The sequence below is a fragment of the Nicotiana sylvestris genome, chromosome 5, assembly GCF_000393655.2.
Source record: "Nicotiana sylvestris chromosome 5, ASM39365v2, whole genome shotgun sequence".
Lineage (NCBI taxonomy): Eukaryota > Viridiplantae > Streptophyta > Magnoliopsida > Solanales > Solanaceae > Nicotiana > Nicotiana sylvestris.
The window spans coordinates 174411612-174483700 of NC_091061.1; the positions used below are offsets into that span (position 1 = coordinate 174411612).

At 37.1% G+C, this 72089-nt stretch overlaps 3 protein-coding genes and 1 pseudogene across 5 annotated transcripts; all 4 read right to left on the minus strand.

The window, feature by feature from the left end:
* Nucleotides 1-2905: 2905 nt before the first annotated feature.
* On the minus strand, nucleotides 2906-3988 carry LOC104220577 (uncharacterized). The gene has a single exon (XM_009771470.2). The coding sequence runs from the start codon at nucleotides 3986-3988 to the stop codon at nucleotides 2906-2908; it is 1083 nt and encodes a 360-aa protein (XP_009769772.1).
* A 1615-nt stretch (nucleotides 3989-5603) lies between these two features.
* LOC104220579 (uncharacterized) lies at nucleotides 5604-17708 on the minus strand. 3 transcript variants are annotated; one of them, XM_009771471.2, is made up of 17 exons: nucleotides 17469-17708; nucleotides 17143-17236; nucleotides 16611-16655; nucleotides 16303-16470; nucleotides 16148-16232; nucleotides 15906-16012; nucleotides 15410-15490; nucleotides 13409-13461; nucleotides 13220-13322; nucleotides 11475-11612; nucleotides 10888-10984; nucleotides 9367-9589; nucleotides 9169-9262; nucleotides 7998-8996; nucleotides 6995-7087; nucleotides 6612-6877; nucleotides 5604-6243 (listed from the first exon to the last, which is right to left on the minus strand). In XM_009771471.2, exons 1-17 carry the CDS (start codon nucleotides 17597-17599, stop codon nucleotides 6120-6122), a joined length of 2901 nt encoding a protein of 966 aa, XP_009769773.1. In that variant the 5' UTR covers nucleotides 17600-17708; the 3' UTR covers nucleotides 5604-6119. The 3 variants fall into 3 exon arrangements, with proteins under 3 accessions (XP_009769773.1, XP_009769774.1, XP_070001774.1); XM_009771472.2 differs by lacking the exon at nucleotides 17469-17708 and having other exon boundaries at nucleotides 16611-16684; nucleotides 17143-17232; XM_070145673.1 differs by lacking the exons at nucleotides 16611-16655; nucleotides 17143-17236; nucleotides 17469-17708 and having other exon boundaries at nucleotides 16148-16246; nucleotides 16303-16392.
* An 11340-nt stretch (nucleotides 17709-29048) lies between these two features.
* Nucleotides 29049-52848, minus strand: LOC104232399 (kinesin-like protein KIN-14B). The gene is made up of 23 exons (XM_009785585.2): nucleotides 52430-52848; nucleotides 48953-49076; nucleotides 47722-47808; nucleotides 47245-47415; nucleotides 47051-47157; nucleotides 46541-46672; nucleotides 46238-46416; nucleotides 45183-45341; nucleotides 44006-44097; nucleotides 41339-41490; nucleotides 40901-41074; nucleotides 38152-38298; nucleotides 37091-37279; nucleotides 36755-36826; nucleotides 35734-35786; nucleotides 35423-35642; nucleotides 34811-35002; nucleotides 34498-34713; nucleotides 33030-33377; nucleotides 31320-31418; nucleotides 30740-30880; nucleotides 30479-30637; nucleotides 29049-29770 (listed from the first exon to the last, which is right to left on the minus strand). The coding sequence occupies exons 1-23, from the start codon at nucleotides 52658-52660 to the stop codon at nucleotides 29315-29317; spliced, it is 3900 nt and encodes a 1299-aa protein (XP_009783887.1). The 5' UTR covers nucleotides 52661-52848; the 3' UTR covers nucleotides 29049-29314.
* On the minus strand, nucleotides 37849-38023 carry LOC138869908 (U2 spliceosomal RNA; annotated as a pseudogene).
* Nucleotides 52849-72089: the final 19241 nt, after the last annotated feature.

Here is a 72089-nt window from a genome sequence, read left to right on the forward strand (position 1 = left end):
AATCCAAACTTGAAATAATACGTTAAAAGATAAAACTGTGAAAAAGTTTAAAAAATATTTATAAATTACATTACAATAAATATTCATAAATATAAAATATTTTTAAAAATTGTATAAATATACTATCGGGTTGGTTTGGGTTCGGTTTGACTTTTTTAGTTAAAACCAAACCAAACCAATTATGGTCGGGTTTTTTTTCCAATACCAAACCAAATCAAACCAAACCACTATCGGATTTCTTTTTTCCGGATTGACTCGGATTATCGATTTGGTGCGGTTTATCGGTTTTCTTTGTACATCCCTATGTCTCAGAGATTACTTTACACAAGAAATATTGTATGCTCAAAAATAAAAAGAAGAATTAATCCAAATAGCCAGATGTGAAACTGTCTAAACTAAAAATAGATGGCGGATGTAAGTATGCAGGGGTGGATTTATAGGTTTAATTATGGGGCACGTGAACCCATGATCTTTCCGTAAAATTAAATATTTTATGTACATATTTTTTAAATTGGTATAATATTAATTGTTGGCACCCATGCTCTAAGAAGGTTGAATGGTGCACTTGGTAGAAGGCTGAGTTATTTACCAAGAGGTATAGGGATCGATTGCCACTATATATATTTGTCTCCTTTTTTTTTGTAGTGCACCCATCTACGAGAAATCCTAAATCCGCCTCTGATAATATGTGTATAACCAGGGACAAATGTAGCCCTATATATAGCAACGAGTTCAATTGAACTTATAACTTTCAACGCGGAGTACAAATTTGTGCGCAAAAATTGCAATAAATTGTAGATGTGAACTCATAACTTTAAAGATATAATGAGTTCAATACTAAGAACCTTAAAGTTTGAACCTATACAGTTTAAATTCTGGATCCGCTAAAAAAACGTAAACAATAAATCCGCCGACTATTTTTATAAAAATTGCAATATATTATTGATCTTTATAATATATTATGATGATAGGTAGGCAAGCCAATAGCCATATATATTGTCATTCAATTAGATATATCAATTGGATATGGTTCAAACAAACTTTGTGGAAATTAATTCTAAAAATAACCTTAAAATGAATGCGTCTCTTGTTCTTTGAAGTCATTTTCGAACTTCAAAGAATTGACATATCTTTCAAACCATAATTTGCATTAGGTTATGAAGGTGAACAAACAACACAATCCTCCAAGATTCCACAACCACATTTTATCCTAACTTTTGAATCCTTCAACATAAATTTCTCTATATATACTCAAATATAACCATACATGGATTTACACTTACCCATAACTCAATCCAAACAACAATTTCCACTTCCTTTAATTTCCTTAAGAACTCAAGTCATTCATTCCAAATCATCTTTTGCATAAATGGCCATTTTCAAGAATTGCTTTATCTTCTTCTTTGTCATTACTTTGTCCTTGACAAGCATTAGCCATAGCTTTGCAGCTCGTAGCCTATTGCAAATTTCATCTTTGCCACAACCTACAATGCCAAAAATCCCAAATATGCCCACTACATTGCCATCTTTACCAACTATTCCTTCAGTCCCAAAAGTTATGAGCATACCTCCATTGCCTGCTAATTTTCCTGTGCCAAATATTCCAACTACTATTCCCTCATTTCCCACTATCCCAAATATCCCAACCCTCTCACCACCCCCTTCAAACTAATGATCACACCAAGTACTTATCTTATATGTAATTCTGCATCATTAAGTTGTATCCTTGAGTTCTTTATTTTTATCTTTATATGGAGTATAATGTACTTTGGTCATTATTAATTTCTATAATTTGATTGTTAACTTTTTTTGTTTTTGTGAGAGCTTGTGTTGGGAGTCATGTACTTCCAAGATTTATGTCTTTATAGTTATATGGTGCATACTTGTTCTTGGTCTTTCATGGAAGAGTTTGTTACACACATCTTTTGGGATGCGGTCCTTCTCCCGACCCTGCGTGAATACAGAATGCTTCGTGCACCGCATTATCCCTATTTTTATTTGAGCAGAAATTTTAAAATAAACAGAATTAGTTGATGCTAAAATGCATAAAGTAACCAAAGGGCTTTGAAAGAAGTAACTACAATCACAATACTATGAAACTGGCCACTGGATTACTGAGGATAAAATTTAAAGAGTAGCCTAAAAAAGGGTCCATTTTTGCAAATGTCAAAACACTACTTCTCACCAGCACAGGAACCAGTATCCACCAAAACTTAGACTGATCAGAAGAAATAAGTATACTATGTTCTTTACTATTTGCCAAGAGCACCTTGTTCCTGCTGCAGCAATGAAGTAGAAAGAATTGCATACAAACAGGGGAACCACCAAGTTCCTACCTACTTTAAATTCAATAGTGTACCATATCATTACAAGAAACTTGCCTGAAATAAAGGTCCAAGTCAATTCTGTCATGTAGGCATATTTGCATCTTAATCAATAAAGACTCCTATCATTACTAGGACAGCCCAAGTGTATTAAGCTCTCACTATGCGCAGGGCCCAGAAAAGGATCGGACCACAAGTATCTATTGTACAAAACCTTATCCTGCATTTCAGCAAGAGGGTGTTTCCGCGCCTTGAACCCGTAACCTCCTGATCGCATGACAACAACTTTACCAGTTACATCAAGACTACCTTCACTCCTATCATTACTCATCACAAGAACCTTCTAAAGCTGTTTATACTAACTCAAAAAAGAACCAAAAAGCTACACATTGCAAGTCAATAATGAAAATAAAGATTCATGTCAATTCTCTACCATTTCAATCACATTTGCATTAGACATTTAGCATCAGTATCCACCTATTCAAAAAGGTGCCAATTTTGGTAACATTAAATTGTATCCCCCAACCCCCCAACAACAAAAATATTAGAAACATATTAACAGAGGAAAACAACTTCCTTAATCACTTAAAAAAAGTCTCAATATCTCCAATTCCCACATCAAAATCTTCTTCTAAACCAACATAGATATTATCATCATCTCCCACAAAAAACTCAACATTACTCTCATTAGTCTTAATCTTTCCTTCCACATTAACAAACTCAAAATCATCATTTTCATCATTTCCTTCACAATAAACAACCTCATTCATATTAACTCTATTCCCTTTTCCTAATACCTTCTTTAAACTCTTTGCCATCATTTTTATCCTCTTCTTCCTAGTACCATTACTTTTCACAAATGTCTTTTCAACCCCTAAAGTTTCATCCTTTATACCATTTTCACCCCCCTCTGCTACCACGTCATCATCATCACCATCAGAAATTTCAATAAACTCATCCACATCAAATTCATCCTCCTCTACTGCGACGTCATCATTCTTTTTCACAAAAGGTGACCACAAAGACTTTCCTCCTCCTCCTTCTAAACCCAAAACAGAGAACCCATAACAATAATACTCGCCCTTCTCCGCCACGTCATCCGGCGGAGGTGGACCCACAATAGGCAGCGCGTGAAACCCACGTTTACACTTGTCATTCTGACACCTCAGCAAACAATCCACGTAAACCTTAGGAAACTCATACACATAGTAACAGTACGGGCATACAGTCCAAAAATTAGTACCAGTTTTCCCGCCTTTTTTCAACCCGTCATCGAAACGGGTCTTATGGGTCGGCTTAGAAAGCACAGACCAAGCTTTAAGTACAACCTGAAAAGCCTCGGACGCAAAAGGATACTGATTTCTACTAGGGTTTAAGAGATTAGTTATATTCGTAAAGTTTGTTTTGATGAGTTGTTGATCTTGGGTATAAAGAGGAAGGTCAAGGACTTTATAGTAATTTGTGTCTTCGGCAATGGAGGAAAAAGAAAGGACTTTAGCTATGGCGAGGATTTGTGAAGGGGAAGGGTTATTTGGGTCATTTTGAATGGATTTAAGAGCGTATTTAATGGAGTCTTGGAAATTTCGATGTTGAAGAAAGGATTTAGAGGCAGTGAGATAAGTTTGAGCTTTTGAATAATTGGAGCTGCTGCCGTTTTGCTCCATATTTTTTTGGTTGCAGAGATAATAGAGAAGAAGGTGGAGGGGAGGAAGCTTAAGGGTTATTTTTTGAAGAGGTGAAATTTGGATGTTATCGGAAGAAAAAGTAAAATGACGATTTTGGACATGGAGATTTTGGAAGAAGGGTTTATAATTTTTTGCTACAAATTGCGGTTAAATTAGTGATTAGTGTAAAATTAGTTCAATTATATATAATTGATTTAACATGAGTTTACATTATATAGTACAAGTCGGTGTAAAAAAAATTTTACATTATTAGATAACCTAAATGATATGTATATGTAAGCTTTTTTAAAATATGAAAATACTTGCAGTGTAAATTTTTTATATATAATTTTAATGCAAATAATCAGCCAAATTCATTGTTTACTTTTTTTAGTCGATATGCATAAATTATACATTAATTATATATAATTATACACATATAATATATGAATTATACATATATTGTATATTCTGTGACTTTTGTTAGTTTAAGCGATTAGCTGGGCTGTTATTTGGATTAACTCTACGTAAATTTTTGACATTATAATTGGAAAAGAGTTTATTCAAATACATGCTTATTTTTGGGATTTGGGGCAGTATTAATAGTTCTTAATTTCTTTTTTTCTTTTTTTGTTCTAAAAAAGAATGGGTTTTGGAATATGAGAGTTAATCCATTTAATCACCTTATTTCATTTTTCTGGCTGAAGATTATGTAAGAAGTAATTATTATCGTAAATTTATAGTAGAGAAGTTCTTTTGAAAATTCTGCTATAGAAACTAGGGAAGTTGACGTAATTCATTCAAAAATTACATAATACGTAAACTCAATAAATATAAATTTTTGAAGTAGTATAATGGAAATGATTTAACATTTTATTTAAGTGGTATAACGATAATAATTAATGTAAAAGCCAACCAATCTAAAATTAATAACTATGAGGGTAAACTTGGTAACTAACCAAAGTGTGAGGACGTATAACTGTCAAATGCTTTCTTGGGCAGCAATTAACCCAAAAGGCTTATTCTTTCACATTTTTGGTTCTTGATAAGATTACTGGAATAGTGGAATTTGTGAGTGGTCATAATTTCTAAAATTTTAGTTTTAGTGAAGAGTTGAAAATTTATCAATTAAGCATCTTGTATTAACTCATAAACATCGAGACCAAAGCAAGGTCGAAGGCGTACTTTTGGATTAAACCAAAATCTACTTTATATATAGGGTGTTCCCTACTAATATATCACTATTTTCTTTTTCTTTTTTTGATGACCGAGAAATCCGTCTGGGACCGATCCTTTGGACCAACCGCAGCCTTCGAAACTCGGTGGATAATGAGCTCGCCCCTCTACCCATCTCCACTTAAATATCAGGCTTTGCTTTGCATGGTGTGAGGGCTTGAACCTGTGACCTAAGACACAAATCCACCACCCTTTATTTTCTAAAAACATATACATGTATATAACTATATATGAAGTTTTTGCCGAACTTTATAGGTGCTGGTAACCCCTCTCAATTTAGCATAGGTCCGTCTCCATTGGAGAGATATGACCAAGTACTACATATAAAACTAAAAAACCCATATGAATAAAAAACCAAAGAATATCACACTCACACAAGAAGTTCAAACATAGTTGTATTCATATCACTTTTGGTAGTCCAAAATTGAGCCATGAACAATCTATATTATGTATCCAAATTGATAAAAGAGAGAAAAATAAAAAGAAATACAACAATTTACAAAAGCCTTTCAAGACTAAAAGGTGCATTCACAGAGTCAACCTGCCACAGATATTACATTGAAAATGCCAAAACTTGTTCTAACCTATAGGAGAATAGCAAGAAAAAAGAATTCGATTAGTAATTAAAATCTACAGCTCAATATTTTCAGTTTTCTGAGTCAACTGTTTTGGCTGCTGTGCAGAAAAAGAATCATTTAACTGCTATGGTGTAAGTTTTCCTGTCAAATTTGTTCTGGTTAAAGTAAGGATCGCTATATAGAGAAAGCTAGATTGTGGCATAGCATGCTTCCTTTTAATCCACAACTTCCCCGGAACGTTCAGATCAGGTTAAAGGCTAAAGCAACTGGCATACCTCTTGGATCGGGTTAGTTGTATGTCATACTCTTTCTTGAGACTAGTTTGTATGAGTCTGCAACTTTTCACGGAACGCCAAGACCAAACAAATATAGATCACAGTTGATGCTACAACAGATACCCCAAGACAGACACAAACCGTCGTAGCACAAACGTACAAAAACCTGAACAAAGAAAGGTCACTTTAATCACCATGCAAATTCAAAATCAGATGAATAACAAAGGATCATAACTATTTTAAACAACTTGTCTTACAAAAAAAAAAAAAAAAAAAAAAAGGCCAGCCCGGTACACAAGGTATCCCTCGTTCACGCAGGGTCTGGGGAAGTGCCGCATCCCAAGGGTGTAATGTAGACAGCCTAACCTAATGCAAGCATTAGTGGCTGCTTCCGCGGTTCGAACCCGTGACCAATAGGTCACACGGAGACAACGGTACCGTTGTTTTACAAAGAAAAAGTTGGATATATGACAAAGCAGAATATATATATATATATGTGTGTGTATCTTGATTTCAACTTTTGGTGGCACTTACTTGGGAGAAAATACACTCCAAACAAATAAATGATTCCTCATTAGCAACAACACAATTGTGTAAGCAATCAAAAGAATGGAATTCAAGCCCAACGGAACCAGACAAGGAAAACTAAGTGTCCTCTTAAGCAAAGATCCGATGTCGCAACCACTTGTGTCCTTCACAGAAGTGTACATCACCATGCTAAGGAGGTATAACAATGGTGAAGCATATGTAATAATGAACATTAAGATGCCAGAAAGTATAGTCGAGTGGTTCAAGACACCCTGGAAATAAAATCAATGAGGAACATCAGATTCAATATGGATGATTTCCAATATGAAGCGCACAGAAACTTTAGCATGAAACCACAACATTAAAGATTTTTTGGGCAAGAGACTTACAATAAAAGCACCAGCAACATCGATTGTAGCTAGGGTGTTGGTGTTGCCGAGACCAAAATGGCCTGCCATTCCCATATAATAAAGTGCAGCCACCTGACACGGAAAAAGGAGAAAAATAAGACTTGTGATACTAGTATTGAGCAGTTAGAGTATCAAGAGTTGTTAATACCACATAAAATATTATGTATATTAAACAATAGTGGACATGACCAGACTAATTCAAGTTGAATGTTAGCGAACATTGAATAGAATTATAGAAATTGATAGCAATAGAGAAGCTAAACATCTATTTAGTTGTTCCAGAATCTAAAAGAGTTAAATGTCAACCCTCATCCAAGCAAAGGATATTTCCCTGCATTAGTACTAAAACAAATTCAGGATGAACAAAGATATTTGTTGAATTTCGTAGTACGGAAAACACAAGTATAATCATGGTCATCTTCATCAAATGATGTTTGCCTTTTTTTTCTTTCTTTCTTTTTTTTTGGTCATATTTTATTTGGTAATATTGATGATATTCTTGTTTTGCTTTCTTTTCCTTTAGTCATATATTTATGTTCTCATTACTCCCTTTGTTCCCATTTGAATTAACCTTATTCACTTTCCAACAGTCAACCAACTTTAAGAGAGATTAGTAATAGCATAAATGTAATTTTGACTATAAAACTTAAATATTTAGGGAAGAAACATCTAGGAAGATTATTACACGTTGTTTCGATAGTCAAAACATTATGATTTTTCTTTAAAAAATCAAAGATAAGTCTGTGTGAACTGGCGTGCTTTTTAGAAGAAATTACTAATATAGGACTATCCATGTTAATTGACATGTTCTGCAAATTGAAATGTTTTCGCAATGAGTTTGAAGATTCTTACTTTAAGGACAAGTTAGGTCTACTAGGAATTTACAAGTTGCTCGTGATATTTCAAAGAAAACATCGTAAATACAAAAAAAGGCAGAAGCAAAAAAGAGAACTTTGATGAATACTTAAAAGATCTAACTGACCTCAACCCATTGCCTGAGATGCTGGTCGGAACCGGAAGAATACCAAATGCTAGCTAGTACTTGCAAGAAGAGAGTTAGTACAGGCAATGAGTTTATGGGCTGCTGCAACAATAGCTGTAAAAGAGACCAATAATATACGTAACTCAAGCCAATCACATAGGCAGAATTCCTGAAACCTAAAACCCAAACCTTTCTTTGGCTGGGCAAGCGGACTTCATGCACAGAAAGCGTATGATTTTGGAGAGGTATACACCATGGTACAGCAACAACAATAGTCGTTGAACAGAAACCTAGGACGACATAAATTATCTGAGCCATTAAAGTAGCATCATAGCTACCTGTACCGAACGAAAGTTCTTGATATCTAATGATATAATATAGAACCAGAAACCCAGGGAACAAGTGCATTAAGGAAACCACAGTCACAATATTCCTTTTTGACCATTGGGACCACAGAAGAGAAACTAAGCTTATAGTGATTAGGAGGATACCCGACACCAGCTGGAAAAACTTTATATAAGTGCTTCCGGCTTGCTCCAAACATTTTGAAATGTCAGGAAGATGAGTCCAATTAACGCCACCTTGATGCCATCCTCTCAAAAGTCTCCCGGAAATGAGAATCACAAAAATTGAGCAAATCTGGATATAATTATTCCTCTTCTGACTCAAGGTAGCACTTGTATTTTGCTTTGTCCTTGTTGTGATATGCTGCATTACTTTTCGGAGAGATACCAAATAAAACGAGGATGTCACAAAATGCCATATGTATTGTTCTTCCTCCACCAGAGAACTCGATCCCATGCTTATGACAACAATAATAATTACTACCAGAATAAGAATCTCATCCAAATGCCACCATCGCAGGTCATTCTTGGCGTTAAAAAGCTGCTGATTCTGCTCAGAGAAGACTTGCTTCCCTAGAAGAAACAGAAGGCTTAGCAATATCAAACATGAAACGAGTATAGCTGCTACTCCAATTATAAGTCGGCCAACAGGTTTCTGAAAAAAACATAAAATAAAAACTATAAGAATATTTCAAAAAGGAAGTAATACTGGGGAATAAAAAAGTCGTGGAACACTCTTCTATTCACTAGGTCTTGCATGAGATAGTTATATATGGTCTACTACTTTCTGGAAATGCAAAAGAAAACTTTTATAAGGTTAAACTCACGTCAGTTGCCCTATGAGATAGCCACTCACTTGCAGTTCTTAAGAAATTATGATATGCCACAAGAATACTGTGACAATTGTCCTCATTAGCAGATCTACACCAAATATGAGAAGAAAGCAACACAAGAATTAGTATTTTCCCCAAATAAAAGTTCTGAGAAAAAGTGTGTCAGATAGCTTATTACAAACCGTCAACCACCTTTTCTCTTCCCCAGATTTCCACAATCTGTGAAGATCTGCAGCCTTCAAATACAAACAACAAAAGGTCTCTTCCACACTACTGTAACCTCTTGTTCGACCAGATCCATCATCCCTGAAGACGTCGCATAAGAAGTTTTCACATACTAAACCAGGTAATTGCGCTTCAAGTAGCCTAAGCAATTGCCAGGAATTCAACTCCAATAACCTGAGTTGTTGTTCAACTGAAATACTAGAAGAAAATGAGAGAGGAAAGTGACTAACTTTAGCCATATACATTTCAAGAGATGACGATAATACATGATTTTAACAAGAGTCACAAGACGATCACGAAAAATGACAGGACTAAAAAATATATTCAGACAACTATATATGCTGCTATTTATGTCTTCCATTTAATAGAAAGTGTGCCGCGATCAGGATATTCAATCTAGCCTGTTTTATCTTGTCGGACTTGAGCACCAAGGTTAATGATAATTTCGACCATTCCCATTAGCCTGAACCTATTCAAGGTACTCCAACGACAAGTTTTCAGGAGTCAAAGTATAACTTCTCAATATTAGGCTTCATAATATTAAAAATGCTCTACCCCTCCGGTATAGGGTAAGGTATGCATACACTCTACCCTCCCCAGACCCGACTAGTGGGATTATACTGGGTTGTTGTTGTATAATATTAAAAATGCATACTTCAATTTGATCCATGGTGAAGCCCATTTTACTCTGAGGAACTCCACCCTCGAATGAACTAGCATTCACTATCATGAGCCATCAGGGAAAACTCTCCATCTCAGTCATGTTAGAATTAAGCCCTCAAAATGTCCATTCTAGTATCCATCGTTAAATAAAATAGATGCCAATATCCAAAAGTGATTTTTTGAGTGTGGGAAACTGCATATAGCAGCAACCAGTTTCATTCTCCAGTCGAAAATCAAGCTAACAGCCTGTGATAATTTTCGAACCACAAGGCATATGTATAAACTGGGATTCTCTGAAAGCTTTCAAAAATTGTGAGGAACATAGGAAAAGCACCCCTTGTAAAACTTTGATTGCATCATTAGCAACCAAACTAGATTAAATTCCCTTTAACTCCCATGATTAAACATGACATATTTTGTGCCATCTCAACTTCACGTTCAATCAACAACAGCCAATAAGACTGCAGTCAGAATATATTAAGTAAGCTTAGAACCAGTTTGATAAAAGTGGAAACAATTCAGAAGTCTGGACTAGTCATTGGATGAATTACAGGTAACTTGAACAACTGTGCTAGAAACTTTTTCATTTGTTGTTCCGATACACAGAACCAGATGAAGAAAAAATACAGATTTCAATTCCTCAAGACCATGCCTCACTTGGGAATGCAGAAGGCAACAGGATTTCCAAACATAGGCTCCACAGATTCTCCTACTTAGATAGTCATCAACACAATGTAACACATATTCTGACACTTAACAATTATCACCAGAATATCAACATTCTATATGCCTCAGACATTAACAACATAAACTACCAAATCAGACCTGTTAATGATTTGAAAGTTTCTGCCATCAACATGCCAACGTTGTTCTTCGGTATTGGAACACCAAAAAGAAGAGCTAATGTTGAAGCAAGGTCCACCTGAAACACCAGATATATAAATATAAATAAATAAATAAGCTGATGATCGCATCAGTCTTATTAATGCAATTAAGGAAACCTGCAACTACTATCAAAGATATCTTCTTCTTTTTTAAATGAAAACCTCCTAAGCATTCAATAAAGACTATGGCATAAAATCACTACTCATAAAATTACTTTTGACAATTCTTATTCTACCAATCCTTTTATTTCGATTTCTATTTTGAAAAGCCAATATTGCATCGTTTTGTATTAACTCCACGCAAAACATGGGTGAAACACTAGCTATATGTTAGTGACTTTCTGCTAACTTGGCTATTTCTTAAAGCATACTAATCAGAATGGAGGTACTGCTGCCCTTATCCACCTAGCACAAATAACTGTTTCTTGAGATAAACACGCAAATGGTAAGAAATGGCTGTGATTCCAATTTCTACTAATGAAATTGTCCATTAAATATTCATCAACTGTAAAATTCATAGCCACATACCTGGTTGGCCTTATTAGGGGTGCCTGATGTACTTCCAAAATTTGTTGAACGAATAAAAAGTGCCAAAGAGTCAGTTTCCTCATATGATGATCCTCCGTGATTTCCATTTTCAGTCATTCCATGGTCACTTACTACCAACTGCAGATGGGTGCGTAATATAAAAAAGACAAGGGATTACCATTGTCAGGATATTGCAATATGGTATTTGTTGAGTAATTAAATGATATCTTCAAAAACTAGAGTATGCCACAGCACTTACATCATTCAACAGGAATATTAAGTGAGTACTGTCACATTACCATAGACAGATGTTAAGAAAGCTATAAAGAAGAAAAAAAATCTACATAAGCATAAAATTTCAGAAAAGAAAAGTAAACTGGTTTTCCTCCATTTAGCAACTACACATGGAGCTTGTCTGCCTTGATCCTGTTTCAGTGCTAAACGCTATATGGCTATAGAAACTTTTTCTGCAAATACATTGGCTGTGGGGCCAATCAAAATCCAAATCGTGTTTGGATCCACAGGTATGTCAAGGATGCGCTGGCTTATTGGACTAAACCGTAGTAACATTTTACCAAAGAAGCAGATAAGTCTAAATCACCCCCTTTGATCCCTTTTAGCAAAAAAGTCCTCGTCGCCCTGTGGTTTAAGAGAAAGGATTGTAGTTCTTAACATGGAAAGCTGGAACAGTAAGTGTTAGGATTGGAATCTTAGTGTTGGAATAATAGTTCTGTTAAATTCTTAAGTTAGATATAGTCCCTCATTGGACAAATATCATGTGTCTATTGTATTTGAGACCTACTTTTCTTCCATTTAATCACATGGTATCAGAGCCTCTATGATCATGATGAAGAGTAAAAAAGCTTATGTCAGGCCCGAGGCTTTCTGGAATTCTGCTATTCTTGTATCTTTTTGGTAAGTGGTCCAATGAAAGACACTTATATTTGGTGATCATTTTGCAGCACCATATCTATTTCGGGTGATTCTTTGGTGGCACTACGTTTCACTGTGTTTCTTTCCTTATCGATGGCATTCTGCACTGCACCTGTTTCCACCATTCCAGTGATACCGCATCTCTTTCCAATGACACCCCTATTTCCAAAACTATCACATCTCTAGCAACATTTCCAGCAAGATTCCACAGTTATGATTTTTCCACCATACTGCAGCGACTTCTTGTTCATATAATTTTTTGTGCCTACATTTTTTGTGCACATTACATGTATATATTTTATTTTTTCCTCATTACACTTTTCTTTACTAAATCTCACACTTTAATTACACTTTGCGCATAAAGCCCTAGCAAACTTTGGACCGTTTTGCATATGACAACAGTGATGTAGGTTTTACATTTCTCTTTCAATGATCCAAGATACAGTTATGAGTAGTCACATTGGAGAAAATCCAAAGGAATAATAAACACATGATGCCAGATGTCTCTACTATAATTGTATCATGACGAAGGCCTGATGCATTTTAAACAGTTGGTCTCTATCGGATTGTGAATCGCACACATTGTTATGATGTTAGCTGTAAGCTTCAGAATTAGTTAATTATTGAAAAGGGGAGAAGGAAAAGAAAAAGGCAAGTACTTGAATGTCAAAGTTAAAAGCAACAGTAATTGACCACTTGTTACTATTTCATATCTATAACAAGGAAATGCTCCTACGTCCGGAATATAGCAGCAAACTGTTAGCTTATTAAGTAATCTACACAACTCTTGGAGAGAAGGAAGAAGCACGAACCAAGAGTGTCCGTCCTTGATTATTATCATTTGTAGGTAAAGAATTTAGATCGATGGTCTTGATCACTTCATCCATCTCTCCAAGTTTGGGGGCCATCAGCACACTGTAATAAACACCCAAAGAATATGTTATGAATGAATTATCGTCTTTTTTCTTCAAAAACTCTATCCAAAAGTAACATGGCAACACCTATTGCGTCCACCAAGATGTCCAACATGATCCAAGCCAAGATAATGAAGAATCTGAAATAGTGCAAGCTTATGTTAAATCAAGTAGTGGCAAACAAAAAAGTAATTCCACAGAAAGAATCAGATGAACCATCAGCAACATGTTCATGGATCTCATATGATGCCTCATTTAGAATATAACTGACCAACGCAAGCCACATTCAGAAGGGAAATGATTTAGCCATTTTGATAGGAGGGATTACTTTCAGCTATTTTGAAAGGAAAATTCTGAACACAATATGCAAGATAGACTCTCTGTAAAATTAATTTAAAAGGATCTTGTACTAGAAAATCTAGGTGTATCTGCTAGTTCAATAATGATTTCCACGTATGTAGGAAACAATTATTCTCAAAAAAGGAAGCTGTTCAATACTAGAGTTAGTTGGAATTTGAAACATCAATCGGGCATGTTCACAAAACCGGCAATTAGGATGCAAATATAGTTATTCAATGGAAGGAGAACTATACATGTATGACCTTAGAATATAAGACATAAGAATCATGTTGAAAATTTGAGCTCTCAAAGCAACAGATTCTGGAACTAAATCCTATATGAAGACCAGTTCACTATATACTCAAGAAGGAAAATTTGTTTACTTCAGCATCTGATTAGTGGTAAAAATAGTGATAATCAGTTTGTAAGAAGCACTAGGTCCTCACTTAAACCAGGCAAAGAAAAAGCAATGCCTTAGAGGCTGAGTTGGCCAAAACTTAAGCGGCGAGGCCTTGCACTTTCGTCAAAAGCAAAGCATGTAGCGAAGATCACTTCACAAGAATAGCAAGTTCAATGAAGTGAGCTCCATTCACTTAACTTTCTACGTCGAGGAAAGCCCTAGGGGAGAGAAGCACTCTTCCTCTACTTGCAGCAATTGATCTTGATCTCTCTTTCCAATGCTAACCAAAACTTAGATTGCCTCAGTTTATGGAAGGAACAACTTTTCATACCGCTAGCTAAGCTAAAACTTAATTTGCTTGGGATAGGCATTTTCCAGATCACATGTCAAAGTATATAAACCTTGTTAAATTACAAACATCAATAATGATGAGATGACGATGAAACCTAGACAAAAGTACACAATAACGTGATGATGATAATGATGATTTCGTAGGCTGAGTTGGGATTAAGGACAATAATTACTGCTTATCGTTAGACAGAAAGCCAGCAGTTGCTTTCTTTCTTCTGGTTGCTGCCACTGGGTCTGCTTCTTCTTTAACTATATTACTCCTATTATGTTCTTTTTGTTTTCTCTCAGTTGATTTTATATACTAATTTTTTTTCCTGACTGCAGTGAGATTATATGACATATTCAGTATAAGGACTAAGCAGTGTTGTCAAAGGCGCTTTTAAGCCCTGAAGCAAGGTACAAAACATGTTGATCGCTTCACCTCGCTTAGTGGGTATTTCAGTGTCATCATCAAGGCTCTAAGGCATACTTTTCCTTTCCAATGAGTGTAATCCTGAAGAGGTGACACTAAGCAAATGATATTTCACTTTGTCGTAATTTTTTTCAATTTCTTTGTCCATACATTTGTTGTTCATACTTATAATTATTAGTTTTTGACTACATATACATATTTGTATTTTTTCTCCATTTGCGTCTTTCTTCGTTAAAGCTCACGCTTTATTTGCACTTTGTGCTTAAAGTCTCAACGGATCTTAGAGCTTTTTGCGGTTTTTGCCTTTGATAACACTGGGACTAAGCCCATATATACTAGATATTTGCTTGCCATTTTTTCTTGAAGACTGTGATGAAGTGTTGCTCATTGCGGGCCTAGGAGCCTTGTAGCACCGTATTTCCCAAAATTGAGAGACCTCCTATTCAGCCAAAGCAAAACTCAAAAGTCAGGATTGGGCTATATACACCAAAGCCTGATATTTAAATATCTACACATGCAACGTTTAACCGGTTCTAGAAAATGTCTTAACAAATAAAGGGTAGAATAGAAGGGACAACTAGATTACCAGAAGACTCCAGTCAGTGCGACCAAGTTCATCAACCAAGTGTCGAGATACATTTTGATCTACTTGGACAGTGTCTTTAACCTGCAGGATGAATTCCATAAGCAGCTAAACAACTTCAACTTTTCAGCACCACGTACAAGCAGATTTAAATCTTACACCTTAAGCAGCATTCTGATCTTAACCTAGTTGTAGATTACATCCTTCACCTCCAAGATATCCAATCCAACAAATAACTGAAAGAATGGTATTTCACTAGCATGGCTGAAGACACTTTCTATGTTTTCGCAAATCAAGTAAATTAAAGAGAATAAATGAAGGAAATGATACTCAAAATCACACAAAACTGGAAAGAAAACTAACTTAACAGATGAGTGTGACAGAACAAACTACACAAGCAAAGGGGAGAAAATAGCTACACCACCACAATAGCAAAAGGAGAGAAATAAGTGTTATTGAATAAGAATGCTTCAACTTCCTGGTATTAAAGCAGACTTACAAAGAAACTGCTAACGCCATCATGCCTCGAAAACATTCCAGGAAACAATTTAAGCCATGTGTCATCACCATGCATCACGATTTTCCAACCAACTTTTAGAAATTGCACTGTAACAGGAAGAGAAACCATGGGCCATGTTAAGGCATCTAATCTGTAAACCGCTTAATCAATTAATAAACTATAACTTAACACGGATTTTCTACTTTATCAAATAGAATCTTAACAAGGATTTTCCAACTAACCAATTATGTTGTCATCCAACAGAGCTTGCGTGTTGAAATTGAAAGCAACATCCAGAAATCCCCCAACAGCACCAGAAACCATGGCCTGCAAACACACAACTATTGAGAAGCCTACTTTTCCAAACAGAAAGTTTCTCCAAAATCCTTTTGGTTACCTTCAAGCGAGGCATTGTGACAGTGGGAGGTGCAGCCTTCGCATGATAACCAATCGCCCTTCCCTTACTCAATAATGATTGAGTATATGGCATAGCTTCCTTGAAAGCTTTCTGCGGAGGTTGACCATCTTTCCCAAGAACGAATTCGGCTGGAAGACCATCAATGACCTAAGAAATTTGATTTTATCAGCAAAAAATATAAGCTTTATTCCTAACAAGAAAGCATGGCAACATCCAGAAGTTGCCCCCTAGATTTCAAACATCACTAAAACACTTTTGGGCAAGATTAAACTAACAAAATCACTCACCATGAGTATCAAGCGGTCAAATAAAGGAGGCACCAAAGACAATTCCTGCAGTTTTACCAAATTCACGACCATAACTGTTAAGGGCAAGAAAACAATGGCATCAAATGTACACCAGAAAACAACATAACATGCTATTGGAACATACATTCCTGTAAAATCTCAAAAAGTTTCAAACTTTCAAGAACCTTAGCAAATTTTGTAACATGCCAAATTGTATTTATAATAACACACACAATAATACCTAATGTACACCAGAAAACAACATGGCATGCTATTGGAACAGACATTGTAAAATCTCAAAAAGCTTCAAATTTTCAAGAACCTTAACAAATTCAGTAACATACCAAATGGTATACAATTATGCATAATACACAATAAAATATGTTATATATAGTACTACTTCATATAAATGGGATAACACAATATCTAAGCTGACACAATATGAATGAATGAATTCTTTTAACTACAAATATAATCTTCTTAATCCAAAAATCCCTTCCCCAAGCCACGAAAAAAAAAAAAGGAAACCAACCTGGTACAAATATTTGAGCTGACTTTCTGATAAATTGGTGGTATTCTGAAACTTAGCTGAATCTGCTCCAGGTTGATAAAAACTCTCTACCCCACTGGAAAAAAAAAGGTCTTTTCTAAATTAAAACAATGCAAGAAATTTAAGAAAACAATAAATAATACCTCAATTCTTGGATTTTCTAGAATGCAAATGAAACTCCCAACCTCTTATAAGAAGAAGAAGAAAATATGAATACAAAATTACATTCTTGAATTCTCTAAAATGAAACTAAAAAATCTAATTTGTTTCATTTATATAAAATGTGAAAGGAATTAATTGTTGAGTACCTGAATCCAGAGAGTGCTGGCTTTACAGGGAAGAAACCAAGAACAAAAACAGCAAGGCCAATTACTTGGATTAAAACAGCTAATACTGTAATTACTGTTAGCTTTTTACATGTTAATGAAGATGAATCCATTCTTCTGCTTCACTCTGTGTGTGTGTGTGTGTGTTTTCTTCAAGATCCTGAACTCTCTCTACTGTTGGGTCACATAACTGAGCTACCGTTTATGTTCTGTTTTTTTCCTTTTAAGTTTTACCCCTTCCTTAAAACTAGGGGAGTAGAAGAATATTTAAAAGACTGTTTAGAATTTTTATTTCTTTATATCTTATACTTTAGTCTTTAACAAATAATTATGATAGGTTCTTAATACTTTCAGTTTTGTTTTATGGAATAGTATTTGATTGAGCCAAAAGCTTAAGAAAAAATATTTAAAAATTAGAAATTTATGGTGATTAACATGTCATGACATTTTTGTGCCTATAAAATATATCATTCAGGATAAAATAAAAAAATTAAAATAAAACTATTTCATAAAATAAAAAATATATTATTTTTTTAGACTAAAAAGGAAAAAATATTACATAAAATAGAACAAAGAAGTATTTGATAACATGCCACGTCATAATGCCACATTGGCACCATTTGGTATATATTAATGCCATGTGGAAGCGTACATAGGAGGAACGCTAGCATTTGTGAGAAAATTCTAGATAAGTATGGGCATTTCTTTTGGAAGAACCTAGATCCCTATGGATTTGCTAGGAAAGTTTTTGGAATCTTCTAGGCTTATAGAGAATTCTGGAGAAAGCTCTTATCTTGTAAATACTAAGGAATTGCATAACAATTAATATTTACACACTAGCCCCTAGGAAACTAGTATATAATGGGGGTCACTCATTTGTAAATCACCAAGCAAACAATTTAGGTTCTCTCTATTACAAAATTTCCTTTAACAATTCTCTTGTGTTCTTTCTACCATTCTCTTAGCGATCTTAAGTGTAGTAAGACTGACTATAGCAAGAACGTGAGCAAGTTGTACAAGATTGTGAGCGAGTTGTCAAGTGCCGCACATGTACTTAGTTGGTGAATAAGGACGTGATAAGTACCTGTAGATGAGATTTGAAGACACAAAAACAAAGCGTTATATTTTTACGCATTTGATTGGCTTCTTATGCTAAGGTTTTTCCTTGAATGCACCTCTAATCCAAACATAACGGATTTTACTTGTTTGCTTTTAACAAGAGTCGGGATATGCCACCCGAGGTTGTGTCAAATGAAGGGCTTACATCTCAAGAACCATCTGCCACTGAGGCGAGCGAGGATGAAGTGGAGGTCCTGCCCGAGGATGTCTCACCCGGTAAAGAGCGGGTGATGAAGGTCAACGCGGGGATGGACGTCGTCGAGATCTTTGGCCAATGGGGAAAGTGGAAGGCATCCTTAGAATTCTTGAAGGACACACTCTTGAAGAAATTGAGAGTATCCAAAATAAATTGGAGGGACGTACACAGACCGAGATGGAACTAAGGCAAACCATCACTGCCTTAAAGTGAAGACTTATGGAGGCTTTGAGTACTATCGATGCTATGAAGGCAAAGATAGAGTCACTCGATGAGCATGTTGATGCTGGCATGTCCGAGGTAGCCAACAATGTTGTGGTGACGAGGGAGGCCAAGATCGAGGCTCCCAAACCCCTGATATTCAAAGTTTTTCTCGATGCACAAGAAGTGGAAAACTTTCTTTGGCACTTAGAGAACTACTTCAGACACGGCAAAGTGAGGGACGACGAGGCCATGATCAACATTGTCGTGTTGTACCTCTCAGAGACTGCCATGCTATGGTGGAGAAGGAAGATGGGTGACGTGGATAAAGGTTTATGTACTATTAGCACATGGGATCAGTTCAAAGCCAGTTCAAGCGACAGTTCTTTCCAAATAATGTCTTGTACAAGGCAAGGCGCAAGCTTAAGGAGTTGAAGCAAACAGGGAGCATACGTGACTATGTCAAGCAGTTCACTACCTTGATGTTTCAAATTACCAACCTGACCAGTGATGACTTGTTGTTCCACTTCATGGGCGGATTGCAAAATTGGGCTAAACAGGAGTTACAACATCGGCAAGTCGCAAATATAGACCAAGCCATAGTGGAGGCTGAATCATTGATGGATTTCAAGCATGACAAGCACGGAAAAGCCAAAGGCAAGGAGTTAAAGGTTAGCAATATCAAAGGTGGGGAAGACCGTGGCAAAGGCAAGGATATACAACAATAATACTCCAAGAGTCAAGATTCCAAAAAGTCGAGTGGCCGTTAGGGCTACGCTGAGAAGAAGGCGCAGGCCGAAAAGAAGGGATGCTATATATACGGAGGACCGCACAGCTTCAGGAATTGTCCTGACCTCAAGAGCCTCAGTACCATGGTCTGTGAACGGAAGGAGCAGTCGTAAGGAGAGAGTTCGGGAACCAAACAGTTGGGTATGATCGGATTATATGGTGATGTCACGAAGCAAGCTATCCAACCTAACAAGAACGACAATCAATGATCTCACCATCAATAACAAGTTCGCTCGTGCAATGGTGGATACTGATACAACTCATAATTTCGTGACCAAGAATTGCCACAAAGAGACTAAGATTGAAGCTTGCTCCAAACAACTCTCATGTCAAGACCGTGAATGCCGGGCTACAAAATGCTAGTAGGGTAGCTAATGAAGTTGGTGTCAAATTGGGAACTTGGAAAGCTATGACAAACTTTTCCGTAACTGCTATTGATATCTTTGACATCATACTGGAGCAAGATTTCTTTAGACATTGTCATACTTTTATCGAACCCTAACTCCAACGTCTCTTGGTTATGGAGCGAGAAGGAGCTAGCACGGTACTTATAGCAACTATGCCACATGGACAGAGCCAAGAACAACTCTCAACTATGCAGGTTGTCAAGGGGATCAAGAAAGGGAACCGGCGTTTGTGGCAACCATTGCCTACCTGGTGGAAGACAAGAGTTTTCAAGAGATGCTACCGCCTTGCATAGAGAAGTTTCTTGAGGAAAATAAAGATATCATGCCCGAAGAGTTGCCTAATCACTTGCTGCCTATGCGAGAGTTGGATCACAAGATTGAGTTGGATCCAGGGGCTAAACCACCACCATTTTCCCCATATCGTATGGCACCGCCCGAGCTGGAGGAGCTCAGAAAAGAATTGAAAGAGCTACTAGATGCTGGTCATATTCACCCATCAAAGGCACATTTCGGCGCACTGGTATTGTTCCAAAAGAAGAAGGTTGGATCATTGCGCTTGTACATTGACTACCGAGCACTTAATAAGGTCATAGTGAAGAATAAGTACCCAATCCCGCTTATTGATGACTCGTTCGATAGACTTGGGCAAGCCAAGTACTTTACCAAGGTGGATCTTCGCAAGGGCTACTACCAAGTTTGCATTGCAAAAAGGGATGAGCCGAAGATAGCATGTGTGATGAGATATGGACCCTTTGAGTGGTTGGTGAGGCCCTTCGCCTTAACCAATGCACCGGCCACATTTTGCACCCTTATGAACAAGATTTTCCATCTCTACCTTAATCAATTTGTGGTAGTCTACCTATCATCATCTACAGCAACACCTTAAAGGAACACATGGAGCACTTAAGGAAGGTTTTCCAAGTCTTGCAGGAGAACGAGCTATACATCAAGAGAGAGAAATGTAAGTTTACACATTCAAAGGTGCACTTTTTGGGCCATTTCATTAGCAATAGCGATCTACGCATGGAAGAAGCTAAGGTACGTGCTATCCAGGAGTGGGAGGCACCTATAAGGTAATTGAGTTGAGTTCCTTCCTTGGCCTTGTTAACTACTATCATCGGTTTATTAGTGGCTACTCAATCAAGGGCGCACCATTGACTGAGTTGCTACAGAAGAACAAGTTATGGGTTTGGACCGAGTATTGGCAAAAGTCATTTGAAGGCCTTAAGGCAGCTGTAATAGAAGAGTCAGTCTTGGTGTTACCTGATTTTGCCAAGATATTTGAGGTGCATACAGATGCCTCAGACTTTGCCATTGGGGGTGTCCTCATGTAGGATAAGTACCCCATAGCGTTTGAGATCTGCAAGTTAAATAAGACTGAGTGGCGTTGCACGGTGCAAGAAAAAGAAATGATTGTCATTATGCATTGCCTTCGTACATAGCGACATTATTTGCTTGGGTCGAGGTTCGTGGTCAAGACCGACAATGTGGCTACTAGCTACTTCCAGATGCAGAAAAAGCTCACACCAAAACAGGCTAGGTGGCAGGATTTCTTGGCCGAGTTTGATTATATGTTGGAATATAAGCTGGGCAAAGGTAACGTCATAGCCGATGTCTTAAGCCGGAAAACCGAGCTTGATGCCATCACTTCAGCAAGTTGGGACATTTGTGAGGCTATAAAAGAAGGCATGGATCATGATCCAGCAGCCAAACAGCTTATCGAGTTAGCCAACCAAGGCAAGACGAGACATTTTTGGATAGAAGACGACTTATTACTTACTACGGGTCGACAAGTCTACGTGCCTAAGTTTGGAGACATTAGATGGCAGATCATAAGGGAAATTCATGACACAATGCGGGTTGGTCATCCAGGCCAACGTCGCACTAAGGCCTTGGTTGAGTCAGTCTACTATTGGCCACCCATGCGAGATGACATAGAGTGTTATGTGCAGACTTGTCTTGTCTGCCAACAGGACAAGGTTGAGTAACAACAACCATGAGGACTTTTAAAGCCACTACCAATTGTAGAGCGTCCTTTAGAGAGCGGGAATATGAACTTTATCACTTGCCTACCAAAGTCCGACGGTTATGGTAATATAATGGTGGTCATAGATAGATTTTCCAAATATGCTACATTCATGCCCGCCTTACCAGGTTGCACTACCAAGGAAGCCGCCAAGCTATTCTTTAAGAATGTGATGAAGTATTGGGGCTTACCAATGCATATTATTAGTGATCGAGACCCTTTTACTGGAAATTTTTGGAGAGAGTTATTCGACATACTTGGTACGGAACTGTAGTTTTCCAATAGTTTACACTCACAGACGGATGGACAAATGGAACGGGTCAATGCCTTACTAGAATGCTACTTGAGGCATTATGTAAGCGCGCATCAGAAAGATTGGGCAAGGCTCCTAGACATCGCCCAATTCTCTTATAACTTGCAGCGGAGTGAGTCCACGGGGAGGACAGCATTTGATCTAGCTACAGGCCAACAGCCACAAACTCCACATTCATTACCAGCCGCATTCGAGGGAAAGAGTTTGGGGGCTTATCATATGGCCAAAGGATGGGAGGGGCAGCTTGACATTGCTAAGTCCTACTTGGATAAGGCAGCTAAAAAGATGAAGACATTTGCAGACCGTAAGCGGCATCCCATGGACTATAGAGTTGTGGACATGGTCATGGTAAATTTTAACCCAAGACAGTTCAAGGCACTACGGGGCATGCATTAGAATTTGATTCGCAAGTATGAGGGGCCATTTAAGATCGTTGCCAAGGTAGGCAAGATCTCATACAAGCTTGGCATGCCATCGTATCTTAAGATCTACCCTATCTTCCATGCTAGCATGCTTAAGCCATATCATGAAGATAAGGATGATTCGAGTAGGGGTCAATCAAGTCGAGCACCTATTACTATCATCGCCTCACATAATCGGGAGATTGAGGCTATCATGGATTACCAGGACAGGCGAAAACAAGGGCAGAAAGCTACCGCTATGTTCCTCGTCCATTGGAAGGGGAAATCATCGGAAGAGGTCACATGGGAAAGATATGAAGACTTATGGCAATTCAAAGATAAAATCTGAGAGTTTATGCAGCAGCATTGCGCCGTGGTTGTCGCCACATTATGTGGGGGAGAGTGTGATGACCTGCCATGTCATCATGTCACATAGTGCCATTTGGCATATATTAATTCTATGTGGAAGCTTAGATAGGAGGAAGGCTAGCATTTGTGAGAAAATTCTAAAGAAGTATGGGCATTTCCTTTGGAAGACCCTAGATCCCTATGAATTTGCACACTAGCCCCTAGGAAACTAGTATATAAAGGGGGGCACTCATTTGTAAATCACCAAGCAAACAATTCAGGTTCTCTCTATTACAAAATTTCCTTTAACAATTTTCTTGTGTTCTTTCTACCATTCTCTTAGCGATCTTAAGTGTAGTAAGGCTGACTTGGCATAGCAAAAACGTGAGCAAATTGTGCAAGATCGTGAGCGGTTGTCAAGTGTCGCGCATGTACTTAGTTGACAACTAAGGACGTGACAAGTACCTATAGATGATATTTGAAGACACAAAACAAAGCGTTATATTTTTACGCATTTGGTTGGCTTCTTATGCTAAGGTTTTTCTTTGAATGCACCTCTAATCCAAACATAACGGATTTTACTTGTTTGCTTTTAAAATTTGAAGATAAATATTAAAAAGTAAAAGTGAACACTAAAATTGGGGGCAATGAGAATTGAAAAAACAAATTAAACTTGTGATTCAAAACAAATCATAAAAATTTCGGTATAGATTTTTACATCAAAGGTAAAGTAAAAATTTTAAAATTAAGCTATCACTAAATACTATAAAAAGGAGTATCAATCTTTTTTAGATCGGCTTCAAAGTTGAAGGGATGAATTATAGCCTTTCTAATATTTTAGTCGATCACTCTTCGGACCTAGTTGATTGATGCGAAGATACCCTATACAAAACTGTTAAGGCATAATAAAACGAACGAAATTGGTTCTTTATTTAGCAATATTTAACATGAGAGCTGTTACACAACGCCTTCCTGATGTTCTTTGGAAGGGCAACGTAAGGCTAAGCAACCGATGTCAGTGCGGTTGCGGTCCGCCAATGAGGTCCCCTCCGCACGCTAGACTAGATTATCAGTGTCGTGCGGGAAAACCAATGTCATGAGCAATTGCGGAAGCTGAGTGAATTGGGTTTTGAATGATGATGATGATTTTATTGATGACTGAAATGATGATTACAAAGATGTGGCGTCGAGGGGGAGAGACACCAGAAAAATGCTTGCTTGAAATGTTTGATTGTTTGGTCCCCCTTAATAATGCTTAAAAAAATAAACCAACATTACATGACTAGTCCTAATAAAGCTATAGAAGCACACTGAAATGGAAATGATGTAAACTAGCCTATAATTACAATGAAAAGGACTTAGTTTATTACAAGGTAGAACTAAGTCTGATGGCAGCAACTTTGTCTTGCGGGTCAGGGTCTGCGCGCACATTGTTGTGGGCGCGCGCGACACTTGCTGTGTTGGCCTGAGGCTGGGCGCTGGAGTTTGGCATCAGGGTCTGTGCGCGAGGCGCTGCTGGAATGGGCCTGCAGCTGGGTGCTGGCGAGGCATCAGGATCTGCGCGCGCGGCATTGTCAGGGCGTGCGGCGCTGTTGTCATTGGCCAGCCCTTGGGCGCTGGCGAGAGGCATCGATGGGGCGACAGAGGCGCATGCGCGCTTGTCACTTGGCGCAGCCAAGACACGGGGCCGACCATGGCACTAGGCATTGTGAGGCTTGCTAGGCCGCCATGGGGCGCGACCAAGGGCTCATGGGGTGTGTCTGAAAAGCATCCCATGACATTCTCCCCCACCTGAGTTGGCGCCGTCCTCGGAGCCTTATGATGATGATGATGATGATGATGTTTCTGATGGTTGTTGGATGGGAGGTCTGCACCCCTCTGTTCTGTGAGCTTTTTGTTGTAGCGACGCAATGATTTCATGCGGCTAACATGGAAGACTGGATGGATCTTCCACCAGGATGGAGTTTTCACCTGGTATGTGGACTTCCCAATGCGTTTTTCAATGGGCAGGGGCCCGATGTATTTTTGTTGCAGGCGAGGGTCATGGGTCCTTTCTGCAAACAAGTACCGCTTTGGGATGCATAGCATTACTTTGTCCCCTATTTGATGTTGGGCAAAGTAAAGATTTTGTTCGGTGAACCTTTTTGCCCGCTTTTGGGCTTTGATGAGATAGCTCCGCACTATCCCCATGTTGCGCTCCCATTCGCTCGAGAAGTTGGCAGCTCGAGGAGATTTCGGCATGGTTGATGCATTCACCGTTTGTGGGAGAAGCGGTTGTTGTCCGGTAACAATTTCAAAAGGGCTTTTGTTTGTATGATGGCTCTTTTCGAGAATTGAAACACAGTTGAGCAGCATCCAGGAGCTTCACCCAATGCTTCTGTGATCCGGTTGCAAAGTTGCGGAGATATTCCTCCAGCATGTCATCGAACCGGTCTGTCTGGCCATCCGATGGTGGATGGATGTCTGAGTTGTGACTCAATGTTGACCCAAAGCACCTGAAGAGATGGGTCCAAAATTTGTTAGTGAAGCGTGTGTCGCGCCTACTAACAATGTCTTTGGGCAGGCCCCAATGTTTGACAATGTGCGAGAAGAAGAGTCGAGCTGTATCTTTTGCTGAGATGTTCTGCGGGGCTGCTATGAAGGTTGCATAGTTTGAAAACTGATCTATGACAACCATGATGGATGCAAGATTACCGACTTGGGGCAATCCCGTGATGAATCTGAGGGAAACATTTTCCCATGGTCTCTGAGGGACATGTAATGGCTGCGAGGGTCCCGTCTGTGATGAGTGATCCGACTTGTCCTTGTGGCATGGCTGACAAGTCTTCACACGATGAGGAGCGTCACCAGTCTTTTGAGGCCGATGACATGATGGTTGATTGTTGCTGCGAAGAGTAGCCGGAACCAGGGGTTCATGTCTGTCGACTACCTTCTCCAACTGCATAGCCGAGATGTTTTCAGCGGCCATCTTTATGGGAAAACATGGTATGGTGCAGGGCTTGGCCCCGTTTTCTCCCATCATCAGGAGCATATTGGCATATGGTACCGGTATGGTGTTGGTTTGCCTCATGAACTCCAAACCCACTATGATGTCGAAGTCATCTATGATTGCGATGCGCAGGTCGATGCTTCCTTTGTATGGGCCATGTTTCACTGGGACATTTGTAGCTGTTCCACCCAATGTCTGAGGTGGTGAGTTGATAGCCTTGACGCGGCCTTTGCTCTTTTGCACAACAAGACCTAGGCGCCCTACTTGCGTTGATGACAAGTAGTTGTGGGTGGCACCCGTGTCTATCAATGCCTGAAGGGGCTTGCCGTTCACTTTCAATTTGACGAACATTAGGGTCCTCGCTTGTTTAGGAGGCCTCTCGTCCATCTTTTCCTTCCCTTTCTTGGTGATTGGGATTGATTTTTTCTTAGGAGGACATGCACTGGTCCCCGCTAAGGCATGCGGGATAGAGCCAACAATTGCATTGAAGGCGCCTACCTGGTCGTCTTCGGATGTGTCTGATGCGTCTGACTCATCCTCGACAGTCTGATGAGCATTGACCTTGATGTTTGGGCATTCATTGTTCCAATGTGCCCCGCCGCAATGACGGCATTCTGAAGGAGGCTTTCTCCCCTGATTGTTGTTGATGGATGCAGCACTGTTGCTGTTGGAGGGAGGAGTCTTAGTTTTGGATGCACTCCGATCTCCCCCACTTTTGCTTGGGCCACCATTGCTGGGATGGTGCCCGTTGAATCCCCCTCGGACAGACGGCTGGGGCCTGTCGTTCTGAGTTCCCAAATGATAATCGCCAAGGCATTCTGCAGCTTGAATGGCCTTGGGCAGGGTGTCTACCCGTTGTCGCTGTAGTTCCATACGGGCATGAGGTTTCAAACCTTCTATGAATGCGAAGAGTTTGTCTTTGTCCCCCATGTCGCGTATGTTTAGCATGAGTGCGGAGAATTCGCGCACGTACTCCCTCACTGATCTGGTGTGGCGGAGGTCCCGTAGCTTTCTCCTTGCATTGTATTCCACATTTTCGGGAAAGAACTGCAGGCGTATGGCTACCTTCAATTCGTCCCATGTCTGAAGAGTATCTTCACCGGCCTTGATGGCTTCGTGTTTGACCCGCCACCAAAGTTTGGCATCGCCCTGAAGATACATGGCAGCAGTCGCTACCTTTTTGGATTCCTCCAAATGGCCCACGGCATCGAAGTATTGTTCGATGTCGAAGATGAAGTTTTCCACTTCTTTAGCATCCCGGGATCCGTCGTATGGCTTTGGCTCCGGTATCTTAAGCTTTTGTGGAATGGGGGTGAGGTTTGCTGCACCCCTGATGTGATGGTCGCCTTCTCGAAGTAGGCTCTGTAAGGCAGCATTGACAACGTTGAGCTTGCCTGTCAAGTCGTTTATGGTTTGATGCATGGCAGTTAGTTTGTCTGCCTCTTGTTGCTGATGGGCCAAATCGTCGGCACGCTCCTGTTGGAGGTCCTCAAATTTGCCATGAATATTGGCAGTTTCGATGGCTGCCGTTTGTCGGTCATCGTCAAAGTCACGACTGATGTTTGCAATGTCATTTTCTGCCTGCCGCATTCGGCGCTCCAGGTCGTCCAACCTTTGCACTAGGTTGTTGTTTTGATCAGGCACCGTATCCACGATGGGTCGTAATCGGTCAACCGTCTCTTCTAGGGATGCTAGACGCTCCCCATGATTCACCATGGTCAGAAATGGTGATGATGGAAAATGTGTTCCCTCGTCCAATGTCGAGCCTAGGCTCTGATACCAACTGTTACGCAACGCCTTCCTGATGTTCTTTGAAAAGGCAACGTAAGGCTAAGCAACCGATGTTAGTGCGATTGCGGTCCGCCAATGAGGTCCCCTCCGCACGCTAGACTAGATTGTCAGTGTCGTGCAGGAAAACCAATGTCATGAGCAATTGCGGAAGCTAAGTGAATTGGGTTTTGAATGATGATGATGATTTTATTGATGACTGAAATGATGATTACAAAGATGTGGTGTCGAGGGGGAGAGACACCAGAAAAATGCTTGCTTGAAATGTTTGATTGTTTGGTCCCCCTTAATAATGCTTAAAAAAATAAACCAACATTACATGACTAGTCCTAATAAAGCTGTAGAAGCACACTGAAATGGAAATGATGTAAACTAGCCTATAATTACAATGAAAAGGACTTAGTTTATTACAAGGTAGAACTAAGTCCGATGGCAGCAACTTTGTCTTGCGGGTCAGGGTCTGCGCGCGCGTTGCTGTGGGCGCGCGCGACACTTGCTGTGTTGGCCTGAGGCTGGGCGCTGGTGCTTGGCATCAGGGTCTGTGCGCGAGGCGCTGCTGGAATGGGCCTGCAGCTGGGCGCTGGCAAGGCATCAGGATCTGCGCGCGCGGCATTGTCAGGGCGCGCGGCGCTGTTGTCATTGGCCAGCCCTTGGGCGCTGGCGAGAGGCATCGGTGGGGCGACAGAGGCACATGCGCGCTTGTCACTTGGCGCAGCCAAGACCACGGGGCCGACCATGGCGCTAGGCATTGTGAGGCTTGCTAGGCCGCCATGGGGCGCGGCCAAGGGGTCATGGGGCATGTCTGGAAAACAGTGGGTTAAGGAAATGAATATTTGAATTTTACTATCAACCAGACACAAGTTTGATGTTTTGAAAAGACAAAAAGGAGTAACTGCCAGATCGGCTAATGAATATCTTGAGAGCAAAGTGTGTTCGCCTCCATCTTCACTTGTGCAGCAAGCAGAATTTCTCTATAACAATAGGGTAAGGAACATTTCTGATGAATAAAAAGTTGGATATCGCATGTTACACGCTGTTACACATGATACAACTATACACAACTTGAAACCCAAAATTGAAAATTGGGACAACATTACCGCGTATTTTTACCAAAATTACAGGCCATGTAGGCAACATAACTGAAATAATCAGCACACTTGAAGCGTTGTTGCACAAGAGATACAACCTGGCATTGTTTCAATAAAGTTGAAAAATGTGCACGAAGACCCTATTCCAAAGCAATAAGACCTCTCATGATTTGACATCCTTCAGCACTCCGCCCTTCTCAAGTTCACTAACAAGGTCTCTCAATGCTGGAACCTTCATGGCAAGAGTCCTGTAGAGTCTGGAATATCGAGCTCTGGTTCCGTCTGCTGTCCTTGCAAGAGCAAGCAAGCTTAGAGCCTCTGGGAGCTGTGTGAATAACTGCTTCATCTCATCCAAGCTCATATTTTCAAGAACGGTTGGTCTTGGAACAACTCGGACAATCTCACCCCCTTTAGGCTCCTGAACTCGTGAATCAGCTTTAATAACCAGTTCCGAGTTCGAGTTAGCTCCACATTTGATGATGAATGGGTTTGTTGAACCTGTGTTGAACTGAAGAACATTCCACTGTGCCACGTCAGTTTCACCCCCTAATCCCACATCCGCAGGATGTCGAGAAGCATGTACGGTGTCATGAAGCGGGTCATCCTCTTCAGGAATCGACTGTGTCAAATAATTAGCAAGATAAAATACATTAGTTGAAATCAGAAAGAGTATCCTAGTTGAATGACCATCTCATATATCTACAAATAATGTTGGACTAGATTTTTGTAATTCAAAATGATAGTTCCTATATCATTTCAGCAATTTATGTTCGTATTATCTTCAGCGTTTAGCTCTGGTATCATTAATTCCCTTGTGACAGCTCAGCCGCAGTTGGCAAATAGTATCCACTCACATACTCAAAACTAGAAACAAGTGAGTCTCTCAAAAACAGTATTTTCACTTAAGTAAATAGAATGTTATCACATCTACACCCAACCTCAGAGCAGGTAACAGCAAACATGCCTTCCTCAGCTAATTGAAGAGCTGCACAGCTACAGTGCTCATGAAAATTTGCTACTAAAACAGCCAGCCCGGTGAACAAAGCATCCCGCTTTCACGCAGGGTCCGAGGAAGGGCTGCACCCCAAGAGGGTGTGAGGTAGGCAGCCTATCCTGATGCAAGCATCAATGACTGATTCCACAACTGGAACCCATGACCTATAGATCACACGGAGACAACTTGACCGTTTCTCCAAGGCTCCCCTTGGAAAATTTGCTACTAAAACATTGTCTAATAATCTCAACATTTGGACTCCTATCTTCAGGGATGACAAACAGAAGCACCAGATATTAAACAACCACCGGGGAAATTAAAGTAGCCATGTACCTCAACAGCATGCCTAGCTTCTTCAATGTGCCTCCGAGCACATGGATGATCAATATCAAGCAAGGAAGGCATTCGTTCTGCAAGTTCATCTAGAGAAGCAAGCATAGCTTTCTTCCTACTCTTACTGAGGGTGTTCACAGAGGATTGCCTCAATACGTCCTGTTAAAGTTAATTCATCAGATTGGTCTTGCCTCTTGATCCACCAGAACAATTAAAAAACAAAAGATGCAGAGGAAAGAGACTAGCAAATTAATAGAAAACCTTGACTAGTTTCAAAATGCCATCAAGGGAAACCAAGGATGCAAGTCGGGCATCTTCAGCTGCAGTGGAAGGATTTCGAACTGGTGAACTTCCATCTTCTAATGTCAACATTGCCATATCTATTCTCATTTGTTGCAAAATCTGATTATGAAAGTAACATGAGTCATACTTGCCTTCCAACCATCTCAATTCAAATAAAATGCTACATGCAAGAATAATGAGTTTATACGACAAGCTGTGGGATATTAAGTAGCCTAGGCATAAGGATACTGTGGATAATCATCCTCAAACCAATTTTTTAACACCTCATGGAATCTTTCAGCAGTTCAGGAAATAGACTTACACTGAAGTTCTTGCTTTACAGATTATCGAGCAATTGTGGTTCACTCAAAGTATTAATTAAGTCACCAATAGAAGAAAATGTCATGTAATACGGCTTTCTTAATCAAAAGAGATCAATAGTAAATATACTAGATAATCTACAGCTTTGTTGGTTCATCGGTACCTAAGGGCAATTAGATCAGTATCACTTGGAGATTACATATATTATCAAGAGTAGCAATTCAATTTACTAACACACCTTTCTTCTTTTGTGATCAACAGATTCTAAAGCTGAACGCAGCTTCGCCACCTGTGTAGAGTCTTCTGCTGCTTCAGTTGCCAGTGTACCTGCAATGTCCTGATAAAGAATCGAATTAAAACAGCACAAGCAGGAAACAAGGCAAAAGAGAGCCCCTAACTAGATCCAATCTAGTTTTCTTGCCTAAAACTGTATAAAAACACGACAAATTTTAAGCTATTAAAACTAACTAATCCATATTAAGGTTGTGCTGGACAAACACTGCAGTGTGTTTTCCTCTCTTTTTTTCCAAAAATATATGTTGGGTTATCCCCCAACCCTACCCCCAAATTTGGGGGGGTCGTAGTTCAGGAAACCTTTTCCTGCAATAGCTGCCAGAGGGACAAATAGCATAAGCTGGTCGGAATTTAAGATTTGGCTTTATACATGCAACCAAATTGCACTACTTGATAAAATGGTAAAATATGGCTTTGAAAGAGTTGCCCTGAGTTAAAAGTGTTCAGCAGCCGATGCTAAAGCTATGCTGTTTCTTTGATAAGTGAGGATAAGCTAACAAGACCACCCACGAATGAGCAAAATCTGCCTACCAAGAGCCCATTCAGGCAAAATTAAGATTTTTAGTAAGATTGGATACAACTCTAGATTTTTCTTGTGTCTCACGTGGAGGACCAAATCCTCGTGTTTGCATAGTAATTAGTAAGTTAAGAACTTCTAAGCAGATGACATCTTCACTAAGAAGCTTCTTCGGCCTTTGGCAACCATAGACATGCGAATACCAACTTGTCAGGGAGAAAGCAGGAAAGAGAGAAGTTTTGGTGGCCCATCCGACTTTTATTTTGTGCCAAGGGATGAAAGAGTGAGAAGAGGAAGAGGAAGAATTTATTATTTTTCCCATCATATTTAAAGTTCAGAAGCTGCCATCATGTCTAAGAGATGGCAAGGAATTTCAGATCAAAAATAGCTCAAAACCACAAATCACTACTCCTTCCAAAACAAAGAGAATACAGAAGACATAGATAAACAATCATTTTACACACCAAGCAAACAACAGAAGTGACTAATACAAGCTAACTCAAACTCAAACACATACTGATCTTAGAAGCATAATCCAAATCAATAAGAAACCTATACCCATTACATTAGAGTATTGCTGACAAGCAGTTTCTTTAACTTAAAATCCCCCTACGTCACTATAACAGATCGTAAGCCAAAATTAGTACACTGCTTCAAGATTTGGATTCACATGACAAACAATATAAATGTTATAATTATAAAGAAAAATGTAACGATTAGTGTATGTCAATTCTTCGAGAAGAATTCAAAAGCTTGTATGTCAATTCGTCGAAGAAAACTCAAAAGCTGCATGTTGAGATGAACATGTAGCCTTGACAATAATAATACTAATAGTAAAAATCTTAGCATCCCTAAAAGATAAACAAGTATAAATAGTATATTGTGAACAGATTATGATAATTAAATTGGGATAAACAAGTGATAATATAATAGCTCGAAATGCAAAAGAAGTAGAAGCAAATAGAAAGATAACACTTGAAGATTAAGATGATATAATGCACAACTCTCGTATACAGTCTGAATTTCCCAACGAAAAGTTTCTCATTGAAAGGGCTCAAGCAAATAGGCATAGCCAAAAAGTAAGAGATTAGTAGTATGAGATGCAGGGAGTAAAATCCAAAGATCACATGGAAGTACCTTCAAGTGCTGGAGTTGGGAATTATAAACTCTTTTTGCATATTCAGATAAGAGCTGACCAAGTGCATCAGTGTTAGGGGGCACTGCAGCACCTAGTCCAGCCATCCATCCATCCATTATTGCAGTAGAGAGAAGCTCCAGCTGACCCGTCGCTCCACCAACTGTGTCATCAGTGACAGAAAGAAAGTCGAAGTTCTCGGCGAGCCAGTTTCTGATTTGGCGCTGAAGCTCGCCAGCCGGAGTATGTACAAACAGAGCAGCAAGAGCTCTGTTCCCAACCGCAAAACTTTTAGCTTCCTCAGTAATCTCCCTAAGCTTTCCACCAGTTACATGCTGCCTCTGTATGTCCTATATGATAAAATCTAAGTCACATAAGCCATTAACAAGTAAATGTTAAATAGATTAACATGCACAAATAAAAAGCTAGAGACAGGAGAGGGAAAAAAAAACAAATAAATACATCAAAATAATACAAGCAACATGATCAATATTTTTTTTTAATTATAATGGTGTCTGGGCCAGCTTGAGTGCACCTTGACTACTGCACCAGGTACCTGCTACCTCCACCAACACAAGTACCTGACTTTTGAAGTTGGCTTAACTAACATGTGATCAAGCCCCTAATTCGTTTTTCCAAACTCTAGCTTCAGTTCAAGATCTAATCAGTATTGGTATCCTGTATATTTGCCTACTCAGAGGCGGATCCAAGATTTAAACTCTATGGGTTCAGCTTTTAAATTTTTTAGCATTGAACTCATTATATTTATAAAGCTACGGGTTCAAATCTATTATTTGTCATAATTTTAATAGATTTTACACATAAATTTATGCTCCGCATCGAAAGTTATGGGTTCAGTTGAACCCATCGCTTATATGCTACGTACGCCCTTGTGCCTACTCATATAGAGCTTTTCTCAGTTAGTACTAGGCCAGCCAAACATGAAAATTGATTTAAAAAAAATATCTGCATATTTAGTCTCAAAGTGCTGGTAGTTACCACATTCAAGAGGAACAAAAAGGTTAGCTTAGTGTACCAAGTGAAGAACCACTTTCATTATCACCCCATGTTCACACGGCATCAAACAATATTATGAAATGATGCAGAGATTGGTTGTTTTTAAAAGGAAGAAGGTGCTCTAGACGAACAATATCGTGAGTGCACTACCAGATGGAACGAGAAAGCATTGAGAGCTGATTTGCAGAACTAGAATCGAAGATGATGTTCATCCTTTCAAGTTTCAATTCATAGAACTTGAAATCTAGCTAGCCATTGGCTAGGATCATACTAAATGCGACACTAGCCTATGCAAACCATGAAAACAGAAGCTACCAACACAAACTACCGAAGAAGTATTTCATTCCTCTACCAGACAAAATACAAAGATAACACATAAACCAAACAATTACCAAAAAAAGATGCAGACTGGGAAAAGGGACAGGCACATTGCTTGTAATTCATATAAGTCACCTGATCAATACCACGTATCTTCAGTACAACAGATGATAATTTTGATTTCTTTTCTGGCTTTAAATTTACTTTAAACCCTTGAATATGTTCAGCATCAACCAGTGCATTCCTACTTGAATCATAACGAATAGGCGATCTGCCAGGGCTACTACCACGGCTAGAGCTTCTGCTTCGCCCACTATTGGCTTTTTCCATGAAGCGCTCAACAGGAGAAACCTAGATAATTCAATTGGCAGTTGCTTTTGACAGTCAAATAAAGGCAGCACAGAAATTCACTGGAATAACATCTAGAAGAACACCCAGAATCTGTTACCTTTATAGATTGCAACTCCGGCGACCTTGCAAGCAAGGATCTTATATACAAAATCCTAACACGGGAAACAAGCATGGTATCCATCACTCTCTTTGGCTCCATTTTACGAATGAAAGCAAAGACGGCATCTCGAATTTCAGCAAGTATTTCATGCTCCCTAGAGGCACCTGCTTTGATGACTGCTGCCAAAACCTGTATGAAGACCAAAACATTGTAGTTATAGCAGGATAGATTTCATGATAGTTTCAGAGAAAGTGGTCAGTTATTTGTAGAATAAATTGAAGCTGATTTCACCACACCATCATTCAGAGAAGATTAAGTGACCTGATATCAATTCAAATATTTGACAACATCCAGTTTGATACAGATATAAAGAATTACTTCTTGTTTTGACATCAAGGCACATACTTAAACAAGTCCAGCTTGATTTTTTTTTCCGATCAAGAAGTCCAGCTTGATATTTAAAAAAAAATAGTTGCTAAAAAAATGAGTATAGAGCTTGATATTTCCATAAAGACTCCAAATAGAGCATATTCTGGACAGACTATGAAGACCTAATGCGTACTCCAGAGAGCAAAAAGGTCAAAAAAAAAAATCAATTCTTAACCCTACCAGCATCAAAAGCTTGTTTGCTCCATCAGAGATTGCAGCAAGACTATCAAATTGATCAGGATCAAATTCGTTCAATGCAGAAGTAAGATATTCGCCAGCTGGGGTAGTCTTGACCTTTTCACCACCAGACTTAACTAAAGCAACAGTGCCATCAGTCTTATCAGTTGGTGATGGCAATGCTAGCACATCTGTAGCACGTCCTTTGACATTGATATCATTTCTGTTACCCACAAAGCAAAGATATTAAGAACCATGAAAGTAGAGAGACAATAAGGAAATCAGAAAATGCATAATCAATTAACAATGTACACCTTCCAGTTTCTCTACTCTGAGCGGTTGGAACCTTTGGTAACGGACTAGACACCTGCAGAAAGAGCACCGACGAGATTTATTTGGTAACAGCTAGATGAGACTAAAGCACACCCTTTCACCAAGAGCAAAATGCTGAAGCCAAACGATCTATCAGTTTAGCATAGATGATCAGAAATAAACAAAAGTAAAATGCATTCACATGATAATTACAAGTGACTAATACCAGAAATCTTAAGATTCAAATCCAAGGATGATTATTGAACACCAGCGAGAGATTCATTTCATGGCAAAAATCTCAAATCATAATTACTAAGGTATCCAAAGACATCTGATAGGCAGCTAAAGGAGTTTCATTTTCCCCGTCAGGCTAAACATCATTATGCAGGATATATTCGGTTTGTTCTTTCCCACAAATCAATATCACTCTGTTCCTTGGTACCATTTTCCAGTAAGGTAAATCTGTCAAATAGTACCCTTTTTTCTTTCTCATGACAAAATTTTATCTTTTAGATGATGGGTTTGACGAGTTGTATGGATCTCCTAGCCACTTCCGTTTTCTTTGGAGAATTTTAAATCTCAATCCCAGGTTTGCTTCCCAATCAGTGATGTCTAAATAAATATAAGGTACCTTTGAGTCCATTCAACCCATCATATCAAGAGAAAACAACATTGTAAGTGTTGAAGACGTAATTAAGAAATAAAAGAGTGCCATATCTAACAATTTAAGCTTTTAGTTGAGTTGGTCACACACTTCAACATGGTATCGGAGCAGATAGAGGTCATAGGTTCGAGTCTTACTGCACCCATTAGCAAAAAGAATTTCCGCGTGCTTGGCTCATCAAAAAGAATTAGGTCCGCACGTAAGGGGGCATGTTGATAACATTAAGAAAATAAAAATGTGCCCTCTCTAACTTAAACTTTTAGATGAGATGGTCACACACTTCAACGGTAAGGAACAAATGAACTAAAGAATAAACACCCTAGCACATCCAAGAAAAATACTTGGGACACCATTGTTACCTGTGTTGATCCAGCTAGAGAGGCTTTCTCTGTCAAACGATCAAATAACTTCTCATTTTCTTCATGCAATTTCTGTCAAAAAGACACATTACTGACTGAAAGAATAGCAGGATATATCTAACCAGGAAAAGCCCAAAAGGTTCAGAGTTCCGTTTCTGGAAGATACTAATTGAAAGTATAGATAAAATTTCTTTTATTTAAGCATATTTGTGGCCCAGAAAGACTTATGCAAGGACCAAAGCCTGATCATCCTCATTGTCAATCCTTTTAACAAAATTTAACTAAAGAATACAAAAGCATATACTACTTTATACACAGTCAGCTTGAATACGCTACCTCAATAAGTGCATCACGTTTTAAAAGTTCCTCTTCTAGCCTCTTGGTAACAGCTGTTGAGTCCATGCCATCCCTTGGTGCCTTCAAACCAGTTTGGTCTGATGATCTCGACTCTGACCCATCTTTTAACCTAGCCTCACTGGCACGTGCTGCCTCAGTTAACTGTGATTCAAGAGCTTGCAGTTTGGCCTACGATATAGCTGTGATCAGAAACTTCAAGCAGAATCATGTGCAGCAGGAATATGTATTTCTTCTACCACAAAATAAGAGGTGAAATACCGTTTCCATTATTTAAAAAATGAATAAACCGCAGAAAATGCAAGAAATATCATCATGCAAGTAAACTTGCAGAAACTAAAATAACACTATCAAATGTTGACCGAATAGGCATCCATCACAAAATTAAAAACAGTGAGCCTCAAGGCAATGATATCCTCTTTCAAGTTTGAGTCGCAGAAAAATAGCTTCTCTAGCATACAAGGATGAAACTGCACAAAAGTAAATTTTAACCTGCTTGACATGAAAGCTTCCAAGCATCTTGAACTGAGCCAATTTAAATGGTTAAAATGTTTGAGAAGTTCTTTCTTAAATGTTTTCATTGCTGTCTACATATATCATAAACCCCTTGTATTTTTTTGTTTAAGATCGTAATGGATCATAATCCCTCAGCCTCAAGGGAAAAATGTATGATAGGTTTAAGGTATTTCCCTTTTCCATTGTTGGCTGACGTAATAACAATTTGAACTTCTTTTGTTTTGGTGGGGTCCGTCAGCCCTGGGATATAGTGCAACGCCCGAGCGACGTGCGAAGGCCCAGGTAGCAAGCTACCTTGATGGACCTTCCCCCTAAAAAATTGGAGTTAATATCGTATCATATATTAAACTAATAAGAATATACTACACTTGATCTTAGCCAAAAGGCCGAGAAAGGTATTAGCAACAATTTGAAATTAGCAAGCAGTATGCAACAATGAGTGGAATAATGGAGCAAGATAACATCTACAATTATACCAGATATATGGCTAACAGAGCAAAAGGCAATTTGTATATCAAGCAACTAACCTGCAACATCTGAACAGTTGAATCACGTTGTTGTATCTCCAATTTCTGCTCTTGCTCCAACTGTAAGAGTTGAGCTACTTGATTTCTAATTTGAGCATTTTGATCCTTCTCTATTTTAAGTTTATCCATAATCATAACATTTTCAGCCTACATCAGAGGGAAAACACTGGAGCTTCTTAATAACATGCTTCCGGACTTGACATAAGGTTTGAGTTTTATCAGTTTGACAGAGGAAAGAAATTAGCATATTCTGAGAGAGTGCACCAATATATTTTCAGAAGAAATATTTTCCCTGATGATGTAAAAGAATACGAGTAGAACATGTAATAGCAGTAACATCAGCAGGACAAGTTACAGGTTTTTAATTATTGAGTAGTTCGGTCGTACGATAAATAACGCGGACCAAGTAATTATTGCAACCACCACTTTGATTGGGCATCACAAGAATGACATAAACAATGAGAAACCTTATCCCCAAACACGTAAAAAGGAATTCTTCAGCACTGAGCACCAAGTAACAGACATCACCATGTCGACCATTTAAATTCATCTTTGGTTCTCGTCTTGATCTTGCCAACGAAAGATGATCAAGTTTATGGAAAAACAAATTCCACCTTTTGTCACAATGCAAAGAAATTTCTCAATACGTAAATAATTTGTGAATACAGTTTTCTTGGCTTTTGCAGACTGACTATGGGATGGGATTGTTTTCCCCATCTTAGACTATGCGATGTTGAAAAGATGGGATTTTCAGTATAATATGTAGAACTCTAGAGCAAGAATGCATAGTCAAGCACCACTATGCATTATGAAGAACACCACAAGTCTATAGTCTGCACATATAGAGGAAGCCCGAACTGTATTCTGTTGGATTAGGGAAATACGTAGTTTTAACACGGTATATTCCATGCCAACTACTAGAAAGTCTCTCAAATTGGTTAGGTTCACTAATGGCAACTAAAAACAAAGATACGATTCACATATCCAGAGTATGCACATTAAATCATAGAAGTCAAAAATTGGTCCTCTACCCAGGTGTACCAACATAAGGGAATTAAAGTATGGCAATGAGCTTACTTCAAAGAATTTGAACTTTGAAGGAGCATAATTGGTGCTAAATCATACTTCATGGCAGAAGGAGACTAGGAGAGAATTGTGACAGAAAGTGTACGCTGCTTAATCTTAGCTAGAGGCTAATTTGATTAGGTCGGATAATGATGAAGGTGTCGTATGGTCACTGGTCAGTCTTTGTAGGCCAAATTTTACGCAAGGTGGAGAATGATCAGCTTGTATCTGGACGTTTATATCTTAGTAAAATCCTAAAAGCTGAAGGAAGAAGAAGAACAAAAAAAAAAACAAAGGTCTGCTTGCAGTCTCTGAAGGAGAAAAATGTGCAGAATTTAGCATGTTTTCAGTCATAGGATAAAGGCACGCAAGGATATTACAGTTTTTTCAAGATAGCACGTCTCCATATATACACAGATTTTAGGGAACTTGGATATTTGAAAAGGCATCAAGGAGGCTGTTGAGTTGTCCCCCATATATGTGGGATTTGAGGTCCTTGGTCTCTTTAAATGGTCTTGGGCAAACCGCACCTCATAAGCTAGATTTTGGGGTTGAGTTAGGCCCAAGGTCCTCCATTTAACATGGTATCAGAGCCAGGCCCATCCCAATTATTGTTACCAATGTGGGGCCCCCATTTATGTTGTCTACGATCTAGTTTGCAAGCTTGGGAGTGAGGGGGGGTGTTGAGTTGTCCCATATCGGTGAGATTTGAGGTCCTTGGTTTCCTTATATGATCTTGAGAATTTCATAAGCTAGCTTTTGGGGTTAAGTTAGGTCCAAGGTCCATTTAGCAGAGGCCTTCTAAATTGTTGAGAAGTGCTTATGCTTAGACTTTGCTTGTATCACAGGAAAAAAGTTGACCATGAGTTGAGGAGAGGTTCATTTTCTTGTCCATTTTTATAGGAACTTTTGTACCAGAAAAAATGGTATCTCCAATTATAGCCCCTCTGGGATGTAAAATATATGTGGAAGTTCTATATGACATCAGTTTGAACTATATTATTTAAGCACCTATATCATTGTGTTTTTCTTTAATTTCAGCTTCCTCAGCCACTATTTGTGATTGTCTCATTGAACCAAATTATTTAACCTATATCATTGTGTTTGATTTCTCTTCTTATCATCTGGTTGCATCAATATCTTATGCCCTTCGCACATGGCTTCAACTATTTTCATGGGTCTCACTAGATATTTTTAAGCTCCTTAGTGTGCCTCTCAAACCCCCATCCCCGGTTGGGTGGAGAGAGAGAGAGAGCATGCACCATTATATTGCTGAGAACAGCGTAGGGCAGACTAAAAGGTAAGTGTCTCAGGTAGAATGTAGAAGACCCAAAAGCCCCACTAAGTAAGCATATATCGTTCAATAGACCCTAAAAACAGTTAACCATATACACTTTTCCTGAGAAGAGTTAGCCATACGCACTTTATCTTAGATAAAGTAAATTTTCTGCAGATTTCACACAACAAAAATAGCACCACAATCTCTTAAGAGACGCATGCAACAAACTAGTGATAAGTCCAATTTTCATAGCACAGAAATAACATCTTTCCTCTTCTATTATCCTAACAAGAACCACCTTGAAGTATAAAAAATTAAGGAGGAAACAAAATATACGGAAGTTTAAGTTGATCAATGATGAAAAAGAACGGGCAACAACAAGAAAGAGCATATATAGTCACAAACCTTTAAATCTGACTGTAGTGTAAAAGAAACTTTCCATGCCTTCTGAACTTCATTGAAGAGTAGAACTCCTTGATCATTGGCCTGTTTCAGTTCCTGTTTTAGCTCAACTATTTCTTGCTTCAGATCAATAATCTCTTTCTCCTTGTCATAGAGTTCCTTGCGTGTATCATTGGCCTACCAAAAGGGAAAGAGTAAAATCCATTATTTCGTCAAGAGACCGTGTCATATCCGTATGCATTCACCAACCCACAGATCACTTGGAATTCGCGGGTGAATCAATCTTCAACTTCTGAATGTCACCACGTAAGATACCTATATATATCAAAGTAAAAAAGCATTGCCCTACCCCCAAATAAGAAAAGCAAACAAATGAACAAGGACTTGGATCATCCACCACAGTCCTGTTGGAGTGTCCACGGTCGACAAATCAACACTTACAATATCTCTCCATTTCTTGATTGTATCTCGATTCCCAAGGCTTAGTATGGCATTTCTAGCTCTAGCAGAAAAACTGAGGGACGATAACGTCTCAGACAAATTTGAAGCATTCGGACAGATGTTAACAATCAAAAGTGTTTTTGCACTTCCACCTGCAAAAAGAAGTGAAGAAAAGACATTAGAGGTATCTAGCCTGCAAATAAACTTTACAAGGGATAACAGAATAACGAAAGTTAAAACATCTACAAGGTGGTGTTGCACTTACACAAGATACAGTAAGGCAAAAGATTTTAACTCTTTCCACCATGATGCAAACACCGATGGCAGCCAAAGAAATCGTACGCAACTTATTTGGTTTTCGATTATCAACTAATCCGCTCAATATGCAGCTTCAAATTGTAAGCATCACTTGTGTTGAATTGTGTGACTATCTCATTTAAAAGCTTAAATGGTTAGAGAGAGCATAATGTTATTTACTTAATTATATCTTCAACACTCCCAACGCGTGCAGGTTTGATTTTTTTCATGAGCCAAGCACGTGGAATTTTTCCTGATAATGAGTGGAGCTGGGAATTGAACTCAGGACCCTCCACAGATACCGTGTTGAATTGTGTGGCCATCTTATATAAAAGCTTTTTGTTTTCTTTTTTTTTAATAAGGTAAGGTTTTACGGATAAAAGTACCAAAATGGTACAGAAGATTACATAAAAAACAGACATCACCTACAAGAACCTCCAATTACATCTTCCATAGCAGATCCAAAAATTCCATATAATGATCCATATTTCTCTAATAAACACCTCTTCACCAAAAAAGACAAGTTATGCAGACAAGAATTCTTTATTCTAGAAATGTGATTTCTTTTGTTTTCATAACACGCACTGTTCCTTTCACTCCAAATGGTCCATAATATGCATAATGGGATAGTCCTCCAGATCTGCCTCTGTTCCTTTGATAGCTTATATAGAAGCTTAGGTTAATACTTAATAGAGAGGGAAAATTTAATTTACTTAATTATATCTTCACCAACTTGCACACTAAGTGAGTTCCGAATCTTGGGCTACTCAAGTCACAGCTCTAGGAGAAAAAATGCAGGGTAAAAGTGAGTAAAGAATGCAGGGTTAAAGAGAGTGTTACATTTATCCTTGGGATAGTTTGTTGGACCAATACATTTTATCAAGAAAGCATAATAGCATCTTGGACTAAAGAAGCATTTTCTGAAAAGCAGTAGGTACTTGCTACCAAGGGCTCTTGCTCAAAGTAAGTCCAACAGCAGAATACAGAAATTGCACTCTTCAGAAAGCCCTTTTATTTGGTCAACCCATGGTAGATCCAGCCAAACACGTATTTTATGATAAAATGTAAGGTGGATCGATCCAAATATACATATCTCAATTATCATACACTATGTCATCTACTTTATTGTTAGGTGACAAACTAATGCCTCGGAAAACCAGAGGCAACGGTCTCGCTCTTTGTTCCCAGTATCCACAGTCCATCTTTCTGGCGTTGAGATATACTCCCTCTGTTTTAGTTTATGTGACACTTTTTCCATTTTAGTCAGTCCCAAAAAAATGTCACCTTTCCGTATATAGAAACAATTTATCTTTAGAATTCATACTTTACCCTTAATGAATTGATTTACGGCCACGCAGATATCTATGGGTTTTTTAAGACCACAAGTTTCAAAAGTTTTCCTTTCTTTCTTAAACTCCGTGCCAAGCCAAACGCCGCCACATAAAGGGGGATGGAGGGAGTATATTATTAGAATTGGTACATGTTTAAATACTTGTAATGGTGTCCCGTGTTGAAACATATGAATCATATAAAGATGTTAAAAGCTCCTAGCCAAAGACAGTTGTCCCATGTACCCACCCACCCCCCACCCCACCCCCGCATTTTGTGGCTTTAATTTGAGCTGCAGTTTCTTTTATATCTCACAAGGACTGTCCTCAAGACTTTTCTTTTTAATGTTTAAGCTTTAGATAGTTGCACCGGTCATAAGAATCTGATAGTTGGATTTCTAGAATTATTTCCAACCCCAACATGATACAGCAGAAATCTAAAGCTAATAAGAAATTACAATAATATAAATCTCAATTAATCAACGACGCCTCAATCCAAAGCTAGTTGGGGTGGTTATAAAGTAAGCAAATATAATAATTTAGTTTTAGTCATACAGAAGAAGAGTATAAAAAGATAAGCAGATGTTGTCAACCTAAAAGCACACTAAGTAGAGCTCTCCAATCTCACGGAAGATCAGTTAACAGAATATCACGGTAGAGCCCTTCACCATAGAGAAGAAAATGACCTTGTCTAGTGTGTCAAGCTCTAGTCCATGAGCATTACCAAGTCATATAGCTTGAGACCTACTTCTAACGATGAGAAAAAAACAGTGGTTTACAAGTAATCTCTAGAAGAAGCGTCGCAAGCGATCCAGGTTGACTTTTAAAATAACAAAACACAAACAAACTAATACTACTAAAGCAGAAACAGTTGCACATAAGCATGTGTGTGTGCGCGCGTGTATGTGTATGTCTCTATGCATGTATTTATATTACTATTACCAATATCACAAAATTGAATAACATGAAACAAAATATTGAACAATACATGGCAAAATAGTATTAAAGAACATATTGACCAGTATAATTATCAATGAGTTACCTAGTGAGTCTGCAAGTACTTTGGTGAGCGCTGAATTTCCATATGGAACAATGTCCTTTTTTGATGTCAAGGAATTCAAAACATCTCCCAATCTGCATGTCAGTATCAAAGCTGAGTATATATACAGAAAGAGCACTAAAACGCAGTATCACAGTTTTCGTTTCCTATCATTTGGTAATTGTTCCATGAGGGTATTACCCAAATTATTACTATTTCACAAGCATCATCTTAGAAACAAATTTTAACAAATTGGTTTTCCTCGTCCAACTATGTTCTCAAAAGCTATGATGTAACCAGCCCCCTCCGACACGGCAGTTTAGGTGTCGCACCCACGACACTAGTATGGGTGTGGGTATGGGATCCGGACCGGATTTGGTCAAACAATTTTGTGTACTTTGACCACGACGGACAGAAATATTAGAGACAAGATACAATTTGATTCCCGAGAAATCAGAACCAAAACTAGGATAAATTTGAAGAAAACAGCACACCTTATCGATGAAATTAATCATTTACTTATCTACAACTTGAGAATAAAAAAGAAATTCACACTTTATAAGCTATACGTAAGTATTCCACAAAATTTCTCATAATTTAGCGTATTTTTACATTTTTATTTTTTTTAATTATTTATAGTCGGAAGCCCCGCACCCGTACTAGGATCCATATCCCTGAATCGTACAATTTACATCTCGAAGGATCCGACCTCTAGATCCGCACCCGTGTCGAATACTTGCACCTGTGTCCGAGCAACTTAGGGAGCTCTTACCACATGCTTGATGTGGGACCAACTATCCTCTTTGTTTTAAGCTTCCATGCCTATAAGCATTGTCCTTTAGAACTTTCCCAGCGATCCTCCATGTATAAAAATTGAGAAATAAAACATGTAATAGGTTGTAAAAAGCAAATATTTGTTTTCTAGTTTAAGAACTATCACATGAATGCCATCAGCTAAACAAAGGCATTCAGAGTTTCAATCCATAAACGGAAATAGACTGAGAACAAAAAGAAGGTCATCATGGGACCAGAAATGCAAACTGCTCCACCAAATGTCATTCGTGATCCAACAAATACATCAAAAACTCCATACCACTATGTCCTAGACATGGGAAGTGAACATGCACGGATTGAGAATAAAAGTATTATTGATAACAAAAAGTTGACATGAACCACTTACGCAGAAAGTGATTTCATGACATGAAGCAACTCTGTTGCATGCTCCCCCCTATCCTCTTCAACAGTACTTTCACTTACAGCCAAATCAACAAGAGAGAGCTTGCTGTATGAAGTCTCTCCAGTGATCAAGTTGGTATAATGTATATGTACTGTGATGATTCTGAGAATGCAAGAACAATGAAACATACAATTAGAAGAAATGGAAAACACATCAAATTTTTTCTCCAAGCAATTAGAACAGTTAGACAAAAGAACATGGATCATATTGACTAAAAGAAACTGCATTTGCCTTGCAAGAAGCACAGACACAGTCATACAGAGACATAATAGAGACAGAGTTGTTTTTCTTTCTTTCCTTTCAGTACTTTACATAAGAAAATCAGGGTTACAACAATAATATATTATGTCATGAGTAATACCTCGATCAAGTAAAATATATGTTCTCAGAGGCGGATCTAGGATTTTCAGTACATGGGTGCACTACTAAAAAAAAGGAGGAAAAATGTATTAAGTGGAAATTGATCCTTATTCCTCTTGGTAAATAACTCAACCTTTAACCAAGTGCACATTCAACCTTCTTATAGCATGTGTGCCAACAGTTAATATTATACCAATTTTAAAAAATATATACATAAAATATCTAATTTTGAGAGACCATGGGTTCACGTGCTCCATAATCTCTCCTATTATCCTATATATCTGCCCCTGTATGTTGAGCATGTCTATTTTCCCAATAAAAGCACCATTTGAATGTGAACATGCTCAACACGGAAACAAAATTGTTTTTTATGAAGAAAAACACAATTCTGTTTTTTTCTGTTGAAGTGCTTTTACGAAGAAAAACATAATTCTATTCAGCAGAAAAACACAGTTGTTTCTAGAACTGCAAACAGTTTATGACAGAATATCTCAATTTTCCACGGATAGCTTGCTTAGAGGACTTCAGATTAACTCATGGGTAGACCATTAAGCGATCAGAATGGTGACATAGATGAGAAAAAGCATAGGATCAACTGCAACAGACAGATACCAATGTGAAAGGGTTCTAGACCATACAGATGAGAAACTCTAAACTTTGACGTATCGCTTCCTCGATTCTGAAAAGCCAATTTGAGTACTCTGCCAAAATCCATTGGATTTTCAACTTTCTCCTGCAGAAGTTCTACAAAGTAATCCAATGATCCCATGCGAGCCTTCGGCAGATCAGTTCCAGAATGTATGAGCAGATCTCGCATCTGCAGTATTGGAAAGCCCTAACATCAGAAATTTCAGATATGGATTCCTCAAAGGATCATCATAGAGAATGCCGAAAGTGAGAAAACAATTAAATCTATAAGATAAATATGACATCAATAAAACCTGTTCGTTATGAAGTTCAGAAATGGAAACTGAGAAATTATATTTGGATGTAGACGTTGCATCAGAGTTGGATAGATCAAAGAGCTCCTCGAAACACCTAGCATATAAACCACGATCGTGGCTGGATCCTTCCTGCACAAAGGGGGCAAAGTTAGAAAACCAACAGCTTAAAGAGTTGGGTATATGGAAGATCAAAACTTTCGTAAAGGCCAAAAGTATTCAATGTGTCTCAATTGTATCATCGCTCAACATGACTTAGATTATTAAACTTTATCTGAAATACACTGTCAACACTGAATTTCGATAACCAACACCAAATATACAAAGCTTTGAAAACTAACCTCCTAACGAGAAGTTTTCATAAAATCTTATGCATTTAAATGTTGGCCAGCTTAAAGCAGATTACCATTGCAGTTTGCCGAAAGGCATAAAGAGAAGAAATGTATACACTGTTCAAATAAACAGATAAAGAGAAGAGAAGGAAAAGAAGTAAAGAGATGATCGAGAGACCATAGTGTGGGTCTTTCCTGAGTGTGCCTGCCCATAAGCAAATATAGCTACATTGTATCCATCAAATGCTGACTGAACAAATGGCTGAACATCACTAAAAAGTTCAACTGCACAAAGAGAAACTAAAAATGTTACTAAAGTTACATACTCGTACAAGAACTAGTACAGAAAGGAAACAGGTAAATCCCCAGTACCTTGTCCTACATGAGGTCCATAAACCCTGTCAAACTCAAAATCCTTCTTCGGATTATCTACGCTATCATCAGCAGTACTGATACGAAGAGTAACATCATCGGGGAATTCGACAATGGATGGACCTTCATCTTCAAAAAGAGGTCTCACACGACAAAACACCTTTATGTTTCCTGAAATAAAAAATTATAAGGTCTTATCTATATATTTTCACTACATACACATATATGATATATCACTATGCCTAGCTGAAGGCAATAAACATTTTCTGCCATAGTACTGAAAGACTTTCTCCCTAGACTATATTATAGTTTATTTCTAGATTTGAACAGTTCATGTATATTGAGAATACATGTGTGTGTAAGTGAAAATGTATATGCTTATTTTTCTTACTTATCAAAAGAAATCGTATATGCCCATTTTAAGTAACAAGGTTGGAAACTAGAATAATAAAGCCAGGAGTGTAGATAACTAAATACCTTGGGCAGTTAATAGGTCATTAAATAACTTTTTCTTCTCCAATATCAGAGGTGAGATTCTAGCTTCTGTTTCAAGTGCAGCTTGATCTGAATGAGCAGAGAGAAAAAACAGATATGCAAACTATGATCAGAATGCTAGGAAATCAGAAGCCACCATAACCAAAACTCATTAGAGTTTAGACAAAAGGACAGGACCAGACAAAAGAAAAGATAAAAAGAATTCAGCTGTACAAGATCAGTAGTGATCTTTCCTCAAAGGCTTTGAAACTTGATTAAACATATGAAAAGTTGTGAACTAACTTCAAGTTGCGTCTGTGTCTTTTTTTGGTTAATCCATCTATTACAGAAGTCAAGACAAAATGTGCAAAAAGCTTATAACTTACATGTGTTTGACACTGTTTCCCACTCCAAAAGGTCATGTTAGAAAAGCGGCATAAAAGGAGAGGGAATGAAAAGAATGAAGCATAAAATACTTTTAAGTTGAACTTTCTAAACAAGATAAAATTTCAATTACCTATCTTAATCCGTAAATTATCATTTTTCCTGAAGATGCAAAGAGAAATTCGTAATACTTGAATATGCAATTTATAGAGTTTAGTAATGTACTTTTATCTGTGGAACAGGGCATTGGGAGTTAGTCTACTGAACTTTTCCAATATGGTATACTATTAATGATGACACATTACTTGACTTCCATAGTAGTAGCAAGGCACTCATATGCATAAAACAAAAAATACAAGAAGAACAATTGTTGAAATATAATAATTCATAGTAATAAAGATTAATCTTTTTTTCTTACACAAACAAGTTAGCAATGATAAACATCTTAATTGTACAAAAATAGACTCTTAACTAAGTCTTCAATTTTGATTTCTCAAATATCATTGTCGATTTAAGGACAAGATACTGAAACAAATAATTGCGATAAGCTTTTACATCAAATCTAAACTTTATTAACCTACTTTAATTAAAATGAAGCGCAAAAGGCATCGCAAGATGCTTAATGCATAGCCACACGCTTTTAGGCACTCTCGAGGATATTACAACTTATCTTTAAAAAATGTTGGGGCTTTTGAGGAAAGATAAAGTTATAATCACTTTAAGAATTCCTAGATGCATGCGGCTATGCATTATTTGGGTTGAGTTGGGTTGGACTGGATTGCCCTAGCAAGCCTCAAAATATAAAGTTGTACATTTAAATACAAACATAGATAAAGTACTGGTCATTTACCTAGCTTGCGGGTTTTATCAGCAAGTACACCAAGGTAGCGTGTCACACGGTCTAGTTTCGCGTTCGAATATTCCTGCAGGTCGCTCGCTTCTTGTCTCAGCTCTGTGTAATCTTCCCTGACAAGCTGCCCAGAAAGAAAAAACAAGTGTGGTAAGAAATTACTTTATTGCTTTTCCCTGAACAGGTCACATTATCTAGGAATAAGATCTTTTCGATTTCCAGAAGAAGCGCCTAAATTACCCTAAGGGGTAAAATGACGTTAGTTCCTCCAAAAGAATCTAGCAGCAATTTATTTAAAGCCTTGTGCTTAACATAGTACGGGTAATCATGGAGTTCCAATGCCATGCTAATGCATAACATCAAAACAACTTTTTAGAAAGTGATTAATTCTTAGTTAGGATGTCCTTAAGTAACTCGAAAAACATGCCATATACAAAGTTTATATCACTCTATTGGCATGAATAGACTGAAATCAGTCTCCAATGTGTCTTCCTCTTGATTTCTCTTGCTTCTTCACTACATAACATGGTCCAGTCAACTCAGCCATGTCCAATATTGGAAGGATATTGGCATTGCATTTCAACAATCTTCTTGGGCAACCCGGTGCATTAAGCTCCCGCTATGCGCGGGGTCCGGGGAAGGGTCGGACCACAAGGGTCTATTGTACGCAGTTTTACCCTGCATTTCTGCAAGAGGTTGTTTCCATGGCTCGAACCCGTGACCTCCTGGTCACATGGCAGCAACTTTACCAGTTTCACCAAGGCTCCCCTTCATTGCATTTCAACAATAAGTAATAAAAATATAGAGTGAAGATATACAATAAAATACATCAATTACATAATGGTTTGAGAATTGGAGTATCTATAATGGTCCTGAACCACAATACCACCTTTGACTTAAGAGTTTTGGTGAAGCTTAGAGCTTCTGACATGCTATTAGATTTGACCTTAGGAAAGCTTGTTCTTACACTTGTAAAATCCACATTATCCACGTCTAAACCACAAGTCCCGTGTGCTGAAGGGTGTCGGAGATACATATATTCAGAATTGGCTATCCAAGATTTTTTTAGGGGTTTATTTGTAATTGTCTATGGCTACAAAGTTTGACTTGGATGAAAAAATTTCAACAGCTATAAGGGTCTTTTCATATCTTTTAGCTTAATTTTTTTTTGGAACAGACAAAAAGGCATCCATTTGTCTTCCAGTATGCCCTTTCTTGAGATGCAATAAATGCCCTTCTTCGTCATGACTGTCCTCACAACTGTTTATACATTGACACTGCTAATTCAAAGGTTAGATAGCAATAAGTACATTTAAAGAAGAAAAATCACAGTGCCTATAAACAGATGCAACTCCCTATTTTCTCTCCTAGATATGGGTATCTTCAAAGTTCATTCGCCTACTGCACCTCTCTCTTTCTGCTTTTACTGATTAGTATAAACTCACAGCAACTGCTGAAACTTTTACCAGGCAAATCCTCACAAGTTTTCCAGGTTCAACTGAAGGAAGGGAAAAGAATAAGTAAGCACTTCCATTGTTTCTTTCTCTGCCCAAATATGAAGAAGAGTTTTGTTTACGAAATATAGAATCTGCACTACTGTCTCTGCCAGGTTTTAACTTATAGTTTTGGTACGTGGCATGCGAGAAAGTTACTAATCCATCAAATATCAGCTCTGAAAGCAAGCAAACTGTCAAAGGTTCCTCATGTGAAACTCATCATTTTCCACTAATACACCCGGAAAATGTTAGTAGTTTATATCCTTATTTAGGAGCGAAAACAAAAACCTGAGATACACCATACAACAATGGGCAACCCGAGCTGTTCATCAATTCAGGTATCATCTATATATCTACAGAAACCCAAGAAGAATCTTTTTTTGATAAGATAAGTAAATAAACCCAAGAAGAATCTTAACTTCCAGAAAATGGCTTGCTATGGTCTTTCCACTTCCTTCTATTAGTTTACTTACTATTATGGCACTATGCCTTATGTTACACGGAACCTTCATCGGTTTTGACGTAGCCCTGTCTATGGGCTTATAAGGGTGTGGCAACCTTGTGCAGATTCTTCAAAATACACTAACAACTAGCAAAAAACTTGCTGTACCTCCCAGATACTTCCACATACCATTACTGGATACTGGGAGAAATTTAATGGGATTGTTCACCCTATATAACATGAAAGAAATTAGCTTATCAAATCAATTGAGAACCTATATGATTAATTTTTCCACCTCGCAAGAATATGAATGTGCACTAGTATCAATCACTCGTACGACCACCATAATTAACCATTTGTATATATCTTCTGTCTCTATTAATTACTGTCTCAGTAATAACTAGAGGAGAACTCTTTGTTTCACATGCCAAAGTTAATATTTTAATTGTGTATCTAAGAAATGAATTCGCTTTAGGCTGCTAGTTATTACTAGACGTAAATACTAGAATCTGTAGAGGTCTCTCTCTCAAACATGACCAAACATACATAGAATTGTAGCCAAGCAACCATTTTCGATGGATCAAAAGTAGTTCAACATAATTCCAAAATGGAATACTTCACCACATAAGTCAAAAGGAATTTTAGCTTATCAAATAAATTAAGATCTAATAATCAAAATTTCCATCTCCCTATGTTGTTATTGTACACTAGCATCAATCACGCATACTACCACAATAAATAAACATAGGTATATACCCTCTACCGCTAGCTAACATCTCTTAGTTCCACATGCCAAAGTTAATATTAAGAAATTTCACCTTATAAAACAAATTTAGAATCTTGATTACTAACTTTTCCATCTCTATAAGATTTTAACTGTATACTAGTTCCAAAATAGACATATAATCTAGTAGCAAACTAACCATTTCCAACAAAAAGGACCAAAAAAAGAATCCAATATAATTTCAAAAATTGAACACTTGGCTACCAAATAAATTAAGAACTCAATAACTAACTTTTCCACCTCTCAATAACATCGTTGTGCTAATAGGACGGATCCAGAAAAACTTGTTGTGTTCATCTTTAAGGTTCCTAGCACTGAATACGTTATACTTGTAATATTACAGGTTCAAGATTTGAAATTTGTTAAAACTTCAGTAGTTTTTTTTACGTATTAATATCTTTCAAATTTTGAAATTTGTTAAAATTTTAGTAGTTTTCACACACACACACACACACATATATATATATATATCAATGTTCTTGTCAAAGATACTAGGTTCAGTTGAATTTGTAGCCAATTCACTGCATCCGCGGCTAGCTGTACATTAGTATTAATCACTCTTACTGCTACAAAAATGAATATAGCCATTAATCCTCTACCACTAGTTTCTAAAAAAACTTCGAACTCTGAGTAAATACAAAAAAGGAAATAAAGTTCCAAATGCATTGTATATTAGAGCACTTCGATTATACAAAACCTCATTAATATCTACAAATAAAGTACTAAAGTACTAAATTGGCATGTAAAATAGGGACCTTTAATTTGTCCTTCAATTTCAAGAGCTTTGAGTTGAGAGCGTGCTTAGATAGTTCAAAATGCGGCGGCGCACCGGCAGCAGCGGCGGCAGAGATCGAGTACCGGCGAGCCAAAGGCGCCGGCGACGGTCTCTGATATTCTTCGTGCTCCGTCGTCGACTTCCGAGGTTGAAACCCTGGCACATCCCAACTCCACCTATTATTATTGTTGTTGCTCTTCTGCTCCGACATTTCTAATAAGGTTTTCAATTAAATCAAAACTATATGCAGACCATACAATAAAAATAAATAAATTAGTGAAATAATGGGATAAATTTATGAAGAAATGGAGCAGAAGAGAGATTTTGAGAGCTCTCTTCTGTCTTTCTCTCTCTAAGGTTTGCTTTTTGCTTTGTCTGAGCCTTTATTTCTCTCACTGTAAATTGAATTTGTGGTTGTTTGAATTTCAATTGGGGGAATGATAGAATATTTGCATTTTTTGTCCCTATATATTTTGTTTGTATTAATTTAGTCCTTTTGGATTTGAGGGTTTGTTCCCTTTTTTCTTTTACTTATTTACCTTGGGTTCTAATAAACCTAGAAGTTTTTGTTTCGACCTTATATTTATATTATAAAAATTATTAAATATGCGTAAATATTCAATTGTGAACCTATCAAATTTAGAACTAATAAACTTCACTAGCTCCCATTTGTGACTGCATTAGAAGTCCATACCATATTAGCAGCCATACATTAGAAGTTCATACTATGTTAGCAGCCACTATCAATGAAATGAAAAGGGTTATAGAAATATGGATAATTTATGTTATTGTACATTGTACATTATTAATACAGAGAGATGATAATGTAAATTATTATATCATAATCTAAGTTTAACACGTGAAGTTATTGAATTTTATTTCATATACATCATTTTATACAAAAGCAACTCGAACTTTACTCCATTTAATAATTGAATTTTACTAAATCTACAAGTCGAGCCTATATTTGGCTTCGATTTTATTTCGACTCATATAAAATTCATGTCAAAATTTAAAACATTTAAACTTAACTTGACCTGACTCGTTTATAACTCTACAATCCAACCTCCTATCTCATTTTTGCTGAATCAAATGTCGTATAATATGATTCAATATAGTTATGTTGGAAAATATCGCTTAAGTTTAGAAATCATTTGGTGATAAATTTGATCTTTTCAAAAAAAAAAAAACTTTAGAAATTGATAAAAATTGATCAACTAAAGACAAATTTTAGAGAAAGTAGTAAAGATTTTAAAGAAATTAAACTACATAATATCAAACAAGTAATACGGCAAAAGATTGAATGGTTCCGAGCTGGATAAGAAATATTTGAAAAGAGAAAAGGTGAATAAATAGAATTAGGAAACAATTATTTTATACACTATAAGAATCACGAAGCATTTGAAATTATCGAAAACAAGAAGGGCACAATCGAAACTACGCAAAACCTCGAGGGGCGAAAAGTAAAGTTTAAAAATAGAAATTGATACTAAATGACGTCGTAGTGATTCTGGTGATATAAAAAAGGGACACCTTAAAGCTTTATTATTCACAAGAAAATATGCGTCTCTCATGAAACAAGGACTCACTCTCAGCAATGATGCTTGTCTTTATTTCTTGTTTTGATTTTCTTATAGTTTTGGGAAACACTGGGCAAAATATAAAATTGATCTATTGGACAAAATTAATTGCATCGCTAATCGAAAAGAATATAATATATATATATATATATATATATATATATATATATATATATATATATATATATATATATATATATATATATATATTTGATTATTATTTTTTTGAAACGGCTAAAAATATATATTTTTAATATTTAATTTGTCAAGTTTTTAAAAGATAAGGCGGAGGGAATAATAAGTGGTGCCATGTAACTGCAGTTTTTTGCTTAGTTGGATAACGTGCAGTTGCTTTCTGTGGTCCTTGCCATTGGTCATAGTTTGAAGTTTAGCACACACATCTTGTTATTTTATATTATTAAAGGCAAAATATCTTAAACTACCCCTAAATTTGGCTCGGATTATTAGTATTCTTCCCGAATTATGTCCGGTCTTAATTACCTCCTCAATTTGGCCTTTTGAGAACCATTACTCTCCTAGATGCTCATGTGACAAAAAGTGTGAATGCACTCACCTGCCACGTGGAGTTTTCTATTTATGTGACATTTTTTTGAAAAATAAAATATTTTTTTTACCTTTTTAAAAATATTACTTTTTAGATTATTTTTTTCGAATACAATTTATAATAAAACTTTGATAGAACTACATTATTTAGGCTAAATATTTTTATTTGGCCAAAAATAATAAAGTTTTAATTAATCTTTTTTTTAATTTGACCTGAAAAATAAAGATTTATACAATTGAAATAAATAGTCAAGGCATCTAAAAAGTTATAAAAATACATAGTTTGAAATTAATTATTTTGGTTATAATTTTTTATATAGCTCTAAATTACGGTGCTCTAATTTTATTTTATTTTTTATAGATTTTACCTAAAAAAGTAAAAATACACAGTTGAAATAAATAGTCATTGCATCAAAAGAAGCAATAAAAAGAGTGTACAATTGCAAGAAATTACAAGTGCAATTGTACACTCTTTTTATTTCTTCTTTTGATGCAATGACTATTTATTTCAACTATTTATTTTTTATAACTTTTTAGATGCTTTGACTATTTATTTCAATTGTATAAATCTTTATTTTCACGTCAAATTCAAAAAAGATTAACTAAAACTTTATTACTTTTGGCGAAATAAAAATATTTAGCCTAAATAATGTAGTTATATCCAAATTTTATTATAAATTTTATTCGAAAAAAATTATCTAAAAAGTAATATGCTTAAAAAGGTAAAAAAAAATTATTTTATTTTTCAAAGAAATGTCACATAGACAGAAAGATCCACGTGGCAGGCGAGTGCACCCACATTTTTTGCCACATCAACATCTAGGGGGTAATGGCCCTCAAAAAGCCAAGTTGAGGGGGGTATTTTAAGACCGACATAGTTCGGAGAGGATACTAATAATCTTAGTCAAGTTTAGGGGTGGCTTAAGGCATTTTGCCATTATTAAAAAGTTTAATTAGCTAAGATAAAACTAATTATATATTTGAGATTTTATAATATTGTACCAGTAAATCGTAGTTGTATATTTGGGAGAAATTCAAAAATAGCCAGATTTACAACTGGTCGTTCAAAATTAGTCCAGTTTCAAAAGTAATCGAAATTTAACCACTTTTCATGTAAAGATAAATCTGAGCGAAAACATTGTTCAAAACCCGAAAAATACGTCAGCATATTATACTGGAGTTCCAGCATAAGTACACTAGAACTCCAACATAATATATTGGAGTTCCAGCAAGTATATCGGTCCAGCATAATATACTGGAGTTTGGAGTACCGGTGCTCCAGTCTCCAGTAAATTATACTGGAGCCAGCAAAGTGTGTCGGTCCAATATAATATACTGGAGTTTATACACAGGTGCACCAAACTCCAGTATATTATGCTGGACCGGTCTCTGTTGCAGCAAAATAGTGGCTATTTTTTATTGACTTGATAAACATTGACTATTAATAACCAGTCCGAAAACCGGCTATACCATGTTATTTTTACTGTATATTTAGAGTTTGTAATGATTTACTTTCGCTAGTTTTGGTCAGTTTTGATTACGAAACAACAATACAATATATTTGAAATGACTCGCGAGAAACAACATCTTCAATACCAATAATGGTTGTGGTGGAACGATAAGTACTCCTTCATCCTTTATTAAAAGTAGGGGTGTTCATAATAACCCGAAAAATCGAACCAAACCGAAACCGAACCAAACCAACCAAAAAACCCTATACTTATTAGGTTTGGTTTGATTTCGGTTTTGAATTTTAAAAACCGATCAAATTCGGTTTGGTTTTGGTTTTAATCAAAAAATAACCGGGAAAAAAATCGAACCAAACCGACTATAAAAGTAGATATTTAAATTTATTATTACACCGATATATATCTATATTTTTATATTAAGTTTCTAAAATTTTATGGTACATATTAGCCGTTTGTAGTGTTTGTCTAGTTTTTTTTTTTATATTATAATAATCTAATTCCTTGCGTTTACATTCTAATTTGATTGGTAGTTTTATTTTGCCAAGTACAAGAATTTATTTCATTAAAAAATAATCGATTTTTAATTGAGTACTTAAATTATTTATCGCCATTTGATTCAATTATCATCAATATATCTTGGTAAATGACAGATTTATGAAAGAGCAATTGGTTTGATAGTGTTACGTTGAAAATGTAGTCGCCGAAATATGTGTTTGATAATGTATGTCTCATATTTAAGGGGAAAAATGACAATTAATAACCGAAAAACCCGACAAAAAACGAATCTATAAAAAACCGACTTAATTGGTTTGGTTTTGTTCCAATATTTGAAGAAACGACTTATTTGATTTGGTTTATTTTTAGGGAAAACCCGATCCAAACCTAACCATGAACACCCCTAATTAGAAGTTTGAGGTTCGCGTCCTTTGTATAAAGATCTTTGTTAGAAGATGCTTTACCCCAATATGAAAATTTTCGATGCAAATTTAGTTGGGTTCAATGTGAGTACGGAATATCGAGTGAAATGTAAGAAAAATCCGATTACTGCATACATGAGCTAGTGAATATAGATGTGTAAGCAGTGATTCTTCGATTTCTTAGGCCAACCAAGACATCCATTGGTTATAATTGTTTGGCTCAAAAGATACTAAAACCTTTTTGAGCAAATCAATCAAAGATGAAGGAGTAAATCTTAGTCAAACATAATTAATTCCGGATAAAAAAAAATGACAATAATGATTACATATGGGACGAAAGAAGCATGATTGATCCTGTTAAGATTCAACATTGTCTTTCTCGTCAATTGATGAGGAAGTAAATTTACATATATCCTTCAAGGTCATTTCCTCTTCTTTTTTGAAGATATATAAAAGGAGCTTTTGTCATCCTTTTTTGGGGAGAAAAAATGGAGAGCCCCCTGATTGAAAGCTTTCTTTGGCTATATATAGTCGAGGCTCTTTTACCCTTTGCTTGACTCGACGCTTTCTTGTCACTAATGTGTCCTGATTGTGATTTTAGGCATTACTCTTTTCGATTCGTCGGGCGTCACAGAGGAGAAATGGAGTGGACTCTATTGACTTTCACTGCCCAGTTACTGAGATAGGGTGCCGGGCAACCTGGTCGTGGTGGTTAGATTTTGCCAATATAGCTAGTCCCTCCGTCTGTCGAGGTCATCCTGTGTGGGATTGCGGCAGACGGATCATGTTCGTTACGAAGTCGAGAGAAATCTGACCTATAACTTTCGTTCCTTAGTCTCATTCTGTGGGGTTTTAGCGGAGCGGTGGTGTTTTTTCGATCCTCGTGGACCGTTGCGGCGGTTTTGGAATCGAAACGTCGGTTGGCACTGAAGCGTTGGTTCGTGGTTATCACCGTTATGACGTACGTTCCTGGGAGACTGAAACGTTTCGTGCCCTATTAGATTCGAATGGCGACTCTTGGGTTTCGTGCTCGGGGAATTTATGTCTCTTATAAATAAAGGGAACTTGTCACTTGATTGATCCACTTCATCTTTCGCTTGAGAGAGTTCTTCAGATATAGCTTTTTCTGATACCTCAAATTTCGGCTTACCTTCTTGTCCACTAAAATCTTTCATCTCTTCTTCTTATTACCTCTTTGGTGCGTTTTCTGCTAAAAATGGCTGATGATTCTCCCCGCGACAATCTTTCTGCCGTTAATCCGGTAACGGAGAGTTCTGTTCAGGTCACCGGAGGGGCGGATGCGGCGGAGGATGAGGAGATTCCCTCAGTGGCTGAGATCTTGCCTCGCCTAGGGAGAGAGGCGACTGGCTTCAATTTTAGCGGCGGGGCCAAACCGGAACCTGTCCCCTCCGTCATGAGGGAAATGGGGATTGTAGAGTTGAAAGAAAGGTGGGGAATCCCCAGGTGGAGGGGAACGACATAGTTCACTTTGACCGTCTTGGGTACTGCATGTTCTATGCCTACCCCTTTATTGTAGGGTACACACTTCCTCTTCCTATGTTGGTGGTAGATTTTTGTCGTTTTTATGAAGTGTGCCCCGACCAACTTTTACCTTATTTGTACAAGTTATTCCTTATGCTGCTCAAGTATGCAGAACTTGCTGGCCGTGAAGTCACTTTGGACCATATGCTCGGCATCTTTGCTCCTCAACTGATCCGTGGTTCGATGATTCACATGCGTCCTCGGGGGCCGAGGAGTCTGGTGGTGAAAATGGACGACAGGACCAACCGTCGTTTCTACGAGAACTACTTTTATGTGCGGACAGAACACATTGTGGCGGATCCAATGGGATTCCCTGAGAGATGGAACTTCGCACGTAAGTTTACATTTTCAGTTAGTAAAATGTTCGACTGTTTTCTGCGAGTACTAAATTGTCTCATCTTTGCAGCTGAGAGATTGCCCCCGCCACCTGTCAAAGGGATTCGTGAATGGGTGGAGGTCGTTCTTCCCCATATAGTGGGAATTTGCACATGGTTGACCTTTCATGAGAGGTTCAGACTATAGGTGTTAAACGGGCGGGCCGGTCCGGTTGCTATTTTTTGGACCCGTACGGGTTACGATCCGGGCCGGTTACGGGTTGGGGCTTAACGGATTCGGGTTCTTCTGGGTAAAAATTGAACCGTAAAGCTTACGGGTTAAGGGGGTCGGGCCGGTTTTAGTGTATTTTTTAATTTTTTTTGTATTTTGTATAACTATTGTAAGTTATATTAATACTTTGTATTAATTTAAAGATTACAAGTTATATTAATACAAAAGTATTAATATAAATTGCAAGTGCTACATTTATTTCAAAATTCAAAATTAAAGTTTGCATTTAAAAAGTAAATTAACAAAAAATAGTAAAACTAAATTTTCATGCATAATAAATTAACAATACTTCAAATTAATCTAACAAACTAAAACATTAAGTATAAAATATAAATACGTCTAATAATTTTAATATAACACAAATTGTCTTAAAATCTTAAATATGAATTTCCGGAGGACGCTCAAGACAATACTTTATATGCCTCCTTAAACTGCATGTGCCAGACGCTAAACGAAAATTTAAGACTTGACCACGGTTCTTGCATTTTACTTTCTGACCTTTTTCGTTTTCTTCTACCACCTCAAAGTGTTGCCAAACATATGAGCGCACTTTAGAAGTATGAGGCATGATTTAAATTGAATTGAGATTTGAGAATTGAGAATTTGAGATTGAGACTTGAAATCTTGAAAATTGGAGAATGAGAGAATGAGAGAAATTGAGATTGAGAAATGAGAGTTGAGTGAAGAAATGAAAAAGAGGGGGTGTATTTATAGTTTTAGAGAAGGTTAATTTTGTAAATTGAAAAAAGGTTAAATTTTAAAGAAAAAAGAGGCTATTAATACAATTAACCCATTGGGCAACGGATCCCTGCCAGGTCTGACCGTTGCCACCGGTTAATGGGCCCCACTTAATTCAAAAAATTAAAAAAAATTAAAAAATGTTTGTACCGGGCCAGGACGGTTTAACCGGTACACGGTACTATTCACGTGGACCGGGTTTGACCGGTCCGGTTAACCGTTACCAAAATTTAAACGGACCAACCCCTCCTACCCAGCCCCACCCAGCCCCACCCGGCCCCCTATGTACCGGGGCGGTCCGGTTTCTTTTTTAACTGGTCTGAGCTGGTCCGGTTATGGGTCAACCCGGCCCGTTAGACACCTTTAGTTCGGACGCATTCCCCCTACAGGTGAGATGACGCCTTTATCTACTGCTCTTTTTTTTGTTTAGCCTCTTATGCATCGTTCGTCGTTGCCAGGGAGGGTGCGGAGAGCAAGGGCTCCTCAGCTAGCTTTACGCCAGCCGGCCGCATCTGCTCGCCCTATCGCAGTATCCACTGTACGACCTTTGTCGAGGGCTTCTTTAGTTGAATCTACGGCCTTAGTTACTCCAGTGAGGGCCGCTTCCCAGGACTAGGTCCCTACCAATGTCGTTCGCCCAACGAATGAGTCACCATATACTGGAGAGGAAGAGGGGCCATCGAAGAAACGGAGAGTATAGTTTGAGACGGCGCCCCCAACAATAATTAATCTGGACGACTCTCCCCCGAAGGGCTCCGGAGAGGATGTTACTGCGGCTCCTTCCATAGGGGCGGAGCAAACCGTTGGAGTTGTCTGTGCCCACGATCAACAATTAGAAACTCTTCCCGTCGTCTTGGCTCAATCAGAAGTCCCTGCCATTGTTGATGATCAACACCTTGTCGCAGTAGAGAACCAAACCTCTAGGGCTCCTGTTATGATTTCAGACGTGCCCTCATCTTCTGCAGCGGGTCGCGCTTCCTCTTCAGCAGCTGAAAGGGGAAAAGGCATGGTGATTGATGACTATGAGTCTGAGTCAGACCTGGACCTCGAAGATGTTAGGATGTTTGAGGAGGGTCTCACTCATTCGATGGTTAATGCGGGGGGATCGACCCATATTCTTTAGATCCCTTCCGGCATTAATCTTTTGGCGGAGAGGGAAGATCTAGTACCGCAGTTCAGCTTGTTATGCTACGAAGCTGAGAATGAGTCCCTTCTGATGTTCCTGATGCTGAGTTGAGGGACGAGGTGGCCGTCATGGGCTTAAGGGTACGTTACATTTCGTTTTCGCTTTATGCTTTCGCCTTTTTTGAAAGCACTAGTTTAACCCCGTCTTTACGTTTTCCAGACATACATGGTGGAAGTGGAAAGCATTCGCTGGGCCAACATCCGGGCAAGGGTTTTCTTGAAGATGCTGGAGAAATACCGTCGCTACTGTGACAGGTATCGCGAGATACATGAGCGGCTGAGGATGAATCCTCGTAATCAGGCTCTTGGTGAGGAGTTGGAGAAAAGGGACCAGGAGTTGATGCAGACCATCCACAGCAAGAGCGAACTCGAAGAGCAACTTCGCATTAAGGACGAGGAGCTCGAGTTAGGTAAGGGGGTCACATCGGAGTGTGAGCATTTACAGGGTAGGTTGAGGTCGATGCAGTCGGAGATGGACCAGAACTTGGTCAAGGTCGAGGCAATGAGCATGGAATGGATGAGAAAATTGACCGCGATGGAGAGCAAAGTCGCTGGATTGGAGAACATTGACAATGCCTGGTCCAAGGCTTTGGCGAGGGCGACGGCCCTGGAGAACACCATCTGCGTACTCCAATCCGAATATGAGTCGGAGAGAGCAACATCTACCTTTAGGGAGGCGAGACTCGAGGAGCGCATTGGCATGATTGATCAGGAGGCATCGGTTCTGGGAGATTGGGTCGCGGCCCTAGAGGCAGAAAATGAGCGATTATAGGCTCAGGTTGAGTCATCTTCCGCTGTTGTTCCTCGCCAAATGCATGAGATCTGGGTTTATGCTGAAACCTAGCAGGACATATATAAGCGTTTGTGGGAGGCGGGCACTGTGGCTGAGGCTGCTTATGAAGAAGCGTGAGCAAAAGCTCGGGAGGCTCGCATTAACTATGGATATGACGCGGCGACGCTCGAAGTTAATGGGGATGCGGATGATGGTAATAGAGAACCTCTTGGATCCGGTGATAATAGTGGTGATGGTGACAGTGGTGATGATGCCGAATGAAGAATGTTGTCCTTTGTTTTTATTTTCATTTTGTCTGTTGACTGTCGTTTGATCATTTTTTTTAGTTGGCCTAGGCCATATGTAAGCGGCGGTATCCCGCATTTTGACTTTGCATAATAAAAGTTCTTTTCTTCTTTATTTGCCTTGTACTTCACTTTTTATTTCAACTGTTCATGGCTTTTGTGCAAGATAGGGTGCGTCTGACGAGTCCCGGTTCTCCTTTTCTTCCGGTGGTTGTCGACCTTCATGGGTGTCATTTCGAACTTATCGAAATGTTGACCCGTCGTCGTTCGATCGAAGTCGAACTGTTCTCTTTTTTGGCGAAGGCCCTTTGCCTTGAAAGGTGTTATTTCGAGTCTTATCGAAATAACAGTCCGTCGTCGTTCGATCAAGGTCAAACTCTACTTTTCTTTTGGCAAAGGCCTTTAGCCTTAAATGGTGTTATTTCGAACTTATCGAAATAATAGACCGTCGTTGTTCGATCGAGGTCGAACTTTCCTTTTCTTTTGGCGAAGGCCCTTAGCCTTAAAAGAGTGTTATTTCAAGCTTATCGAAATAACAACCCGTCGTCGTTTGATCAAAGTCGAACTCTTCTTTTCTTTTGGCGAAGACCCTTAGCCTTAAAGGGTGTTATTTCGAACTTATCGAAATAATAGCCCGTCGTCAGTCCCGGATTCTGGAAAGTTGGACATCTTTCGTGGGAGTCCCAGTCTGTTTGGTATTGCTTGCACCAGATGGAGCAATGCTGGTGAATATGAGGTGTTGATGTTTCGTTTAGGTTCGTGTTGTGTACGCCTTATGGTTTTCTTGTCTGACTCCTGCCGTCCAGCTCGGAGATATTGCCGGCAGGAGGTATTTCAGCTGTGTTGAAGCAATTTGTCCTTCAATCGAGATGTTCCTGTGTATGTTTGTCCACGCGGGTCTTATGTGCTTGCCTGGACAAAGAGTGAGAGGTGAGGATGAGATTTTCTTCGCTCCCGCCCGGTGGTCCGGCTGGGGAATACAGGTCGGTAGCATCGTTTGCTTTGTTTAGTATATTGATGGTTGATGGGGCGAAGATTTCCGAGCCCAGTGATCTTGCTTGGCTCTTCTTCCTCTTCTGCGCTGCTCTTGAGTCTCACGTGGGTTGGGTTTTTCCTCCGCGTTCCTTTTGGTGAGTGATTGTATTTCTTGGTTTTGATCTGGGAGAAACTAGGAAATTTTTACTAAGAAATCCCCACATACGGCACCAAATTGTTTGACTCAAAAGATACTAAAACCTTTTTGAGCAAATCAATCAAAGATAAAGGGGTAAATCTTAGTCAAACATAATTAATTTCGGATCGAAGAGTTGACAATAATGATTACATATGGGACGAAAGAAGCACGATTGATCTTGTTAAGATTCAACATTGTCTTTCTCGTCAATTAATGAGGAAGTAAATTTACATATATCCTTCGAGGTCATTTCCTCTTCTTTTTGAAGATATATGAAATGAGCTTTTTTCATCCTTTTTTTGGGGGGTGGGGGTGGGGGGTGGGGGGTGGGGGAATGGAGAGCCCCTGATTGAGAGCTTTCTTTGGCTATATATAGTCGAGACCTTTTTACCTTTTGCTTGACTCGACGTTTTCTTGTCACTAATGTGTCCCGATCGTGATTTTAAGCATTACTCTTTTCGATTCGTCGGGTGTCATAGAGGAGAAATGGAGGGAACTCTATTGACTTTGACTGCCCAGTTACTGAGGTGGGGTATCGGGCAACCTGATCGTGATGGTCAGATTTTGACCAATACAATAATCATTACAAGTTAATTATGCAACTATATCCTAAAGTTAGTAAGTAGGTCCACAAGCTCGTCTTTACACTTGTAAAATTGATCAAAATCATTTCTTCACTGAGTATGAAGACTAGTTTAATTTGTTCTATCAATTAATTTTAGTTGTCCACTTGGTCTTTGGAAACTTTTGGAGCAATTTATATTGTCTTTCATTTATTGGACCACCCATGTAAATCACATATATGTGTATTATATTTAAAAAAAAAAACATATTTATGAGCTAGAAATTTGATGTTCTAATCTTTTTATTTGCGCTCACTATGCTTCCATATTAATCATCTGAAATGACAGGAATATTATATGCAACATGATGAATACGTAAATAATTTATGTACATTAACTTCCATTTCGTTTCGATTACCACTAGTAAAATTTTGTGCATTCACTGTGATTAACTTTAATCATTTATAAAGATGAACAAAACTCAAACAATAATTATACTAAGTTCACATCCATTAATGTAACATACTAAAAGGATGCATTAACATTTGTATCCATCGTTTTTTTTTTTTGGATTTTCCATCCGGTATTCGGTACTCGCATTGGAGCCCGACTATATCCGGATTCGCGCCGCATAGGGCCCAATTCGGGGGAAAGCGCTCTCTACCAAGGATTTTTCCATATTCAGAGCTCGAACTCGAGAACTCTGATTAAGGGAAGAGCAGTCTCATCCACTGCACCATATCCTATGGTGGTTAGTATCCATCGGTTGAACCCACGGGTCTATCTTTAGATGAACTAGAAAGGGAATTGAAAAATATTAGATAAATTTGAAAGTACAAATATACAAGTTTAGAGAAGAAGAAATGTAATTTTTGATAATCAAGAGGGGACACAAGATAAAAGTTATGCTAAATATTTATGATTTGATTTTTCTTTTTTACCTTTCTTTGAAAGTCTCTCTTCCTCTTTAAAAAAATCAAGCGTTACATTTATCTTCACTCCATTTTTTCAGATTTATTAAAAGCTTTCATGATATTAAGTTTTTTCCAAAAAGAAAAAGAAAAAAATAAAAGAAACACCAACGATCATCCACATAATTTGGGCTTTCATTAGTTGGGCTCGCCCCCTGTTGTACCTTTGTCACCAGCCCGTTATCTCGGGCCATCTATGGTGCCACGCTCGGAAAACTAGACAGAGAAATTTCTGGACCACACAAAGTCATGATTTAAAATTTATAAGTTTAATTGAACCCGTAACGAACACACTAACTCCGTCTCTAAGCCACGACCCACAGCTCCAACTGTCAAGAACACAACTTACTGATGATGCAATTCTTGACGTCTCTATCATCGGAGACTCCTATTGGACTTGGAGTACTTGTGTAGACCCAGGTTTCCTTCTCTATAAACGGGGCGGAGCTAGACCATCGCTTACGGATTTGGGTGGAGAATAAGATTTAGCTTGAGGCGTGTCAAGAATACTGTTTTTGAAGATATTTCGCTCACACAATAATGAATAAAATTAGGCATATCCCACAGGATTCAACAAGCTCTTTTAATTATTAAACTGAGAGCAGAAGTAGCAAAATTTTCAAAAAAGAAACCCAACCTATCATAGGAAGAAGATGATTCAGAAAGTTGTGTCGGAAAAATGTGTCTTTAGCTCCCCAAAAATCATGTTTATATAGGTGTTGCTCTAATGGCTAATTAACGGCTAGTTTGATATAAAATTATAAAGAACAAAAAGGGCAGTTTGATATAAAATTATAAAGAACAAAAAGGGCAGTTTGGTGCACTAAGCTCCGGCTATGCGCGGGGTCTGGAGAAGGACCGGACCACAAAAATCGATCGTATGCAGTTTTATCCTGTATTTCTACAAGAGGTTGTTTCCACGATAATAAATTAAAGAACATTTTTTCCAAATCAAAATGATAGACATTCCCTTTTGAAATACCATTAATTTGTCCAACAATATATGGGGTATTGAAACAGAGTAAGTATAATAGCTTGTTTGGCCAAGTTTTTTTTCTTGACAAAAGTATTTTTTTTGTCAAAAGTATTTTTTCTTCAAAGTTAAGGTATTTGACCAAGCTTTTTAAAAGGAAAAAAGTGTTTCTGAATAGAATCACAAACAATTTTTGAAAAGTAGAAAAAAGTAACTCCTCTCGAAAACACTTTTTTTTTGAAAATACACTTAGAAACACCTTTTAACACCTTGGTCAAATACTAATTGCTGCTCAAAAGTACTTTCTAAATTAATTTGTCAAACACAAATTGTTTCTCACCAAAAGTACTTTTTTTAGAAGCACTTTTAAAAAAACACTTCTCAAAATTAATAAATTTTCCCCTTGGCCAAACAGGTAAGTTATTATCTGGACAAATAAATTAAGTTAAAATTTGTCAAATCAAGTCAAATCAACTATTGTAAGTACTGCAGATCAGCTCAACAACTCCTGATAAAAGTAAATACAGAGTAGTACCTTCACGTAAGAAAAAAAAATAGAAAAACTAAAAACAAGGGGGAAATAGGTACAAAATGACAGTAATTATTCAAGCTCTCAGGTTCTAGGCTTATAGCTATTTCAGTGATTACTGTTTTCCAACATGCTTCCATGCCGGTAGGGTTTCATCGTTCGGTTTGTATCAGTTTTTCCCTAAAAAGGAACCAAATTAAGTAAGTCGGTTTTTCAAATATTAGAACCAAATCAAACCAATTAAGTCGGTTTTTTTATTCGGTTTATGTCGGGTTTTGTCGATTTTTCGGTTATTTGTCGGTTTTTTCTTAAATATAAGACATGCACTAACAAACACATATTTCGGAGACCACATTTTCAATGTAACACTATCAAATCAATTGCCCTTTGAGAAATTTATTATTTACCAAGATATATTGATGATAATTGAATTAAATAGTGATGAATAATTTAAGGACTCAATTAAAAATATATTATTTTTAATACAGAATGGATTCTTACACTTAACAAAAGAAAACTACCAATCAAACTAGAATGTTAAGGTAAAGAACTATACAAAAATGCAAACTATTAACATTTACCATTAAATTTTTGAAACTTTGTATAAAAATATACATACATATATCTCTCTCTCTCTCTCTATATATATATAATAATAATAATAATAAATTTGAAATAGCTACTCCTATAGTCGGGTTGGTTTGGTTTTTTTCTGATTAAAACCAAAACCAAACCAAATTTGATTGGTTTTTTAAAATTCAAAACCAAAACCAAACCAAACCAAAAAATATCGGTTTTTTTGGCCGGTTTGGTTTGCTTTTCGGTTTAGTTCGATTTTTTGAATTTTTATGAACACCCCTACTTGACAGTATCTCTTTTTGGAAGTTTATAATGTTTTCCTGATCTTTAATTGCTTTAAATTAAAAAGAATAAAAAATAATGTTATCCTGATCTTTAACTTTAACGAAATTTAATGAAAAATAATGTTATCTTGATGTTACTTTAACCAAATTTATAGCTCGTTTGGACATAAGAATTTTTTTCTTTTTTTTTTCAAAAAAAATTCATTTTTTTTAAATCAGCGTTTGTTCATAAAATTTTCAATTTTCACTTGAAGATGCACTTTGAAAATTTTCGAAAATTTGAAAAACTCCAAAAACATGTATTTCAAAATTCACTCAAATCACTCACAAAACTTCAAAAATAACCCAAAATTATATTCATGCCCAAACACAACTCAAAAATTCAAATACCATTTTCTTTTATAAAATGTTTTCACCTCTTTTTGAAATCTTACAATTCTTATGTTCAGACGCCCACTTAATGAAAAATAATTGTTGTTGAAAATCTTAAGGGCCTTTTGTTTTTGATTAGCCAAACAACAATTGATTATGTAAAGAACAACGGGACGTTTGGTTCCGCACAAAGTTATTCAAAGATTATAACCCCAAAATTATAATTTCACATCCAATATGATATAATTAATGCTAATATTTTACTTCACTTGACTGAACTATTTAAAATAATTATTCATTGAGATACAAAATAAGTGAGTTTTAACTATTAAAATGTAATTTTTTTTTTAATATTTGCAAAGTTGAAAATTAGTAACCACTCAAAAGATAAGGCGAAAATTATTTTTTATCCCGGAATTATTTTTGCTTGTTTAATCTATACTATATTAAAAGCATGAAGACCCTTAGCGAAATGTCGTTCACCTTTTTTATCATTTAAAAATAAAATTCACACTGGACAAAATAGTCATTTGATTATCGTCCTAATATTTAGTATTTTGAAATCTATTAAAATTTTAGTTACTAAATCTTTCCACGTAGGAAATTCTAATATTAAGGACTTTAAATTTGAGTAGGATTTTACCTTATTTAATTGCGCAACTATTTTCCTTAAATCCAATACTTTCACGTTTCTAAGGTTTTCAATATTACAGATTGTTATTAAAGCTTCTTTTTTTAACGCTTTTGTCTTCATTTTGAAGTAAACTTCAATTTAAATAGCAATATGTTCATAAACAGATATATGAAAATTAAATACAAATATTAATTTGTTTTGTGGTCTGTTATGTAATTATGAATTTGCCACGGTTCTAATGATGTAAAAACTAAGAATCCTACTTTTCCTCTTTAAAGTTCCTTCGAATTATGATCGTTTTAGTTAAATAGGAATCATTTGGAAATCATCTACTGTTACATATCGTTTTATAATTTATCGTATCGTACTGTATTGTATTGTACTGTATCGTTTTACAAATATAATGTTTGGATAGATTGTGTTATTTCCATCGTTTCATGATATCACACACCAGCGATATGAAGAATAAACTTACAATATTATAAAGAAAAATTATGATACAGGTAAAATTATTATATAACAAGGTAGGGTAAATGATAAAATAAAACTATTTAATAATAATGAAGGGTGAGATTGAGAGAAAAAGACAAGGTATAATAATAATGAAGGGTGACATTGAGAGAAAAAGACAAGGTAACGACGCGACCACACCAAATTGGTCGTTACATAAAGTGACACATTTCGTCGTTATGTAACGAGAAATTTAACGATACAATACAATAAAATTTAAGTAACAATCAAAACAAATATCGTATTTAACGTAACAATACGATACAATGGGTAACAACCATCCAAACAAGCCGTAAGTTTTTGTATATTTCTTTTTTCTTTTGTCAAAATTATTTTAATCATATTTAGACTAAAATAGATGTTCGGTAATAAAGTTAGATAGAAATGACTTTAACTTTTTTTAGAATTTATGACCTTAATAATCAATAAGAACCTTTATTTCATTGCATGGTAATGTTAAGAAAATCCTTTCCAAGTTTTCAAATTTTAACACATAAGAATCGTTAAGCAATTACTGGAATTTTAATATTTTGTCGACTTCCTTTTGTTTAATTTTCATTCTAAATTAAATAATAGTAATAAATTTGTTGTGAATATATGAAATATACTGTATCCTACGTGAGAATATCAGTTGTGTTGATTCTAATTTTTCACACGTGGACAAAGAGTTAGGTGATTTATAAGTTTACTTTTAAAAATAAAGTTTACATTGGATTACAGAAAATACATTATAAAATTATTATTTAATAAATTTCTTAATATTTAAAACTTTTAAATTAGTAAAATTTTAACTATTAAACCTTTTCTTATTTGAACTATATAAAAACTCCTAATTACTCGAAATATTTTTACTTTTATTTCTTTTTTTAAACTAACTAATTTTTTACGACGTTCTTTTCTTCTATTATTTTTTAAATAAAAATTAATGTTTCCAATTTTGTTAGAACTTCTTAATGGTCGTGTTGATTAGAAGATGGTGATAATAAATAAATTTAACAAGACTGTTGCAAGGAGATCAAAATTATTATCTATTCTTTTGTATATTTGGTTGATGATACTAAGGATATATACTAACTATAAGACCATGAATCGATTAAGACTTTAGTATTTTAATTTTAAATAAATTAATATTTACATTTAAAGTATATAGTATGAATTTTCACTCTATATTTTAAAGATCTTTTGATCTTATATAATCGAAAATTTATTTTATTCTAGAAAAAAAGTTAATTACTTCACCATATATTAAAAGCTGTAAGAAAAAAATATATATCAGAAAATACTGAATTAAAACACTTTATTTCTAAGGCAATACCTTAATTTACTATAATGCATATTTCCTTCAACTAGATGAATGACTTTTTTTGGGTTAAAAAAAAGTTTGTTACATAATTTGAATTTAAGAAAAATAGAAATTAGGTAGGGAATTCGTCTCATAGCTAATGGGAATTTTCTTTTGATAATCTGTCACTAATCCATAGCTAAAGTTTACTTAGAAAAATATTTACTGTTTAGCTATATAATTTATTTGTCGTAATTTTTTTAGTTGCTCTGTCTAGAATACATATTACCTAGACAATTATTTTCATTTTAAGTTAAAACAAAAGAAGGATAAATGATAGATCACTAAGTCATCAAAATTATCTTGATTGTTTTCATGCTTAGCTAGGTCATCTTCTATTTTGTTGACTAAATAAGATCAATATTCATCGTTTTCAAGAACTTATATTTTTAAAATTTATATTATAACTCATACACATTATTTAATAATATTTATATAATTTTAAAATATATATACTTATTGATATAGGATACACGCGCATTACGCGTATCCTAAAACTAGATTTCAATATGATCAAACATTATTATTAAGAAAATTCACTTAAGAATAATAATTATTCTCTTTAATGTTAAGAATAAATAATTAAAGTCCTAATTAACCAGAAAAGTCTTTGATTTTACTAATGTGTAGAAAATCCAAGTCATTCTTTTTAAAATTCATCATATAAATCGGTTATAGGTAATTGTTAAAAATACAAACATTATACAATAAGATGAACCATTAGCGATAAAATATATTCTCAGTGAGTTGTCATTACTTATTTTTCTTTCTTTCGATATTCATTTAAACAAATGACAACTCTCTATATTTTTCTACGTACAAAGTTATTTATTGTAAAATATTATCTTAATGTAGGCATTTTAAAACTTAGTATTTGATAATTTCATTTACTTGTTCTTCTTGTACATATATTTTATTGATTGATGTTAAGCATTGACGCGAAATACACGTGCAACGCACGTACACTAAAGCTAGTATACCAAACGACCCTGGGATATTGTAGCATACGATGGGATATTCTGGATTAAGTATGGGATTAAATTTATACATTGTTTGGTTTATACCTCCAACCAAATAAGGTATAAATTTAATCTCATACTTAATCCAGGATATTCCATCTTATCCTACCTTGTCCCATTAATTGTGAGATTATTTTATCCCATCTCTCATGTGGTATAAATTATTCCTGGAATTATAATCGTGTGATAATTTAGTTCGCGTATCAAACGACCCTTAGGGTACAAAAATTTAGGTTAACAAAATTAATTATTTCTTCTGTCTCAATTTTAGGAATTAGTCAAATCAACTTTTGAGAAGTTTAAAAATATCAAACAAATTAGGATAAAAGCTGTTATAAAAGGGAAAATAAATTGTGCGAGAGTACTCAATTAAAGAAAAAATGGTACAAAATGTCAGTGAAGTGTCACGAAATTGCTAAGGGGAAATTCAGTTAAAAGCGGTAAAAAAGTTGATTGGTGACGTGAAAAAAAGCTCACGGGCAGGTGATTTTGATACGTTTATAATATACACCCACGTGCGACGATATTAGATGAGATACGAGATAATAACAAACGAGAAGTTCCTTTATACTCTCAATTTTTCGCTGTCTTTGTGACAAAGTGCAATAATTACTATTTCAGTCCCCAAATCTTTAGGGCCCTGCTGGAATGGCCCCTGTCCGTAACTTCAGTGTTCAATTTCGTCGTCATAGTTTTGTCCTGTAATAAATAAATTCCGGAAAATAAGATTTTATTGGTGAATTTAACCGATATCAATTGTGTGAGAGATTTCCAACGATACTGTTTGGCGTAAAAAATGAAGGCATAATGACCTAAATGACACCTATACTTGTTCCACTTTGTCATGGCGGTCCCCAAACTTAACAATTTGCTAATTAAATACTTACACTCCTTCAAATCATGTATAATAAACGCTTATGACACGAGACTGTCAGTGTGTGTAATACAATCTCCTAGACGTAGTACGCCACGTCAAGAAAATTGAATCACGTAGGCTCCAGGTCATTTATTA

Bases quoted from the DNA above. Each gene is read 5' to 3' on its own strand.
- LOC104220577 (XM_009771470.2), bottom strand. From the start codon at position 3,988: ATGGAGCAAAACGGCAGCAGCTCCAATTATTCAAAAGCTCAAACTTAT.
- LOC104232399 (XM_009785585.2), bottom strand. From the start codon at position 52,660: ATGTCGGAGCAGAAGAGCAACAACAATAATAATAGGTGGAGTTGGGAT. The intron at 47,158-47,244 runs GTACTGGGGATT...CTCTTTGTGCAG, and splicing joins TGGACCTCATGTAGGACAAG to TTGAACTTTTTAGTGATGTT. The intron at 46,673-47,050 runs GTCTCTCGATCA...CCCTTTGTGCAG, and splicing joins CAGGAAAGACCCACACTATG to GAAGGATCCAGCCACGATCG.
- LOC104220579 (XM_009771471.2), bottom strand. From the start codon at position 17,599: ATGGATTCATCTTCATTAACATGTAAAAAGCTAACAGTAATTACAGTA. The intron at 17,237-17,468 runs GTACTCAACAAT...TTTTTTTTCCAG, and splicing joins CCAGCACTCTCTGGATTCAG to TGGGGTAGAGAGTTTTTATC. The intron at 7,088-7,997 runs GTCAGTTAGATC...TTTCCGTGTCAG, and splicing joins ATCTCAGGCAATGGGTTGAG to GTGGCTGCACTTTATTATAT.